The sequence below is a fragment of the Dendrobates tinctorius genome, unplaced genomic scaffold (assembly GCF_039654945.1).
Source record: "Dendrobates tinctorius isolate UK_male_01 unplaced genomic scaffold, ASM3965494v1 ptg000001l, whole genome shotgun sequence".
Classification (NCBI taxonomy): domain Eukaryota; kingdom Metazoa; phylum Chordata; class Amphibia; order Anura; family Dendrobatidae; genus Dendrobates; species Dendrobates tinctorius.
The window spans coordinates 10,842,674-10,914,762 of NW_027361669.1; positions in this window are offsets into that span (position 1 = coordinate 10,842,674).

Consider the following 72,089-nt stretch of genomic DNA (forward strand, 5'->3'; position numbering starts at 1 on the left):
GGTTAAGATGGTGCTGAACACTGGCAAGAAGACAGCCAGTGGTGCCCAAAAGAAAAAAAAAGTGGCGCCTTTCGTGGGCCTCGTGAAGGAAATGTAGAACCGAAGGAAAGAAGTCCACACCCCCTATGATGGATGCCCACCCGAAATGGGTGTTGGCGAAGAAAGAGCATCTGCCCCTACAGCAGTACTTGGAGAAACGCGTAGAGTAGCAGGAAGTGACTCCACCCACGAGTCACCTGTTAATGGACAAGATGCCATTGCTGGACGTGATGGAGTGGCGCACCACATATTTCTGTGGCGGCATCAGCCGGCAGGACTGGAGGCAATCCGTGGCCCAGATGGAGACAGACCTGCACTCCAAGGCCTGGTGGTCGGAGGATCTCGAGGAATAGCATCGTTTCCGGTGAACGGACAAGCGGCCGGTGAAGAGCGAGGAACCCCCAGAACTCAAGGAGTCGGAACCAGAAGGAGCCTGGAGGATATTAGAAGCTGCACTGAGGGCGATCATTGCAGCTGCCATCAATGGGCCCCGCAGCCACACAGGAGGACTGTCAACAGAGGCAGCGGCGGTGAGTAGGAAGTTCCTGGTCAAACGAGCTGCTGTCCTGACTGCTGCCCCTGCACATCCTGTGGCCCCACCGTCATCTCCAGCTGCACCACATCTCCTGACTCCATTGTCATCTCCGGTGTTGGTGACACCTGTGTCCTCCCAGTCTGCCCCTGTCCCATCCGGCTCCCGTAGCACGTATGTGGAGGAACCCCTGGTACCCACAGCGAGGGAGACTGAGTGGATCCAGAGTGTCATCAAGGAGAAGAAGCGTCGGGAGCGCCACGTTGTCCAAGAATTGCAGTGCCCCAGTGGAGAGGCTATGGCTGGCTAGATGACCAGCGGCATGGTCTGGCACCTTGACCTGGCTAGGGGATATGGCTTCATCCAGTAGACCAATACTGGAGCCAAGGTCTACGTCAATGCCGGGTCCCTAACTTTTAATGGTCCTCTGCGGTTGGAGGACCATGTTGCCTTCATCAAGGAGCAAGGTTCGGAGGGCCACATGCAGTGGCTGTGAAGATGGCCTCCGACTGGTAGGAAAGACCACCGCAGGAGTTTCAGAATCATGAGCAGGCGACTGCAACAGCCGCAATTCCTGCCGCTGTACAGGAGGAAGCAGTACCCAGACACAATGTGGTGGCCTCAAATATTGCATCATTGCCGGAAGCTCTGGGGAAAATGAGACCGCCACTGGAGGGGACACGAATCTGAAGGAACAGTAGGGACTCATCCAGGAGATCTTTGTCCTACACCTACATTGTTGTGCAGGGTCCGCATGCGGCCCATTACACTAATCAATGACTGTGCGTTGACTGAGGTGGCATCTTTAAAAAAGGAAAAATGTGTGAGTTGTGCTGGTTGCACTTATGAAGCAAAAGGGACTTTTCCGCATCCCTGATAAGGACAGTGAGCCCTGCATGATGCCAAGGACTGAGGTGTCAGGAGTGGCCATCATGGTCACTGAGTGAGGACAGTGTTTTGTTTGTTTTCTCCTCCCTCCCAGTTTGTTTGCGCACATTTGCACCTCCCCGGCTGGATCACAGGCCTGAAAACCCTATGAGTGTTGACTGATAGGAATTGTGTGTGCGACTCTTGCAAGGACTGAATTTAACCCGGAACTTTATTCCTTTTTTACCTTGGACTAGCCCCCTGTTAAGCACAGTGCACCAATTTGCTGATAAGCCCATGGTCTAGTCAAATGAGGGAGGGGGAGAGCTTGGTCAGGAGGACCCGAGGATCTAGCCGGGTCAAGATTTTATGATAAATTGGCCATCAGGCCAGGATAACTGTTCTACCGGTTCCAGGAGCAAAGGGACCAGGATCAAACGGACCCATTTTAAGAGAGACTGAGACTCTTTTATTAACATTAACTGAAGTTTTGCCATACTGTTATTTATGTTTTTGTAGTTGCTGTTTTAAACTCTGTAGGTGCTGTCATGGTCGGGGACGATCATGTTTTAGGAGGGAGGAGTATAAGGAGGTGGCGGATACTCTTGGTTGCTCCCTCTCTCCTTTCCTGATATGGTCCCCCATGCGGTACCTTGACTGTGGGCTTTGCATAATGTGTAATATCTTGTAACTTTTTCTGTATGTATTAATGTGTTAAGGTTATGCTGTGCTCTGTTTGTCTTGTCCCAATGTTTTACTACCATGTGATGCGTAGCTTAGGGATAACAAGGGGTTTATCCAGGGGGCTGGACTAGCAGCCTCCAAGAGAGACAGGAAGGACTTGTCTGAAAGCAGAGCCTGGGCAGGATTGCCCGTGGCAAGATGTGCTCCCCTATTGGGAGCATACTGTACCCCCTGGAAGCAACAGAGCTCCCAGTGGACTGTCAGGCAGCAGGCACAAGGACTGTGTGTGCCCCTCAAGAGACTCTTTGCTCCTGGGAGCCGGCTGGGAGCCATTGCCTCTGTTGCTGCAGCTGTTGCTGTGAATAGGGACAGTTCATGAATTGTTACCTTTTCTTCTCTATCTCACCTTTATTAAACAAGTTGCCACTGGTGGGGCCTAAAAAGTTTGACGTGTGATGCATCCATTCCAGCATGGAGAACAGCCATATATCTGAGGTAACCCACTGTGATTCGGGGCTGGGACCAGAACTGTCTATTCATGTGTAAGGGGCCGGGGTGCTCACTGAGTGTGCCTTAGTGGACTCGCCCATGACTGCCACCCTGTGCCACTTTGTTACATCTGCAAGGGCTCACAGTCTACAATGGCTGGGTGATGATACAGTAGGTGAGGGGAGAGCAGGTCGTGTAGCAATATAGCGGAACGAGGGTTACTGCAGGTGGTAGACTTCTTGGAAGAGGTACGTCTTCAGGTTCCTTTGAAGGTCTCCAAGGTAGGAGAGAGTCTGATATGTTGGGGTATAGAGTCCAGAGAAGATGGTATGCATGGGAGAAATCTTGTAAGCGATTGTGGGAAGAGGAGATAAGAAAAGTAGATAATGAAATCTTGTGAGGATCAGAGGTTGCATATAGGTAAGTACCGAGAGACTAGTCTACAGATGTATAGAGGGGACTGGTTGTGGATGGCTTTGTATGTCGAGGAAAGTCTCTGGGCAATGGGGAGTCAGTGAAGGGATTGTCAGAGAGGAGAGGTTGGGGAACTGGTGGATTAGTCAGGCAGCAAAGTTTAGGATAGATTGGAGGGGTGTGAGAGTGTTAAAAGGGAGGCCACAGAGCAGGAGGTTGCAGTAGTCAAGGAGAGAGATAATGATTGCATGCACTAGTGTTTTTGCAGATACTAGGATAATTAATGTACGGATCCAGGAAATATTTTCAAGTTGGAGTCAGCAGGAAATGGAAAGAGCTTGGATATGTGGTTTGAAGATGAGAGCACAGTCAAAGGTTACCCCAAGGCAGCGAGCTTGTGGGTGTGGGAAGAGTGAGAAGCCAATGACTTTGATGGATAGTTCTGTTGTTGGGGTTGAATGATTTGGGGGAAAGATGATGAATTCTGTTTTGTCCATGTTAAGTTTTAGAAAATGAGCAGAGAAGAAGGATGAAATAGCCGACAAACATTGTGGGATTCTGGTTAGTAAGGAGGTGATATCCAGTCCAGAGAGGTAGATCTGTTTGTCATCAGCATACAGGTATTACTGAAAGCCGTGATACTCTTTGAGCTATTGGATCTCCCTCCCAGGGCTGTGGGGTACTCTGTACCGGGCCGGTCTCTCAGAGGGAATTGTCACAGCAGCGGCGACCCGGTCCGTGGCCCTGGGCGCCCATGTAAAAGGGGTTGAGTTGGGAATAAAGTTTATAAGTGATTCGTGACGCCACCTGTGGTTTTCGGCAAGGGAGGTGTGAAGCCGACGCTGCAGACAGATCCCCTGGGACAGATGGTGTGGTGCAGCAATGATGCTGTAGCCCTCCACAGGTAGGGCTGTTGGTCCCAGGGCAGTGTAGCGGAATGTTTAGGAAGCGGGTGCAGTGTTTGACACAGAGATGTAGCAGTGCTGAGGATGTTGCAGGAAGGAGACAAAGACACAACAGGGTGCAGTTTCTTTACCTTTACTTGGCAAACGCAGTCCAGGGTCCTGATTACAGATGGCACAGGAGCAGGCTAGCCTGGAAGCAACTCACGGATCTCTCTATCAGATGGGTTGTGTAGTCTCCTTCCTAGCGCTGGCTTGAGGTACATGCAGTACAGTGTTACACCGACGTTCCTCTTTCTTATCTTCTCTTAGAACTACCTCGTATGGCAGACAGCTGTAGCCCTCTATCTCTCTTGGCTCACCAGTCGCTGTTGTGCCTCCGAGTCTTAGGTGGGAATAGAGCATTTACAGTTCCTATTCCTCTGGTTTCTGTTGCAGGACCTTCAGTATCCATACAACCGTGGAGACCAGGCACCAGATCATGCGCTCTCACTAGGAGGGAGCTCTCTATCCTCAGCTCAACCTCCAGCTTCTCTCCACATGTCTACACATGTGGCCCTCCTCACACTAACTATTTCCCCTCCTGGCCCTCAGAGCGTGCTCCTCCCCTAATCCTGGTTCAGAGCTCCCTCTGCTGGCCTGGAGTGGGAACTGTGTTGCATGACATGGTTAACTGTTAGAGAGACCCTTCATTGCCTCCAAGCCTGACATCACCCTCCCTGGAGGAAGGTAATGCCACTGTGGCGACCATACTCCTGGAGGCGCCACATTATATCTGGCCAAAGAAGTACAAGGAGAAGAGCAGGAGTCCTAGAATTGAATCTTGGGAACATTGACAGGTAGGGCTGAGATGAGGAGGTGGTATGTGAGTGAGAGACGCTGAATGTCCAGTGTGTTATGTATAAAGAGATCTGTTATGAATGGGTCACAGAGGAGGAAAAAAACAAAACAAGCTAAGTCCCAGAAAAAACAGAGAGGTTGGTAACTATGCAGATTGCAGATCCCTGATCCTAACCACACAACTAGCAGCAGCCGTGGAGCGTTCCTACGATGATCCTAGATGCCTCGTCACCGCCGGAGGACTAAATAAGCCTAAAGCAAGAAAGGGGAAAACTAACTGCCCCAGAGCAGACCCCAAAGGAATAGACAGCCCCCACACATGTATTGACGGTGAAACAAGATGAAAACACAAACACAGGCAGGAAAATAGGCTGAGCAAACGATGGGGCCCAAACTAACTAGAAAGGTCAGGAAAGGAAAGACACTGTCTGCAATCTGCCAAAAACCCTACAAAAATAATGTCCAACACTTCTGATAACAAAATTAACCCTGAAGTCACTAGACTTCTCCCACTATATCAGCACTCTGAAATATTCTGAGACAGAGCAAAAAGAGGCCAATTGAATAGGGGACAAAAAGCAAATTGACAAATACAGATAAATAAGTGTGGAAATTCAGCACAGCCCCAGCCGGGGCTGGCTGACCACACAAAAAACTGAATAGACCAACAAAATCAAGTGTGAACATTAGCAGAAAAACTTAGCTTGAAATGACTGGAACAGAGCTGAACACCAAGAGCTGAAAAGCCAGAAGGAATCACCAGCACCAGAATAGAGCGTCGGCTGACTTAAATCCAGTCTGAAATTCCTGAGGTCCAATCGTCATCCTCATTATCAGGTGGCAGATCTCTACTGATTAAATCAGCCTCACTACCTCCTGTTACCACCAGAGGGAGCCTGGAAGGAGAACTCACAACTGGTAGACCAGAAAATGAACTCACAACAGTACCCCCCCTTGAGGAGGGGTCACTGAACCCTAATCCACTCCACCAGGCCGATCAGGATGGGCCCGGTGAAAAGCACGAACCAATCTATTGGCATGAATATCAGAGGCAGAGACCCAAGAATTATCCTCCTGGCCATAACCCTTCCATTTGACCAAATACTGGAGTCTCCATCTAACCAAACGAGAATCCAATATTTTCTCTACCTCATATTCCACATTGCCTTCAATCAACACAAGGTCAGGAGGTGCTGCCATAGGAACCACTGGCTCATCAAACCTCTTCAGCAGAGATTTGTGAAATACATTATGGATCTTGAACGTAACTAGAAGAGCCAATCGAAAAGAAACAGGATTAAGAATCTCCAAAATCTTATAAGGTCCAATAAATCTTGGCTTGAATTTTGGAGATGCAACCTTCATAGGAATATTCTTAGACAACAACCAAACCATATCACCCACTTTAAACCGGGGACCAATGGTCCTATGCCGGTTGGAAAATCGCTGAGCCTTTTCCTGAGAAAGTGCCAACTTATCCACCACTTGGTCCCATATCTGCTGCATTCTCTCAACCACAGTGTCCACACCTGGGCAGGACGAAGATTCCACTTGCCCTTAAGAGAATAGAGGATGAAACCCAAAATTACAGAAAAAGGGTGACATCAAAGTGGCAGAACTAGCTCTATTATTCAACGCGAATTCGGCCAAGGGCAAAAATGAGACCCAATCATCCTGATCAGCAGATATAAAACATCTTAAATAAGACTCCAAGGTCTGGTTTGTTCTCTCAGTCTGTCCATTGGTCTGGGGATGAAACGCGGAGGAGAAGGATAACTGAATTCCCAGATTGGAACAAAAGGCTTTCCAGAATCTGGAAACAAACTGGACTCCTCTGTCGGACACAATGTGCTCAGGAATCCCATGTAACTGAACCACTTGTTGTAAAAACAAGGGCACCAACTCAGCGGAAGATGGCAACTTTGGGAGTGGTACAAGATGGACCATCTTCTAAAATCTACCACAAATCACCCAGATAACAGTCATTCTCTGAGAGACAGGAAGATCAGAAATAAAATCCATAGAGATATGGATCCATGGCCTTTTGGGCACCGGCAGGGGCATCAGCAACCCACTAGAATGAGAACAGGGATTAGACCGAGAACAAGTCCCACAGGACTGTACAAAATTCCTGACATCACGAGATAAGGCAGGCCACCAAAAATACCGACTCACCAAATCTCTGGTACCAAAAATACCTGGATGACCAGCCAATGCGGAGCAATGAATTTCAGACATCACTCTCTTTCTCAACTGGTCAGGAACATACAATTTTCCCATAGGGCAATGCTCAGGTTTATCCTTCTGAAATTCCTCCAGGGCGTATCTCAAATCAGGCGAAATGGCAGAAAGAACTACCCCCTCACCTAGGATGGTAGTAGGCTCGGTCACATTAAGAGAATCAGCAAAGAATCTCCTAGAAAGGGCATCTGCCTTAACATTCTTAGTGCCCGGAAGAAAAGAGACCACAAAATTAAAATGCGTGAAAAACAAGGCCCATCTAGCCTGTCTAGGATTCAAGCGTTTGGCCGACTCCAGCTAAATCAAATTTTTGTGATCGTGAGGACCACAACTTGATGTCTAGCTCCCTCCAACCAAGGTCTCCACTCCTCAAATGCCCATTTCATGGCCAACAATTCCTAATTCCCCACGTCATAGTTGCGTTCAGATGGGGAGAACTTTCGAGAAAAGAAGGTACAGGGATTCATCTTAGAGGTCACAGGGTCCTTTTGGGACAAAACAGCTCCTGCACCAATCTCAGAAGCATCTACCTCCACCTGAAATGGAAGTGAGACATCAGGTTGCCGTAACACTGGAGCTGAAGTAAATCCCCGCTTAAGCTCCTGAAATGCTGAGACAGCCTCAGGAGACCAATTCAGCACATCAGCGCCCTTCTTGGTCAGATCAGTCAGTGGTTTTACAATACCAGAAAAATTACCTATAAATTTACGATAGAAATTAGCAAAACCCAAAAACTTCTGGAGGGCCTTCAAAGAAGTAGGCTGAACCCAATCATAGATGGCCTGTACCTTGGCCGGGTCCATTTCAATAGTCGACGGAGACAAGATAAAACCCAAAAATGAAATCCTCTGTACACCAAAGAGGCATTTCGATCCCTTAACAAACAGGAAATTCTCCCTCAAAATCCGGAACACAGTCAGGACGTGTTCCACATGAGAATCCCAATCACTAGAAAAGATTAAAATATCATCCAGATAGATGATCAAAAACTTATCCACAAAATCACGGAAAATATCATTCATAAAGGACTGGAAGACAGAAGGGGCATTAGAGAGCCCAAAAGGCATCACCAGGTACTCAAAATGTCCCTCCGGAGTATTAAACGCCATCTTCTGGGTGCCGGACAAAAAAAAAAAATTCTCTCTCTCTCTCTCTCCCTTTAAATTTCTTCATTTTCAGGATCCGTCTGAAAACGGATCCTGTGCCATCCGTTCACATCAGTTTAGAACGGATCCGCTTGTCCGCCTTTTTGGCGGATTATAACTGATGCAAAAAACTGAAGTGTGAAAGAGGCCTAAGGAGAGGTGGAGAAAACAGGAGCGTCCCTAAGAACACACTGACAACCCCAACTCACCACAGACCCAGATTTCCAATCCAAAACTGGATTATGAGTTTGCAACCAGGGAAAACCCAGAACAATAGTATCATGCAAATTATGCAGCAACAAAAATTTACAATTTTCTTGGTGGTCTGGGGTAACTCGCATTATCACCTGGGTCCAAAACTGGGGTTTATTCTCCGCCAAAGGAGTAGCATCAATACCCCTCAAAGGAATAGGCGTCCGCAGAGGCGTCATGGAAAAACCACAACGTTTTGCAAAGTCCAAATCCATCTGACTCAACGCTGCTCCTGAATCCACAAAAGCCTTAGTGGAAAACGTGGATAAGGAGCAGATCAGTGTAATTGCCAAAAGGAACTTAGGTTGTACACTGCCCACAGCAAATGTGTGTGCAAAACGTTTCTCTTGTTTAGGGCAGACAGAAATAGTATGAGAGGCGTCTCCACAGAAAAAACACAGCTTATTACGCCTTCTAAACTCCTGACGTTGCGCCCTAGACAAAACCTCATCACATTGCATAGGTTCAGACGTTTGTTCAAAAGGTGGCAGCGGCTCCCGTGTAGTTTTACGTTCACATAAGCGCCGATCAACTTGAATGGCTAATGACATAGAATCATCCAGACCAGAGGGAACAGGAAATCCCACCATAACATTTTTTACGGTCTCTGATAAACCCTTCCGAAAGACAGCAGCCAATGCATCATTCCATGTAGTAAGGACCGCCCACTTTCAGAATTTTTGACAGTATAACTCTGCAGAATCCTGACCCTGGTTTAATGCCAACAGTGTTCTCTCAGCTTGATCAACAACATTAGGTTCATCATACAACAACCCCAAGGCTGGAAAAAATGCATCCACATTAGTCAGAATAGGATTTTCAGGTGTCAGAGAAAAGGCCCAATCCTGGGGATCGCTGCGCAGCAAGGAGATGACAATTTTAACCTGCTGCGCAGAGCTCCCCGATGAGTTAGGCTTCAAGGCAAGAAATAATTTACAATTATTCTTAAAATTCAGAAATTTAGACCGATCCGCAGAAAACACATCAGGAGTAGGGATCTTAGGTTCAGCAGCATGTGACTGAATGAGGTAGGTGGAAATTCCCTGCACTTCAGCAGCGAGCTGCTCCACATGATCAGACAATTGCTTAATCTCCATTAGGGAAAAAAAATCCTCCTACGGCCCCAGAGAAAAAGAGGAAAAAATACATTAAAAAAATTCTGACACTTTTTTTTTTTTTTAACAAGCTTTTCTTGCTTTTGAGTACCCAAGAATCTGCAGTATGGCTTGTGATTCTGTTATGAATGGGTCACCGAGGAGGAAAAAACACAACAAGCTAAGTCCCAGAAAAACCAGAGAGGTTGGTAACTATGCAGATTGCAGATCCCTGATCCTAACCACACAACTAGCAGCAGCCGTGGAGCGTTCCTACGATGTTCTTAGACGCCTCATCACCGCTGGAGGACTAAATAAGCCTAAAGCAAGAAAGGGGAAAACTAACTGCGCCAGAGCAGACCCCAAAGGAATAGACAGCCCCCACACATGTATTGACGGTGAAACAAGATGAAAACATAAACACAGGCAGGAAAATAGGCTGAGCAAACGATGGGGCCCAAACTAACTAGAAAGGACAGGAAAGGAAAGACACTGTCTGCAATCTGCCAAAAAACCTACAAAAATAATGTCCAACACTTCTGATAACAAAATTAACCCTGAAGTCACTAGACTTCTCCCACTATATCAGCACTCTGAAATATTTTGAGATAGAGCAAAAAGAGGCCAATTGAATAGGGGACAAAAAGCAAATTGGCAAATACAGATAAATAAGAGTGGAAATTTAGCACAGCCCCAGCCGGGGCTGGCTGACCACACAAGAAACTGAATAGACCAACAAAATCAAGTGTGAACATTAGCAGAAAAACTTAGCTTGAAATGACTGGAACAGAGCTGAACACCAAGAGCTGAAAAGCCAGAAGGAATCACCAGCACCAGAATAGGATGTCGGCTGACTTAAATCCAGTCTGAAATTCCTGAGGTCCAATCGTCATCCTCATTATCAGGTGGCAGATCTCTACTGATTAAATCAGCCTCACTACCTCCTGTTACCACCAGAGGGAGCCTGGAAGGAGAACTCACAACTGGTAGACCAGAAAATGAACTCACAACAGAGATCCAACATAGGGACAAGTCAGGGATGCCAAGAGATGAGAGAAATTGTAGTAAGAGGGAATGTTCCACTGTGCCTAAGGCAGAGCACAGATCCATGAAGAGGAAGACAGAGTAGTGTAGATTGATTTGATGGGTAGTAGGTCATTGGTGACTTTAGATAGGGCTTTTTAGGTTGAATGATGCAGTTGGAATCCAGATTGTAATTGAAGGGAGCAAGAGGAGATGTGGGAGGACAGTTCAAGATGGACAAGCTGTTTCAGTAATTTTGAGGTCTCGGGGGAAAGTGATATGAAGTGATAGCTAGACACAGATGATAATTCAAAGGAAGGCTTTTTGAAGATGGGTATAATCAAGGCATGTTTAAAACATGAGGGAAAGATCCCAGTTGTTAGTGACATGTTGAAGAGATGGGTTAGGGTTGGGTTAAAGACTGGTGAGATTTGGGATGAGGAGGGTTGGGATAGGGTTAAGTGCACAGGTGGTTAGATGTGATCTGGAGAGTAGAGAGATAAGTTTACCTTCTGTAATGGCAGAGAAGCTGGTTTTGGAGGAGGGCAGAATAGTTATGAGGAGGGGCTGTGAGGACTTCAGGCCAAAGCTTAATATTTTGTTTAAAGAATGAGGCAAAGTATTCAGCTGAGAGGAGATGGAGGAGGTGCTGGGGGATGGAAGAGAGAATTGAAAGTGATGAATAGCTGGTTAGGATTGTGAGACAGGGAGAATATGAGAGATGAGAAGTCGGTTTGTTTTTCAGCAGTGAGTATGGACTTGAAATTGGTGAGGGACTGTTTGTATGTGATAATTGCTCATTGGAATGGGATCTTTTATCTCCACTCAGCAAGCCTGGAAGCCCACTTCAGTTCTTTAGTCAGCCTGGTGTGCCAGGGTTGCCTGTTCATTGACCAAGCTTTGCTGTGTGTGAGGGGTTGTGACAAATTTGAGAGCTGCAGCTGCTGTGATGTTATATAAAGTAGCAGCAGCATCTGCATCATGTAATAAACCTATGTCTGCCAATGGGAGAAGGGACAGAGAAAGTGAGTTCAAATTTTGATGTTTGAAATTTCTGGGAGGATGTGTGAGATTGTGGGAGAATGTGGAGTGGGGATTGTGCACTTGAAAGGGAGAGAGAAAATAATTTAAGTAGTTTGTGGTCAGACAGGGGGAGAGGTGAGTTAGATAGGGAACAGAGGTGGGTGAAGATGAGGTCCATTGGGTTGCTATCTTTGTGAGTGGCTGCAAAGGACTATTGAAGAAGGCCAAAGGAGGAAGTGAGTGCTAAAAGCTTGCAGACAGCTGAGAGAGAAGTGTTAATGGGGATCTTAAAGTCACCCATGAAGAGAGTGGGGATGTCAGCTGAAAAGAAATGAAATAGCCAGGTGGTGAAGAGGTCAAAAAAGGTGGTGGCTACCTTAGGTCTGATATATGAATAACCCAACAGAATACAGGTTGTTAGGGCAAAAACCATAAACCTGACACAGCCGCACATCTTAGGACTATTGCACTGAGTTTCGGCTGTGGTCCACTGAAGTTCTGTGGAATGATGCAGCTCTCAGGTGCAGGTTTCAGACAGGTCTTTCCAAGACTCTTAAGGATGATCTGGTTCTTTATGATGCCACCTGTTCTCTAGCAGAGGTCATGACCCAAGCCATATGAATGGACCACCGAATCCGTGAGTGAACAGCAGGCTGCCCATTTTTACATCCCCGGAGCAGGTACATTTACCTGAGGTGGGGCCATTGGAGGTTATAGTTGCCAGTTCTCATGTTGTGGAGAAATAACATATACATAATCTCCCACTGGACATTTTTTCAAGGATTGACCAACTCATCCTCAGGCATGCAAACCGTCAGGAGAACGTCTGAGTCTGGTGACAGTCGAGGAGGTCAACTAAACTCCCAGGTACCTTTTTCTTCCTCTGATAAAGTACTGATAAATACGGTGTTATTCTTTAAGAACCAGGTGTTATCAGCATTGGCATTCATTGACTGTGGGTCTGATGCTAACTTTATCGATTCGGGACTGGTTCTAAAGATAGGATTAGAGATAGTTAGTTTGGAAAAAATATTCAAATTTTTGCCATTGACAAGATATCATTAGCCCAGAAATTTGTCAATAGAATAATGGCAAAGTTCACGTTGCAAGTGGGAGCACTTCACTCTGAATCCATCTCCTTTTTTGCTTTAGGCAATTTACCTGCTCATTTACCTGGGTTGCTATTGGGGCTGCCATGGCTGCTTATTTGCAATCCTGTCATTGATTTGTGTCAGAAGGAAATTGTTAAGCCAAAATTGTTAAAAGAAATGTCTAAAGTCTGCACAAATATGCTTTGCTAGTCTGAAGGGTTCTTTCAGGGTACCTGAAAGGCTTCAGAGATGTGTTTTCGGAAAAGAGGCAGTGATACTACCACCCCATCATCAAATTATCTAAAGCTCGACTTTAGAATTTCACTGGGCCTGAACGGACCGCCATGAAATAATATGTTAACAAAAGGGTTAAATCTATCCTTCCTTCTCATCTGTAGCTGCTGGATTTTTCTTTGTACAAAAGAAAGATGGCGGCCTCCGTCCTTGCCTCGATTTCAGTGAACTAAACAAAATCACGGTTAAAAAATACTGTACTTACCAACTTCAACTCATCACCGACCTATATAATCAACTTCTGGAGGTTAAATGGTTTTCTAAACTTGATCTTAGAGGGGCTAACAATTTGATATGCAGTTGGAAGGGTAATAAAAATCTTGTCATGCCATTTGGGTTATCCAATGCACCTGCTGTCTTTCAAAATGCTATGAATGATATTTTTTTGGATTGCATTGGTAGATTTTTTGTGATTTTCTTTTATGATGTCTTAATTTTCTCACCTGATTTGGACTCTCTCTCTGGGAATATGTCTGTGAGGTATTACAAAAGTTGAGGGTGAACTATTTGTGAAATTAAAGAGAATCTGTCATCCCCCCCCCGGGAAGTACAGTGGGGCAAAAAAGTATTTAGTCAGTCAGCAATAGTGCAAGTTCCACCACTTAAAAAGATGAGAGGCGTCTGTAATTTACATCATAGGTAGACCTCAACTATGGGAGACAAACTGAGAAAAAAAAATCCAGAAAATCACATTGTCTGTTTTTTTTTTATTTTATTTGCATATTATGGTGGAAAATAAGTATTTGGTCAGAAACAAAATTTCATCTCAATACAACCCGATTTCCAAAAACAATTCATTGCGGAGGTGGATGCTTCGGAGTTTGGAGTAGGTGCTGTTTTATCGCAGCAGCCCAAAACTCTGACTAACCTTCATACTCCATTCTCCTTCAGGGTATTGTGGCTTTGGTATTATGGTTCCAACCACGGAGCTGAAAGAGGAGATCTGTAAACTCCAGTCATTGGCTCTTCCACTATTCCAGGATCCAAATTATTTGTGCTTGTGTACCTAAGATTGTGTCTGTTACAGGAGTTTCATGATTCCGCCTTGAGTGGTCATTCTGGGGTTACTGCTCACACAAAAAGCCATTGTTAAACTTTTTTGATGTTTGGTGGTCATCCATGCATAATGATATTAAACATTTTGCATCCACCTGTGAAGTTTACGCAACTGCTGTGGTCAGTCAAAACCGGCTGGGTAGGGAATTGGATTTATAGCCATCTCCAGAAAGACAATGGACTCATCTACTTCAAATTTACGTTAAGAACCTATAACTCTGCCCTTCACTTCGCCAAACAGACCTACTTCACCACACTGATCTCTTCACTAACCAACAACCCCAAGAAACTTTTTGACACCTTTCACTCCCTCTTCAGGCCAAAAGCACAAGCCCCTATCACAGATATTTGTGCTGATGACCTGGTCTCCCACTTTATAGAGAAAATTGATAATATCCATCAGGAAATCCGCTCCCAACTACCAGGTGCCGTGACTCCCATCTCTCCCTGCATTTACCCTAGCTCGCTCTCCACATTTGATCCCATCATAGAAGAAGAAGTCTCCAGGCTCCTCTCTTCTTCTCATCCAACTACATGCACTACTGACCCCATTCCCTCACATCTCCTCCAGTCTCTCTCTCCAGTCATCACAACTCACCTAACTAGAATCTTTAATCTCTCCCTCTCCTCAGGCATTTCCCCTCCCCCTTCAAACACTCTATCATTACTCCATTATTAAAGAAACTCGCTCTCGACCCATCCTGCACAAACAACTACAGACCAGTCTCCAATCTCCCCTTCATCTCTAAACTCTTGGAGCACCAGATCTACTCCCACCTTACCTGTTACCTCTCCACTCGCTCCCTCCCACACCCTTCACAGTCCGGCTTCCGCCCCTACATTTGACAGAAACTGCACTCATCAAAGTGACCAATGACTTTCTGACAGCAAAATGTAATGGTGACCACTCTCTGTTCATTCTTCTCAACCATTCTGCAGCTTTTGACACTGTTGACCACCATCTCCTACTCACTAGGCTCCAGTCACTAGGCAGTAAGGACACTGCTCTCTCTTGGTTCTCTTCCTGTCTTTCTGAACGCTCCTTCAGTGTTTTGTTCACTTGCTCCACTTAATCTCCTCTTCTTCTCACTGTTGGGGTACCTCAGGGCTTAGTCCTTGGCCCCCTTCTCTTCTCTCTCTACAGGGCCCCAATTGGACAGTCCATCAGCAGATTTGGGTTTCAGTACCTTCTTAATGCTGATGACACACAACTATACACATAATCCCTTGACTTTACCCCCGGTGTACTACAGAACGCCAGTGACTGTCTGTCCACAGTCTCCAACATCATGTCTGCTCTGTATCTGAAACTCAACCTCTCCAAAACTGAATTCTTCTGCTCCCTCCTGCTGTCTACTAACCTCCCTAAATCTGACATTTCCCTCTCCGTGAGTGACACTATAATAACACCCCAGCAGCAGGCGCGCTGTCTGGGTGTTATATTTGACACCAATCTCTCCTTCACATCCCATATACAATCTCTTGCTAGCTCTTACCGCTTACACCTAAAGATCATCTCTAGAATCTGCCCTTTTCTCACTATGGAGACAACAAAAACCCTCACTGTCACCCTGATCCACTCCTGCCTGGACTACTGTAACACTCTATTAATTGGCCTCCCCCTCACTTGACTTTCCCCTCTTCAGTCCATCCTTAATGCAGCAGCCAGGATCGTCCTTCTGGCTAATCGGTACTCGAACACGTCCGCTCTTCGCCATTCATTACACTGGCTGCCCATTCATTATAGGATCCAATTCAAAGTACTTGTTCTCACCCACAAAGCCCTCCACAGTGCAGTACCCCCTTACATCTCCTCTCTCATCTCTGTCTATCGGCATAGCCGATCGCTGCACTCTGCAAACAAATTTTTGACTAACCTCTGCACTAATCTGTACCTCCCACTCCTGACTCCAAGACTTCTCCCGCATTATGCCAATCCTCTGGAATGCCCTACCCCGAGAATAGTAGTTTTCCCATCTGACAGAGGCAAATCTGTGATGAAATCTATGGACAGATAATAATAATTATAAAAATAATCGTTATTTATATGGCTCCAACATATTCTGCAGTGCTTTACAGTTTGACAGTTTCAAACATTACAGTCGTAAGTAACAACGTTAACAATAATACAGCAATTAAAACAAAATAAAACGACCTTGCTGGTGAGAGCGTACAATCTACAATGAGGTGGGGGAGATACAAAGCACAGGTATGTATTTACAATGATGGTCTGGCCATCTTGAGGTAGTGGGGAATAGACAGAGATAGTGAATGGGCCACACACACACACTTACACATAAAATGACTTTGATTAGGGAACGTGATAGGCTGCTCTGAACAGATGTGTTTTGAGGGAACACCTAAAACTGTGTAAGTTGTGGCTGGTCCTAATTTTGGGTGGTAGTTGAATGATTCAGCAAACAAGCTCATTTTGTTCCTTTATCGGGATTACCTAATGCAGAGACACTCTCCAGGTTGTTTATTTCTCATTTTGTAAGGGTCCTTGGGATCCCGCTTAACCCCTTAACGACCAGAGGTATTTTTGGTTTTGCATTTTCACTTTTTGCTCCCCTTCTTCCCAGAGCCATAACTTCTTTATTTTTTGGTCAAAACTGCCATGTGGGGGCTTGTTTTTTGCAGGACGAGTTGTACTTTTGAACAACACCATTTGCTTTACCATGTCTTGTACTCAATAACTGTAAACAAGATTCCAAGTGCAGAGAAATTGCAAAAAAAGCGCAATCCCACACTTGCTTTTTGTTTGGATTTTTTACTAGGTTCACTAAATGCTAAAACTGACCTGCAATTATGATTCTCCAGGTCATTATGAATTCATAAACACCAAATATGTCTAGGTTCTTTTTTATCTTAGTGGTGGAAACAAAGTCCAAACTGTTAAAAAAAATTGTGCCATTTTCTGATACCTGTAGCATCTCCATTTTTGGGTGAGGGCTTATTTTTTGGGCACCGAGCTGATGTTTTTAACCCCTTCACCCCCAAGGGTGGATTGCACGTTCATGACCGGGCCAATTTTTACAATTCTGACCACTGTACCTTTATGAGGTCATAACTCTGGAACGCTTCCATGGATCCCGGTGATTCTGACATTGTTTTCTCGTGACATATTGTACTTCATGTTAGTGGTAAAATTTCATTCAAATAACTTGCGTTTATTTGTGAGAAAAATGGAAATTTGGCAAAAATTTTAAAAATTTCGCAATTTTCCAACTTTGAATTTTTATGCCCTTAAATCACAGAGATACAGCACACAAAAAACTTGATAACTAACATTTCCCACATGTTTACTTTACATCAGCACAATTTTGGAACCAAAATTTTTTTTTGTTAGGAAGTTATAAGGGTTAAAAGTTGACCAGGGATTTCTCATTTTTACAACACCATTTTATTTTTAGGACCACATCACATTTGAAGCCACTTTGAGGGGTCTATATGATAGAAAATACCCAAAAGTGACACCATTCTAAAAACTGCACCCCTTAAGGTGCTCAAAACCACATTCAAGAAGTTTATTAACCCTTTAGGTGCGTCACAGGAATTTTTTTGAATATTTTAAAAAAAATGAACATCTAACTTTTTTTCACAAAAAAAATACTTCAGGTTCAATTTTTTTTATTTTACCAAGGGTAACAGAAGAAATTGGGCCGCAAAAGTTATTGTGCAATTTGTCCTGAGTACGCTGATACCTGATATGTGGGGGGAACGACTGTTTCGGCGCATGGCAGAGCTCAGAATGGAAGGAGCGCTGTTTGACTTTTTCAATGCAAAATTGGCTGGAATTCAGATCGGACGCCATGTCACGTTTGGAGAGTCCCTGATGTACCTAAACAGTGGAAACCCCCTTCAAGTGACCCCATTTTGGAAACTAGACCCCCCAAGGAACTTATCTAGATATGTGGTGAGAACTTTGAACCCACAAGGGCTTTACAGAAGTTTATAACGTACAACGGTACAATTAAAAAAATCTTATTTTTTCCACAAAAATGATCTTTTCACTCCAATTTTTATTTTCCCAAGGGTAACAGGACCCTTAAAATTATTGTGCAATTTGTCCTGAGTACGCTGATACCCCACATGTGGGGGTAAACCACTATTTGGGCGCATGGCAGAGCTCGGAAGGGAAGCAGCGCCATTTGACGTTTTTGGCTGAAATTGAGATCGGACATCATGTCGCGATTGGAAAACCTCTGATGTACCAAAACAGTGGAAACCCCCCACAAATGACACCATTTTGGAAACTAGACCCCCTAAGGAACTTATCTAGATGTGTGGTGAAAACTTTGAACCCCCAAGGGCTTCACAGAAGTTTATAACATAAAGCCGTACAATTAAAAAATCATATTTTTTCCACAAAAATAATCTTTTCACCCTCAATTCTTATTTTTCCAAGGGTAACAGGACCCTAAAAGTTATTGTGCAATTTGTCCTGAGTACGCTGATACCCCACATGTGGGGGTAAACCACTATTTGGGCGCATGGCAGAGCTCGGAAGGGAAGCAGCTCCATTTGACGTTTTTGGCTGGAATTGAGATCGGACACCATGTCGCGATTGGAAAACCCCTGATGTACCTAAACAGTGGAAACCCCCCACAAATGACACCATTTTGTAAACTAGACCCCCAAAGGAACTTATCTAGATGTGTGGTGAGCACTTTGAACCCCCAGTGCTTCACAGAAGTTTATAACGCCCGGGTGTGAAAATAAAAAATTCGTATTTTTTCCACAAACATGATCTTTTAGTCACCATTTTTTTATTTTCCCAAGGGTACCAGGAGAAATTGGACCCCAAAAGGTGTTGTCCAATTTGTCCTGAGTACGCTGATACCCCATATGTGGGAGAAAACTACTGTATGGACACACGTCAGAGCTCGGAAGGGAAGTAGTGACGTTTTGGAATGCAGACTTTGATGGAATGGTCTGCGGGTGTCATGTTGCCTTTGGAGAGCCCCTAATGTACCTAAACAGTGGAAACCCCCCACAAATGACCCCATTTTGGAAACGAGACCCCGTAAGGAACTTATCTAGATGTGTGGTGAGCACTTTGAACCCCCAAGGGCTTCACAGAAGTTTATAATGCCCGGGCATGAAAATAAAAAAATCGTATTTTTTCCACAAACATGATCAATTAGTCCCCAATTTTTTCATTTTCCCAAGGGTAACAGGAGAAATTGGACCCCAAAAGTTGTTGTCCAATTTGTCATGAGTACGCTGACACCCCATATGTGGGAGAAAACTACTGTATGGACACACGTCAGGGCTCGGAAGGGAAGCAGTGATGTTTTGGAATGCAGACTTTGATGGAATGGTCTGCGGGTGTCATGTGTGTTTGGAGAGCCCCTGATGTACCTAAACTATTGAAACTCCCCACAAGTGACCCATTTTGGACACTAGACCCCCCACTGAACTTATCTAGATGTGTGGTGAGCACTTTGAACCCCTAAGTGCTTCACAGAAGTTTATAACGCTCGGACGTGAAAATAAAAAAATCATTTTTTTCCACAAAAATGATATTTTTGCCCCCAATTTTTTATTTTCCTAAGGGTAACAGGAGAAATTGGACCCCAAAATTTGTTTTTCAATTTGACCTGAGTAGGCTGATACCCTACATGTGGGGGGTAAAACACTGTTTGGGCGCATGGCAGAGCTTGGAAGGGAAGAGCACCATTTGACTTTTTCAACTCAGAATTGGCTGGAATTGAGATCAGATGCCATGTTGCATTTGGAGAGCCCCTGATGTGCCCAAACAGTGGAAACCCCCAATTCTAACTCCAACCCGAACCCCAACACACCCCTAGCCCTAATCTCAGCCCTAACCCTAACCCTAGCCCTAACCCTAACCCTAGCCCTAACCCTAGCCCTAACCCTAACCCTACCCTAACCCTAACCTTAGCCCTAACCCTAACCCTAACCCTAACCCTAGCCCTAACCCTAACCCTATTGGAAAAATGGAAATAAATACATTTTTTTTATTTTATTATTTTTCCCTAACTAAGGGGGTGATAACGGGGGGTTTGATTTACTATTTATGGCGGTTTTTATATTTGGCAGCTGTCGCATGCTAAAAGACGCTTTTTTTTGTAAAAATAGTTTTTGCATCACCACATATTGAGAGCTATAATTTTTCCGTATTTTGACCCACCGAGTCATGTGAGATCTTATTTTTTGTGGGACGAGTTGCCGTTTTTACTGGTAACATTTTCGGGCACATGACATTTTATGATCGCTTTTTATTCCGATTTTTGGGACGCAGAATGAACAAAAACCAACGTTTCATGAATTTCTTTTGGGGGGGTGCGTTTACACCGTTCCGCGTGCGGTAAAATTGACAAAGCACTTTTATTCTTCGGGTCAGTACGGTTACAGCGATACCTCATTTAAGTCGTTTTTTTATGTTTTGTCGGTTTTATGCAATGAAAACTATTTTATATAAAAAATAATTATTTTTGCATCGCTTTATTCTGCAAGCTATAACTTTTTTATTTGTTCGCTGATGATGCTGTGTGGTGGCTCGTTTTTTGCGGGACAAGATGATGTTTTCAGTGGTATCATGGATATTTATATGCGTCTTTTTGATCGCGCGTTATTACACTTTTTGTTTGGCGGTATGATAATAAATCATTATTTTTTGCTTCGTTTTTTATTTTTATTTTTTAAGGGGTTCGCTAAAGGGGTTAACTAATGGGATATTTTTATAGGGCAGGTCGTTACGGACGCGGCGATACCTAATATGTGTACTTTTATTGTTTTTTTTTTTATTTCCAAAAAAAGGGGAATATTTTTTTTTTTTTCTAATTTATTTGGCGATTTTTTTAATTTATTTTAACACGTTTTTTATTTTTTTTAACTTTATTAAATAGTCCCAGGTGGGACATCACTGTCCTGTGACAGATCGCTGATCTGTCACATCACAGATCACTGTGACAGATCAGCGATCTGTCACAGGCATTGAAGCAGACTTCCTCATGCCTGCGCTTTGCAGGCACTGAGGAAGCCAGCTTCCTGCAGGCCCCCGAAGGCCCCCGTCGCCATCTTGGATTCGGGGGCCTACAGGAAAGGAGCCCCCCGCAGCAGCGCTGCACATTGCGCTGCCGTGGGGGGCTCAGGGAAGCACGGAGGGAGCCCCCTCCCTGCCGATGCTTCCCTTTAACCCCCGGTACACCGCGATCATGTTTGATCGTGGTGTGCAAGGGGTTAACGTGTCGGGTGCCGGGTGTCAGCTGTGATAATCACCTGACACCCGGTCGCGATCAGCTCACCACGTGGGCGCCGCTGATCGCGGTAGACGTACTATCCCGTCCATGGGCATAGGGGCCCGGGTCCCATGGACGGGATAGTATGTCGGATGTCAGAAAGGGGTTAATGACACCATTTTGGTGCAGATACAATCTTTTTATCGCCCGTTATTGCATTTTAATGCAATGTCACGGCGACCAAAAAAGCGTAATTCTGTCGTTTTGACTTTTTTCTAGCTGTTTAACGATCAGGGAGAGTAATACTTTTTTTTACTGATAGATCAGGGGATTCTGAACGCGGCGATACCAAATATGTGTATGTTTGATTTTTCTTTTGTTTTATTTTGAATGGCACAAAAGGGGGGTGATTTGAACTTATATTTTTTTATATTTTTAAAAACTTTTTTTTCACATTTAGCATGCTTCAGTAGTCTCCATGGGAGACTAGAAGCTGCCATAACCCGATTGGCTCTGCTACATACAGGCAATGATCAGATCACCTGTATGTAGCAGAATTACTCACTTGCTATGAGTGCCGACCAGCAGACAGGATGGCACTCTTGGCAATCTGGCAGTGACAATCATAATTGTCTCCAGGAGACCTCTGGTTGTCATGCCAACCCATAGGTGACCCACGATCACGTCAGTTTGACAGTGACATTTAATGGGTTAATAGCCGCAGGTGGATCGTGTGGCTGTTCCGACACATGTCTACTGTTGAAAACTGCTGACATGTGCCGGGAAAGATATGGGCTCACCACCGGGGCCCACATCAAAGGGAGGGATTCCGACATCGGTGTACTATTACACCCGATGTCAGAAAGAGGTTAACAATGTGTTTGATAGTGGCATGCAATTTGTCTCTAAATTCTGGAGAGCTTTTTGTAGTAAACTGAGGATTGACATGTCATTTTCATCTGCTTAAGACCCTAAAACCAATGGTCAGACTGAGAGGACAAATCAATCTTTGGAACAAATTTTAAGGTGCTTTGTAGCAGCTCAACAGGAGAACTGGTCTTTGTTTTTACCTCTCGCTGAGTTTGCCTTTAACTGTCGAGTAAATCAATCTACCTCAACCTCACCGTTCTTCTGTAATTATGGTTTTCATCCCCATTTTGGTGAGATTTCTAAGTTCTGAATATCACTATGCAGAGACTTGAGGATGTCTGGAGGGAGGATCAGAAGAATATTGGAACAGTTCTTATTCCCTAAAAATGGAAGGCGGATAGAAAATATTCAGTGGGTCCTTTGTTTAAGATTGGGGACCTCCGGCAAAGTTGGGTCCAAAGTTTATTGGTCTGTATGAGATCCTGGAGCTGCTCAATCTGGTGGCATTCAGATTAAAGCTTCCTCCATCTCTTCGCATCTGTAATGTTTCCCATAATTCTCTGTCAAAGAAGTTCTTCAGTTTGGCAGTGTCTCATTCATCCCCACCTCCTCCGGTTTCATTTGATGGTTGCTTGGAGTATGAGGTTCAGAGGGTTGTGGATTCATGTAGAGTCTGAAATTCTCTCCAGTACCTCAACCACTGGAGGGGATATGGACCAGAGGAGAGATACTGTGTCCCAGCTTGATATGTGAATACCAAGCTGTTAGGGCCTTCCATCTGAAATTTCCTGGGAAACCTAGGGGTCCAGTGGTCCCTCTAGAAGTGGGGTTACTGTCATGATTCCACCATTCCGTGTGTTTGGGATGCAGTTACTGAGGAATCAGCCATTCAATCTGGTGCAAAGGCGTGCTGAAGCTCCAAATCCTTTGACAGTTCAGCCGTCCAGTCTGGTGCAGGGGTGTGCTGAGATATCGGTGTTTTGATTGACAGCTGGGCCGTCTAATCTGAGATTGGGAAGAGCTGTGCTATCATCAGGTGTTCCCTGTCCCAAGTATTTGTCCAGCTGCAAAAACATGTATGAAGGAGGAAGGCACCTCTGTATAAAATTCTTCAAACTTTTATTTCACATTCAAAAGGAATAAAAACTCCACGTTAGCAAGGAACATTCAGACGTGTTTCTGGCACTGGTGTGCCCTTAGTCATAGAGTACATGGGTTACAAAGTGGAATGAAACTATACAAATGAAAAACCAAACATGTGTGACAAATAATCAATTATGCAAAACATTTCACACCAGGAGGTTAATGGCATATAGGGAATATGTGTGGCAATAAATTCTCATACCTGTAGGAAAATGCCATTGAAAAATGCGATATTGTGTTGAACGTATTTCAACAAATAAACATAATGTCTGTCTTATAATTCATTCCCTTAGGCTGTTTAGTGTCTAATGCAATGATCCAAAAGGCTTCTCTCATGAATAATTTATGTTGCCAACTACCTTCACGTTTGGGACTTTTAACTCTCTATATGCCAAAAAAATTAAAGCTGTCAAATGTACCCTTATGCTGTTTTTAAAAATGCCTGACTGCTCCTGAATACGTAATATATTGTCGTTATTGATATTATAAATATGTTCGGAAATTCTTTTTTTCAATTTGCTGCTGGTGCATCCTATATATTTAATTCTACAAACAGTACATTCAATGCAATATATCACATGGTATGTTTCACAACTAATACAGGAATTAATATTGTGGCAGCCATCTATTTTTACAGTTTTTTTAGCATATTATTGACACGTTGCATTTTTTGCAAAAACATTTATGAAATCCCTTCACTGCTGTGTTATTTGGAAGAGAAAAAAAAAAGAAGGAAAAAACCAGCGAGTAGATCGCAGACTAAAATATAACCTTTAATCCATTAAAACATGAATGGCATAGGATTGCCGGGCATGTAGAAAAACACTTCAGAAACAGATGACGCATTTCGACATAACAGTCATTTGTGGGGGAGCTCCCAAGTTTAGGCACACAGGGGATCTCCAAACACGACATGGTGTCTGCTAACGATTGGAGCTAATTTTTATTTCAAAAAGTCAAATGGCGCTCCTTCCCTTCTGAGCCCTGCCGTGTGCCCAGTGGTTCCCACCCACATATGGGGTACCAGCATACTCAGGACACACTGGACAACAACTTTTGTGGTCCAATTTCTCCTGTTAGCCATGTGAAAAAAAAAAATAGCGTGCTAAAAAATAATTTTTGAGGAAAAAAAAATAATTTTTTATTTTCACTGCTCTACGTTATAAACTTTTGTGACGCACTTGGGGGTTCAAAGTGCTCACTACACATCTAGATAAGTTCCTTAAGGGGTCTAGTTTCCAAAATGGTGTCACTTGTAGGGGGTTTTAACTGTTTAGGCACACAGGGGCTCTCCAAACGCGACATGGTGTCCGATAACGATTGGAGCAAATTTTTCATTCAAAAAGTTAAATGGCGCTCCTTCCCTTCCGGGCCCTGCCGTGCGTCCAAACAGTGGTTTATGACCACATATGAGGTATCGGTGTACTCAGGAGAAATTGCCCAACAAATTTTAGGATCCATTTTATCCTGTTGCCCATGTGAAAATGAAAAACCTGAGGCTAAAAGATAATTTTTGTGAAAAAAAAGTACTTTTTTTTTTATGGATCAATTTGTGAAGCACCTGGGGGTTCAAAGTGATCACTATGCATCTAGATAAGTTCTTTAGGGGGTCTAGTTTCCAAAATGGGGTCATTTGTGGGGGAGCTCCAAAGTTTAGGCACACTGGGGCTCTCCAAACAAGACATGGTGTCCGCTAATGATTGGAGCTCATTTTTATTTCAAAAAGTCAAAAGGCGCTCCTTCCCTTCTGAGCCCTGCCGTGTGCCCAAACAGTGGTCTCCCCCCACATATGGGGTACCAGCAAACTCAGGACAAACTGGACAACAACTTTTGTTGTCCAATTTCTCCTGTTAGCCATGTGAAAATGAAAAAAATGATGCTAAAAGAAAATTTGTGTTTGAAAAATTAAAATGTCCATTATTTCCTTCCACGTTGCTTTAGTTCTTGTGAAGCACCTGAAGGGTTAATAAACTTCTAGAATGTAGTTTTGAGTAGCTTGAGGGGTGCAGTTTTTAGAATGGTGTCACTTTTGGGTATTTTCTGCCATATAGACCCCTCAAAGTGACTTCAAATGTTAGGTGGTCCCTAAAAAAATGGTTTTGTAAATTTTGTTGTAAAAATGAGAAATTGCTGGTCAACTTTTAACCCTTATAACTTCCTAACAAAAAAATTTGTTTCCAAAATTGAGCTAATGTAAAGTACAAATGTGGGAAATGTTATTTAGTAACTATTTTGTGCCACATAATTCTCCGGTTTAACAGAATAAAAATTCAAATTTTGAAAATTGCAAAATTTTCTAAATTTTCGCCAAATTTCTGATTTTTTCACAAATAAACGCAAAAATTATCGACCTAAATTTACCACTACCTTGAAGCCCAATATGTCACGAAAAAACAATCTCAGAATCGCTAGGATGCGTTGAAGCGCTCCACAGTTATTACCTCATAAAGGGACACTGGTCAGAATTGCAAAAAAATGGCCTGGTCAGTAAGGTCAAAATAGGCTGGGTCATGAAAGGGTTAATGATAAATGATTCTTTAAGGAATATAACATTGCCGGAGCATAGTCTTTTTGCGCTGACAAACTCGCCATAAGGAATGGCTACAATGGTGTGAAAAGGGTGGCAGCTATCTGCACATAATGTGATGTTGGCACTGACTGGTTTACGAAAGATGGAACATGTTACTTTTTTGTTTTTACCTTACCCCTAAGGGCAATATCAAGAAATTCTATGGTGCTGCCAGGACCATTGAACGTGAAGCACAAATTATGGTCATTGTGATTGAAAATGAATAAAGTCTGGTCACCATGTCAGAGGACAACACAAGGAGCATATCATCCACATAGCGACCATACCTGACCAAACCATCAAAAAATAGATTGCAATGAGAAAAAATGTAATGTTCTTCCCAGCAAGCAATATACATTGTCCAGCTACTGCTGGGCTGTCAGTGCCAGACCTCTGTCAGACGTAGCTTCAGCTAATCAATACACATCGGTTGTCCTCAATTAACAAGTACTCATACAAATGAGTAGCACTTCTATATAGTTAGAAATCTGTAAACCAAAATTGTTAGCCAAAGGAATCCAAAATTTAATTGGTGCCTATGTGCAAAGATTAGAAGTGACAAAGTAAAATTAGATAAAATTATTAATTTGTATTATTTGCATAAATTAAAATGACACAATTAAAACAGGAAACGTTGTGAAGAAAAGAGAAGCTGGAAAATACTCTCAATAAACTAGCAATATATAGCAGCCTGAGTATCAATTTGGTATGATTCAAAAAAAATAAGTAAAAGAGTGCCAAAATACTAAAGTGCCCGTGCCCTTGACCAAAATTAAGAGACCACTTTCAAATGTTCAGTTTGTCTGATTTTTCTCTTTATAGGTAGATTTTTGAGTAAAATGTAAATTGTTCTTTTAGTCTATAAACATCTGACAACATGTCTCTGAATTTCCAAGCAATAAATTTTGTATTTCCTTTTCTGACAAAGAAAATAGTCAAAATTTTTTAAAAAAAACAGTGCTTTCAGACTTCAAATAATGCAAAGAAAACAAGTTCATAATCATTTAGAAACAACAATACTAATGTTTTAACTCAGGAAGAGTTCTGAAATCAATATTTTGTGGAATAACCATAACGTCTTCGCGCTTTTGCCACCAGTCTTTCACACTGCTTCTGGCGCAAAAATTTAAGCAGTTCTTTGTTTGATGGCTTGTGACTATCCAACGTCCTCTGGATTACATTCCAGAGGTTTTCAATGGGGTTCAGGTCTGGATAATGGGCTGCCCATAACAGGGTTTTGATGTGGGGGTCTCTTAATTTTTTCCAGAGCTGTATTTCACAGTTTCTGCCCAATTGCTAAATTATTGGCTTTTGAAATCACTGCCAAAAGGAATCAGATGCTAAATGTCACGCTGCTGCAATGCAGGTAGAAGCAAACTCCACTAGATGGCAATGGAGTGGAGGGCGGACTGAACACAGCAAGAGCAGATCTGCGGCGCAGCAGTGAGGCCACCACCAGGTGGCAGCAGAATAATCAGACAAGCCGGGTCGATATTAGTCTGTAGCGCAGTACCAAAGGAATAATCAAACACAGAGTTAGAAACAAGACAAAAGTGTCAGTACTGGTCAGGAGCAGATATGCCAATAAACAGAAACGGGTACAGTCAGCAAAAGCAGCAGGACGAATCAGGGAATGCAGAGTCAGCTACACACGCCGTAGGCAGAAACCATAGCTGACAGACACCGCCTGCAGGATGCAGTGGAGAGAAATAGCCGGCCTGAAGCCAGGACGAGGCAGAGAAAAGTTAACCCTTGGCATGATCAGACTGGGAAAGAGAGACAGGATGCAAAACCCGGCCTGGATAATGACATTAAAAAATTCTTGCAAAGATATATATACCACCCATAACCTAGAAGGCCTAACCAATATCAAAAATAATCAACTAAAGTGGCAAGAAAACATAGATTCATGCACAGCTCCCATGTAGTATTAATTATTAGTCACATGGTGGTGCCCAACTACCATATCAATGCAAATGCAGACACCTATATCAGCCACAATATAAGTCTAATGCTCTTACTGTTTAGACAAATGTTACCAAAAAGGCTCATGTCAAACTTGATATACCACTATTTAATGCAGCTGCTGATTCAAAAAGTGTGTGACAGCTTCCACCTCCAGGCCCCGACGCGCACGTTTCGCCCTGCTTCTTCATTGATAAGCCATAGTTGTTTTCACTTTGAGAACAGCTAACCTGTTCTTGTCACCTGGAAAAAAGGATAATTTTTTGACATCTTGTTAAAATTCTCTCACTTCGTCATTTAGCAAAAATAAAATCCTTAACACTCCCCAAACAGTGATAATTTTTGCACAACACAATGTGAAAAAGCCATGGTTTATTCCATTTGCATCACTTGTGTATAAACAACAGGTATCTATCCCTAAAAATGGATATTTTTGGACCATTTATAAACTTTAAATAGCCTAAAAAGTTATTATTGCAGTGTGTTATTAAAGGGGTGGTCTGAATGCGCAAGTCATTTTTCTCAAATCCGGATCTATTTAGTGTCATAATGAAAACTATTTTCTAATATACTTGAATACAAAATTCCCTATCCTTTCCTGTCTAACTGTATTTCTATTTTTTTACTTACTTTTTGATGACACTTTGCTTGAGAATTCTAGTGCATCCTGGAATACTCAAACTAAGCGTCATCTGGGGGCAGAAGCTGCGATCACTGTTGCAGCCTCTGCCTATTCCCTAAAATGAAGCGTTTCTGGGATGTTCATTTCAGGGGCTGGGCTAATCAGATAAGAAATAATGAGCCAGCAACAGAGCTCATTATCAGAGTATCTGGCGTGCAGTGACAAGTGGGCGGCACTGTTCTCTGCACGGCAGATATTCTGACACAACGCTCTATTGCCGGCTCATTATTGCAGCTTGTCATGGACGTGGTTTGTGGAACCACTGTGCCATGGACCACAGAGAGCCTGGGGGGCATAACTAAGCGAACACTGGACTGTTCACTAGAGCCTCTGATGGTGAGGTTAGACTTGGCTCCCGATGAATGCCAGGTGCTACTCCAGGACAGACCAATGGTCGCTCAGCAGCTGGACACAGAAGGACAGACTGGATGGAGCAGCAGGCAGAGCTTGTATCAGAGTGCTGTAGGTTGAGTTCGATCAGCGTGCAGCAGTCAGAGTTCGTATCAGAGTGCAGCAGACCAAGTTCATATCAGAGTGCAGCAGAGTTTGTGTCAGAGTGCAGCAGGCAGGATTTGCACTAGAGTGCAACAGGCAGGAATTGCACCAGAGTGCAGCAGGCAAGTTCTGTACAAGAGTGCAGCAGGCAGGATTTGAACCAGAGTGCAGCAGGCAGGATTGGCACTAGAGTGCAGCAGGCAGGATTTGCACTAGAGAGCAGTAGGCAGGATTTGCACCAGAGTACAGCAAGCAGGATTTGCACTAGAGTGCAGCAGGCACGATTTGCACCAGAGTGCAGCAGGCAGGATTTGCATTACAGAGCAGTAGGCAGGATTTGCACTAGAGTGCAACAGGCAGGATTTGCACCAAAGTTCAGCAAGCAGGATTTGCACTAGAGTGCAGCAGGCAGGAATTGCACCAGAGTGCAGCAAGCAGGATTTGCACTAGAGTGCAGCAAGCAGGATTTTCACTAGAGTGCAGAAGCCAGGATTTGCACCAGAGTGCAGCAAGCAGGATTTGCACTAGAGTGCAGCAAGCAGGATTTGCACCAGAGTGCAGCAGGGACAGTTATGCAACCTTACACAACATAAACTGTAAACAGGAAGGGTGCTCAGGCACCTCCCCAGTGGGGAGTAAGCAATATATACAAAATGTCCCACAGCCATTGACTGGGGAGGAAATAGAAAGTGCACATGCTGACCCTTTAAGAGGGCAGGAGTGCACACACGCGTGCCCTAAGGGTATGGCTAGAGGACAGGCTGGAAGCATGCAGAGCATGGGGAAGGGAAGAACTGTCCTCAGCACAGATGAGTGAAATGACACGCCGGAGACCCTGCCTCTCAGAGCAGGGATCCGGCGTGGTGCTAACAGTACCTCCCCCTTTACCCACCCTCCTCTTCAGGCCATCTAGGATATTATGGAGAAGAATCTGAGTGTGAATATTCTCCTTAGGCTCTCAGGTTCTTTCTTCAGGACCAAATCCTTTCCAGTCGACCTGGAAGAAGATATTGCCTCTCACCCTCTTCATGGCCAAGATGTTCTCCACTTCAAAAACATCATCCGAGGCAATTGGCATGGGTTTGGTATTGGGATCCTTGAAGAAATAGCTCAGGATGACCAGCTTCAGCAGAGATACAAGGAAAGAATTCAGAATCCGGAATGAAGGCGGCAACTTCAGTTTATAGGAGGCCTAATTGATCCGCTTCATCACCTTGGAAGGCCTAATATGACGAGGATCCAACTTGTAAGAGGGAACCTTCAGTCGGACATACCTGGACAAGAGCCATACCTTGTCACCAGGGTGGAAGCACGGAGGATCCAGATGCCTTTTATCTGCATGTCTCCTCATACGGGTGGATGCTTCTAAAGTGGCTTTGGTATCCTTCCACAACATTGCAAAATCCTTGGAAAGGACATCTGCCGCAGGAACATCAGAAGGAACATCACCGGGATGGGAACCTCGGTGTCACGTGGACCAGTCCTGTGTGACACGACCCGCAGGCCGGTAACTGAAACAACAAGACACGGCACATGTAACTGTCCTGTGTGACACGACCTGCAGGCCAGTACTAAAACAACAAGACACGGGGGAAGGGGAAACAGTTACAACTGTGGGCCCTGCGATAGGGAATGGGGACGTGGAGACCTCCTGTACTCCCCTGAGTCAATGTCCCTCACACTCCTAACGTTCCCTATACAGGCTCCTCACCTGTCGCCGAGCCGGCACCTGTCACCCTAGCACACCCAACACCTATCCCTTGCTAGGGAGCTGGGTGATGCAGGCACTGGCCCCAAACACTACTTAGCTCTGTTGCTCTTGCTCCCAGCAACAGAGTCCACCACCAGAATGCAGCTTTCCTCCTGAATAGCTGCCACCAAGCTCTGTCAGAGCTGCAAGGAAATCCCCTCTGTGACTCCTTCCACACCAGGACTCTGACTGTGCTGCAAGGAACTCTCTCTAGCTCCTTCCTCCACCAAGGATGGTTGGAAATGACCACTATCACCAACAGTGATTGCAACACATGACACTCTTTTATAGCAGAGCCAGAGCAATCACACCTGCTTTATAATCACATGCACTAAACTAAAGAAACCAGAGTGCAATGACCCTAACGGCCACCGGGGGCAAAGCTAGAACTGAAACCACCACAGTGCAATGACCCTAATGGCCACCGGGGGCAAAACTATCTTTAAGCACCACAGCTTAAAAAAAAAAAAAGGTTACTAGTGCATTTTATCTGTCATGATTAGAGTTGAGCGATACCGTCCGATACTTCAAAGTATCGGATCGGAATGGATCGGCCGATCTTAAAAAAAAGTATCGGTATCGCCGATTCCGATACCGGAAGTCCCATTCAAGTCTATGGGACTTCCGGTATCGGAATAAGAAAAATCCTGTTTTTCCCTTGTACAGCCTCTCTGGGGTCTGTACGGGCCTTTCGGGGGGCTGTGCCGGCCTGCCAGGGGGTCTGTGCAGGCTCCGGTGGTCTGTGCTGGCCTGCCGGGGGGCTGTGCAGGCTCCGGGGGGCTGTGCCGGCCTGCCGGGGGACTGTGCAGGCTTCGGGGGTCTGTGCAGGCATCGTCCGATGGGACTACAAGTCCCATCGGGCGATGCCTGCTACCATGACAGTGATTGACACATTAGCCAATGATGGGACAGTAGTAGTCCCATCATCCGGCTAATGTGTTGAATGTATAAAAAAACATCTTAACAATACTTGTCACATTGTTCCCTGAAGCCATTGTCTTTTACGGAATAAATATTAACATAACAAACCACAAAAATACTCACCCACGATCCGAAGCAGTCCACGAGTGTGTCCCACGACGATCTTGGGTAGAGAACTGCAGCATCAGCTGTTGCTGCCGTTCTCTACGGGCTGCAGGAATCCAATGACGGAAGGTAGGTATCCTTCCGCACTGTATTCCTCCGCCACTTAAAAAAAAAAAAGTCCCTAGTCTCACTTTAGGCCATTGCTGTGTGAGACTAGGGACTTTTTTTTTTTAAGTGGCGGAGGAATACAGTGCGGAAGGATACCCTCCTTCCGTCATTGGATTCCTGCAGCCAGTAGAGAACGGCAGCAACAGCTGATGCTGCAGTTCTCTACCCAAGATCGTTGTGGGACACACTCGTGGACTGCTTCGGATCGTGGGTGAGTATTTTTGTGGTTTGTTATGTTAATATTTATTCCGTAAAAGACAATGGCTTCGGGGAACAATGTGACAAGTATTGGTAAGTACACTCACTGGCCACTTTATTAGGTACACCTGTCCAACTGTGTGTTAAGACTTAATTTCTAATCTGCCAATCACATGGCGGCAACTCAGTGCATTTAGGCATGTAGACATGGTCAAGACAATCTCCTGCAGTTCAAACCGAGCATCAGTATGGGGAAGAAAGGTGATTTGAGTGCCTTTGAACGTGGCATGATTGTTGGTGCCAGAAGGGCTGGTCTGAGTATTTCAGAAACTGCTGATCTACTGGGATTTTCACGCACAACCATCTCTAGGGTTTACAGAGAATGGTCCGAAAAAGAAAAAAAATCCAGTGAGCGGCAGTTCTGTGGCCGGAAATGCCTTGTTGATGCCAGAGGTCAGAGGAGAATGGGCAGACTGGTTCGAGCTGATAGAAAGGCAACAGTGACTCAAATTGCCACCCGTTACAACCAAGGTAGGCAGAAGAGCATCTCTGAACGCACAGTGCGTCGAACTTTGAGGCAGATGGGCTACAGCAGCAGAAGACCACACTGGGTACCACTCCTCTCAGCTAAGAACAGGAAACTGAGGCTACAATTTGCACAAGCTCATCGAAATTGGACAGTAGAAGATTGGAAAAACGTTGCCTGGTCTGATGAGTCTCGATTTCTGCTGCGACATTCGGATGGTAGGGTCAGAATTTGGCGTAAACAACATGAAAGCATGGATCCATCCTGCCTTGTATCAACGGTTCAGGCTGGTGGTGGTGGTGTCATGGTGTGGGGAATTTTTTCTTGGCACTCTTTGGGCCCCTTGGTACCAATTGAGCATCGTTGCAACGCCACAGCCTACCTGAGTATTGTTGCTGACCATGTCCATCCCTTTATGACCACAATGTACCCAACATCTGATGGCTACTTTCAGCAGGATAATGCGCCATGTCATAAAGCTCGAATCATCTCAGATTGGTTTCTTGAACATGACAATGAGTTCACTGTACTCAAATGGCCTCCTCAGTCACCAGATCTCAATCCAATAGAGCATCTTTGGGATGTGGTGGAACGGGAGATTCGCATCAGGGATGTGCAGCCGACAAATCTGCGCCAACTGTGTGATGCCATCATGTCAATATGGTCCAAAATCTCTGAGGAATGCTTCCAGCACCTTGTTGAATCTCTGCCACGAAGAATTGAGGCAGTTCTGAAGGCAAAGGGGGGTCCAACCCGTTACTAGCATGGTGTACCTAATAAAGTGGCCAGTGAGTGTATGTTACTCTATGTTATATGTACTGTATGTCTAGGTATGTATTGTATGAATGTATTGTATGTAGTATGTATGTAGTATATATGTGGTATGTATGTAGCATGTAGTATGCATGTAGTATGTATGTAGCATGCATGTAGCATGCAGTATGTATGTAGCATGCATGTAGTATATATGTAGTATGTATGTAGCATGTAGTATGTATGTAGCATGCATGTAGTATGTATGTAGTATATATGTAGTATGTAAGTAGCATGTAGTATGTATGTAGCATGTATGTAGTATATATGTAGTATGTAAGTAGCATGTAGTATGTATGTAGCATGCATGTAGTATATATGTAGTATGTATGTAGCATGTAGTATGCATGTAGAATGCATGTAGTATGTATGTAGTATGTATGTAGTATGTATGTGGTATGTATGTAGCATGTAGTATGTATGTAGCATGCATGTAGTATGTATGTAGTATGTACTGTATGTAGTATATATGTAGTATGTATGTAGCATGTAGTATGTATGTAGCATGCATGTAGTATATATGTAGTATGTATGTATGTAGTATGTATGTAGTATATATGTAGCATGTAGTATGTATGTAGCATGCATGTAGTATATATGTGTTATGTATGTAGTATGTATGTGGTATATATGTGGTATGTATGTAGTATGTATGTAGTATGTATGTAGTATGTATGTGGTATGTATGTAGTATGTATGTAGCATGTAGTATGTATGTAGCATGCATGTAGTATGTATGTAGTATTTTTTTTTTTTTTTTTTTTTTTTTTTTAACATTTAACACATTAGCCGGATGATGGGACTACTACTGTCCCATCATTGGCTAATGTGTCAATCACTGTCATGGTAGCAGGCATCGCCAGATGGGACTTGTAGTCCCATCGGACGATGCTTGCACAGACCCCCGGACATCAGCACAGCCCCCCGGCAGGCCGGTACAGACCCCCACAGGGTGCACAGACCACCGGCAGGCCGGCACAGCCCCCCGGCAGGCCGGTACAGACCCCCACAGGGTGCACAGACCACCGGCAGGCCGGCACAGCCCCCCGGCAGGCCGGTACAGACCCCGGGCAGTCCACACAGCCCCCCGGCAGGCCGGCAGAGACCCCCGGAAGGCCCGAAATGACGGCGCATCATGATGCGCACACACCACGCATCATGATGACGTCAGGCTGTCAATCAACTTTGAACTTCCGATTCCGATGCCGACTTCCGATATTGAAAAAATATCGGAAGTCGGTATCGGAATTCCGATACAGCAAGTATCGGCCGATACCCGATACTTGCGGTATCGGAATGCTCAACACTAGTCATGATCCAGCATGGATCATGACACTCGAGTTGCCGACCGAACACAATGTAGAACGGAGACTCTCCCAAGGCTTCACCAATGTGATTTTTGTACGAAAACTCAGCCCAGGGAAGTATTTTCACTCAATCATTATGATGGGTATTAATAAAGTGTCGCAGGTACAGTAGTTGTCCAGGACCTGGTTGACACACTCCACTTGTCCATTGGACTGAGGGTGATAGGCCAAGGAGAAATCCAAGACAGGCAAATCCAAATACTGGCAAATCTGTAATGAAGTCCATTGCTATGTTCTGCTATGGACCAGATGATACAGGTAACAGCAGGAGAAAACTGGTAGGAAGTCATCTGGGAACTTTATTTCAGGCACAAATTAGCCAGGCAGTCATATATGCATAGATCTCCCTCCGGCAGAGATTAGGATTGCCGTGAAAGCGTGGTGGAGCTGCGAGTTGGGGACCTGAAGCTCGAACTAAGCAGACTGACTGAGAGTTCTGGCTGCATGACTGTGAGGAGATTCTTGAGAGATGTTTAAGGCCTGCATCTTGGTAGTCGGAGAGAGCCACAGAGAGCCTAGGGTGGCGTAACTAAGAAACCACCGGACTGTTCACTAGAGCCTCTGGTGGTGAGGTTAGACTTGGCTCCCAATGAATGTCAGGTGCCACTCCAGGACAGACCAATGATCGCTCAGTAGCTGCACCCCAGAAGGACAGACTGGATGGAGCAGCAGGCAGGGCTTGTATCATAGTGCTGTAGGTAGAGTTCTAATCAGAGTGCAGCAGAGTTCGTATCAGAGTGCAGCAGAGTTCGTATCAGAGTGCAGCAGACCAAGTTCTTATCAGAGTGCAGCAGACAGAGTTTGTGTGAGAGTGCAGCAGACAGGGACTGCATCAGAGCGCAGCAGGTAGGATTTGCATTAGAGTGCATCAGCAGGAATTGCACTAGAGTGCAGCAGGCAGGAATTGCACTAGAGTGTAGCAGGCAGGATTTGCACTAGAGTGCCGCAGGCAGGATTTGTACTGGAGTGCAGCAGGCAGGATCTGCACCAGAGTGCAGCAGGCAGGATTTGCACCAGAGTGCAGCAGGCTGGATTTGCACCAGAGTGCAGAAAGCTGGATTGGCACTAGAGTGCAGCAGGCAGGATTTGCACCAGAGTGCAGCAGGTACAGGTATGTGACCTTACACAACATAGACTGCAAACAGGACGGTTGCTCAGGCACCTCCCCAGTGTTGAGGAAGCAATATATACATAATGTCCCACAGCCATTGGCTGGGGAGGAAATAGCAAGTGCACGCACTGACCCTTTAAGAGGGCGGGAGAGCACGCGCGTTTGCCCTAAGGACATGGCTAGAGGCCGACTGGAAGCATGCAGAGCATGGGAAGAACTGTCCGCAGCATGTGTGAGTGAAGTGACATGCCGGAGACTCTGCCTGCCAGAGCAGGGATCCGGCGTGGTGCTATCACTGATCTGATGTAACACTGTGATGGCTTTCAGTAAGGAAGAGGGACCTCAAACCGTCCCTGGAGCTGGGACCCTAACTATCCCTGTCCAGGGGGTACTCTTAAAGGTAGAATGATCGGAGTCTCTGAGATTACTATGCACCTGAAAAACACTAATCTGTCCCCTCCTCCACTCTATGAGGCATGGGACAGAAATAAAAGGTAAACCAGACACAACAGGGATAAGAGAAAACCTCTATCATACAAAAACACTAACCAACAATAGGGAGAAGGATAGGGACTGGGAGTAATAAACTAAATGGGAACAGGGACCAGAACACACACATATAACAGCAAACTACAGCATACTACAACTACAACTCCAATCTTCAACTACTTAGCTTTAGCACACAGCACAGGAAGACGAATCCCCAGTAGCAACAACAAACTCCTATTCAGCACAGAGTCTACTAAGAGCAAGGAAGCAGAAATTTCACTGGCCAGGCAGGAGGGTCTGGCCAGGTTTTATAGGAAGACTCAACTACAAGATCAGAAGCAGCTGAAATGGAGCTGCATGTTTCTGACCAGCATAGAAAGGGTTCTTAACCTACTCAGCACAAAAGGAAACCAAATTAATTTAATATAGTATCCAAACACAGAGGCTAAATGGAAGATCTGTGATTCACAATGTGCAGTGATCTTCTACCCCAGATGTCCCAGGTTGGCGGGACACACTTGTGACACCTGAGCAGACAACAGAGCATGTGCAGTCACTGTAAACATTGCAGTGGGCAGTGAGCAGTGACTAGCCCAGCCCCTGAAAGAAATCAAATAATGAATGAACATGAGCCAGTCTGAGCTGTTGTCCCTTTTTTATGGGCCCATTAGAAGTGCAAGTGACCACAGTATGTTTGGTAGGTATCAACTTCTTAGAATTAGTAGATATTTTATTGGTAACATTCAAAAACATCGGTACAACTATCTATTATCTAATAATAAAAATAGTTACGTTCTGAAGCCACAAAATCATGTTTTTTCAGAACAACATATCATTATGACTAATAAGTGCGATAATTCCCAAAAGAACTAGATCTTTTTGTACAAACCCCTGATTAATTAAATAAATTTAAAAAAAGCCTTTAATCAGGCCAAATGAATATAGGACGAGGTCACAAGCTAATTAACAAAATGTTAAGATCTTGTTGGATCCAACCTGCCCTAGTTCACATCTGAGCCAAAATCAGTAACCGAATGGGAAAAATACAGCTAAATAAATTATGTGACCTGGCAGTGCCACTTTAGATAATAACAGTCAGTATGTGCCACCAACCATGAAATGCAGATTGGCAGCTCTAGTTTTCTACAAGATCTATAGTTAACACTTTACAAGCCATACAAGCATCTGCAATGCATTTTCTTGAGGTACTGCACCAAAATGCTGTAGCCTATGTGGATCTCTACAGTCTAGATAAAGGGTTAAATGTGAGTTGTGCTCTTTCATCTCTGGTCTTTGAAGCTAAATCTGATGATTGAAAAAAGTTAGGCTGCTTTAGAAAAATGTCTTATGCAGATGAGAAACTGGTATTTAATTAGATAGACACAATGTAGCTGATCAAATGGATTAATGAGAAAAATTTATAGCGTTGCAAAAGTGCATTATCTACCCAACTTATGTAATACACTGGACCGTGAGAGAAAAAGCACAAGAGATTCATATTTTCGAGTCCCATCACACTAATATGTAATTTCTTAAAGAGGAGATGTTACCTGTAAAGATAAAGCAAATTGATTCACAACCCCTTGGCGAGCTGTGGCCGCTGGAAGTGAGGTCTAGGAACCGCCTCTTACCTGATGACTGCTGGCCACATATTACGTGGTTGTTGGACCAGGTCCTGCAAATCAATTCGCACCATCTCTAGTCACTTACAGAAAATATTCAACCCCTTTGGCATTTTTCGTGTTTTGCTATCTCGCAACCTGGAATTTCACTGGATTTTTTGAAGGTTTGCATCAGTTCATGTAAAGAACATGCCTAAAACTGTGAACATTTACATAGTAACATAGTTATTAAGGTTAAAGGAAGACTTTAAGTCCATCTAGTTCAACCCATATCCTATCCTAACTTGCCCTAACATGTTGATCCAGAGGAAGGCATGTTGATCCAGAGGACAGGTCTAAGAGTAAAAAGATCATTAGAAAGCTCTTTGTATTGTCCCCGCATATATTTATACATTGTAATAAGATCACCCCTAAGCCTTCGATTTTCCAAACTAAATAACCCCAAGCGTAATAACCTGTCTGGGTATTGCAGACCCCCTAGATCCCTAATAACCTTGGTCGCTCTTCTCTGCACCCGCTCCAGTTCAGCTATGTCTTTCTTATACACCGGAGACCAGAACTGTACGCAGTATTCTAAGTGTGGTCGCACTAGTGACTTATATAGAGGTAAAATTATGTTCTCCTCATGAGCATCTATGCCTCTTTTAATGCATCCCATTATTTTGTTTGCCTTTGCAGCAGCTGCCTGACACTGGCCACTAAATGTGAGTTTGTCACCCACCCATACACCCAGGTCTTTTTCAGTGACAGTTTTGACCAGTGTTTTACAATTAAGCACATAATTATACATCTTATTCGTTCTACCCAAGTGCATGACCTTACATTTATCCCCATTAAAGCTCATTTGCCATTTATCAGCCCAAGCTTCTAGTTTACATAAATCCTCCTGTAGTATAAAATTGTCCTCCTCTGTATTGATTACCCTGCAGAGTTTAGTGTCATCTGCAAATATTGAAATTCTACTCTGTATGCCCCCTACAAGGTCATTAATAAATATGTTAAAAAGAAGCGGGCCCAAAACTGACCCCTGTGGTACCCCACTGCTAACCGTGATCCTGTCCGAGTGTGCTCCATTAAGCAAACAAAACCCTTTGTTTCCTATCGCTGAGCCAGCTCTTAACCCACCTACACATATTTTCCCCTATCCCCATTGTTCTCATTTTATATATCAACCTTTTGTGTGGCACCGTATCAAAAGCTTTTGAAAAGTCCATGTACACCACGTCCACTGCATTCCCTTGGTCCAGTCCTGAACTTACCACTTCATAAAAGCTTATCAGATTAGTCTGACAGGAACGGTCCCTTGTAAACCCATGTTGATAGTGGGTCATGAGGTTATTCTTCTCCAGATACTCCAGTATAGTATCTCTTAGAAAACCCTCCAGGATTTTACCCACAGTCGAGGTTAAACTTACTGGCCTATAATTTCCAAGTTCAGTTTTTGTCCCCTTTTTGAATATTGGCACCACATTTGCTATACGCCAGTCCTGTGGTACAGACCCTGTTATTATGGAATCTTTAAAGATTAAAAATAATGGTCTATCTATGACTGTGCTTAATTCCTGCAGTACTTGGGGGTGTATCCCATCCGGGCCCGGGGATTTGTCAATTTTAGTGATTTTTAGACGCCGCCGTACTACCTGCTGGGTTAAGCAGGTGACATTTAATGGAGAATTTTTATCACTGATCATGTTATCCGTCATGGGATTTTCTTGGGTAAATACTGTTGAAAAAAAGTCATTTAGCATATTGGCTTTTTCCTCATCCTCATCCACCATTTCACCCAGACTATTTTTAAGGGGGCCAACACTATCATTTTTTAGTTTCTTACTATTTATGTAGTTGAAGAATATTTTGGGATTATTTTTACTTTCTCTGGCAATGAGTCTCTCTGTCTTAATCTTTGCTGTCTTGATTTGCTTTTTACAGAATTTATTTAACTTTCTGTATTTATTTAATGCCTCATCACTACCTACTTGCTTTAATTCTCTAAATGCTTTATTTTTATCTCTTATTGCGCCCTTACAGCTCTATTTAGCCATAGTGGTTTCCTCCTATTTCTAGCATGTTTATTCCCATACGGTATATACTGTGTACAAGTCCTATTCAGGATGCTAATAAACGTCTCCCATTTTCTTTGTGTATTTTTATGTCTCAGGATATCGTCCCAGTTAATTGCACCAAGATCATCTCTCATCCGTTGGAAATTTGCCTTCCTGAAGTTTAGTGTCCTTGTAACCCCTCTACTACACATCTTATTAAAGGATACATGAAAACTTATTAATTTGTGATCACTATTACCCAAGTGACCCCCAACCCTTACATTTGATATGTGGTCTGATCTGTTGGTTAATATTAGGTCTAGCAGTGCCCCCCCTCTTGTTGGGTCCTGAACCAGTTGTGAAAGGTAATTGTCTCTCATAGTTGTCAAAAACCTATTACCTTTGCTGGAACTGCAGGCTTCAGTTCCCCAATGTATTTCAGGGTAGTTGAAGTCCCCCATAATAATGGCTTCTCCTTGAGTCGCAGCTTCATCTATTTGCTTTATGAGGATATTCTCTGTTGCCTCCATTATTTTTGGAGACTTATAGCAAACCCCTATCAGTAATTTATTATTTCCCCCCCCCTCCCCTTATCTCTACCCACAGGGACTCTACATTTTCATTAGTTTCATTTATATTATCAGGAAGGATGGGTTTTAAGGATGATTTTACATTTAAACACACGCCTCCCCCTCGCTTATTTGTTCGGTCATTTCTGAACAGACTATAGCCCTGTAAATTAACAGCCCAGTCATGGCTCTCGTCCAGCCCTGTCTCAGATATCGCCACCATGTCATAATTATGTTCCAGCAACATTAACTCCAATTCCTCCATTTTGTTGGCGAGGCTTCTGGCATTAGTATACATGGTTTTCTATTTGTTGTGAAGAAAACAACAAATAGAACAAGATAACTGAAAACTTCAGTGTCCATAAATATTAACTCTCCCTAAGGCCGGTTTCACATTAGCGCTTTTTAAGCGCACGCACGGCCGGGGGTAGCTCCGCCCCCGAGCCGGCTCTCTGCCCGGCGTGCCCGCCCCTTGCTTGTAGCGCCGCCTACTAGCGGACAGCGGCGCCTGCGATCGGCGCACCCTATCTTTAGCATAGGGTGCGCAGATCGTGCGCAGGCCGTGCGCTAGTTGCGCTTTGACCTGCGCTGCGCACTTTTGACGGTGCGCCGTGCTCCCATCCCTTCCTGCATCTCCCCTGGCTCACTGTCATGGTTAGGACATGGTTAATGTCCTGTTCTGACAGGGTTAACATTGCCGGCCTCTCTTTGGATCTGGGAGGGGTATTTATGCTCACTCCATACTGGCATTCTCTGTCAGTTATACTGCTATTCTGGTGTGTCTGACCCCTGGTGTGTGTGTACTCTGCATTGTTTGTTTGCTTCCCGTGTATGACCCGGCTTGTTCCTTCACTCTGTACTCCGTCTCTCGTTTTTGGTACCATTGTCTTTTCCGGTTCTGACCTCCTGGCTTGGCTATCGTTACTCCGTTACAGTTTACCCCTATTGTACCGTCTAATACCTGTTCTGGTTTTCTGATCAATTGCTACGTCCTGACTATTCTTTCTGTCTAAGCCCTTTGGTACTGTCCTGCTATCTCGTGCTTTGACCCGGCTTGATCTGGTATCTGTCTCTGTCTATGCTCCTTGGTAACATTGTCCTGTAGTTACCCTTCTAGGAGTTTCCCTGCAGCTCCTAGCTCTGTGGAACTTAGGCCACGCCCCCAGCAGTCACGTGATTCAGGTCCTGGAGCATGCATTGTCACCACTGCTGCTCGCTCCGCAGGTATCTTTGTGCACAGTCTTTGTACTCAGGACACGCACCCTGGCTCAGTGAGCAAGTGCAATGCGGTGATCCTGACACTCACTTTCCACATTTGATCCCATCACAGAAGAAGAAGTCTCCAGACTCCTCTCTTCCTCTCATCCGACCACATGCACTACCGACCCCATTCCCTCACATCTCCTCCTGTCTCTCTCTCCAGTCGTCACAACTCACCTAACTGCAATCTTTAATCTCTCCCTCTCCTCAGGCATTTTCCCATCCTCCTTCGAACATGCCATAGTTACTCCATTACTAAAGAAACCCCCTCTCGACCCATCCTGCACAAACAACTACAGACCAGTCTCCAATCTCCCCTTCATCTCTAAACTTTTGGAGCGCCTAGTTTACTCCCGCCTTACCCGTTACCTCTCCACTCACTCCCTTCTAGACCCTTCACAGTCCAGCTCCCCTACATTCATTCATGGCAGTGTTTTGACTAAAGTGGGTTTTATTTGTCTTATGACTACCATTTACTGCTATTTTGCTGCTATCATCAGCGATATTCACATGTTATCCTTCTTATTGTGTATGTATTTATTATTATCTGTGCACCTTTGTGAATGTATTGGATGTTACTGTTTGGGGCACGATTACATCTGTGGGTTCTGTTGTAGGATACCCCAGGGCTTTGCAGTTTGTCTATTTTTGATCTAGCACCTTTCTTGTATTTATGTTTTGTAATTGTCTTTACAATAGAGATATACTTTTTATTCAGTAAGTACCATTTCTGTAGACCATTTCTTGCATATCAGTTTCCATCAGTGTGATATCTAGTTATTTGTGGTACGTGAACCCTTATAGGTTATGGGTGGCGTTATTTGGGGCCATTTTTGTGATTAAATTGTTCATTTTAATGAAAGGTGACACAAAAGCAGCAGTCATGTCTACTTCCATAACAGCTGACCGGCTCTCACACACCCCGACAGTGGTGGGCAAACAATTGTAGTATCTGTGGCTGGAGACCTGTGTGTGAACACTTGGAATGGTGACGGAGGAGGAAGAAGTAGCAGATGGGGTTGATGAGACAGCTGGTCGTTGACGTGGCCTGCTAATCCGCATTTTAGCTCAGTGAGATTCCCACACTAAGGCATGTTGATCGCACATGTGCCGGTTCATGCATGTAGTTAAATTATTGCAATTTTTGCCTCTACAGAGTTTTTTTTGCAAAAGAAGCCACTTGATGCAGTGCTTGCCATCCACTGGAGCACATGCTCTTTCTGAGCTTTACCCACAAGGTGTACTGCTGTGCGGCTTCCAAAAAAAGGAAGTCGAATAGGCTGACCAGTAGCAGATGTTGTCCGTGGTCTTTGGATAGGACAATAAAGTGTTTGTTCAGTTGAGCTTTCATTCACGTTAACACCTAACCCACGTACAGGTTGAACACAAAGCCTATTCCCCCTTCCACCACGACCTTGCTTTTTCCCACTTGTAGTACTCGCAGGTACGCCGGATGCAGTGACGAGACACGAGGCGGTTTGAACTTTGAAGGGTAACTTTTATATATGTAGATGCCTATAGGGGCTATCTTGAGCAACCAAACAAACTAACAATAATTGTCCTCGCAGGGATCAACACAAGAATACACTGGTAATGCAAACACGACTAACCCGGCAAAGACCGGTCACTATAGGGCCGCGGTATGGCCGACTACGGGTCCTTTATTTCAACGTGACACTTATCCTCTCTGACGTCCGGCAGAGTACTGGTGGGCAATGCTTCGGCGTTTCAGCCACTGGGCCCAGCTGATGAGGATCTGGAGAAGACTTCGGGCGCTCCTAGGCCCAGGCGAGATGGGGGCACAGCAGGCCCCTGGAGAGTTCCGCGCCGTAACGCCCCCCGGCGGAGGCAGTGCAATGTTGCCCAGGGGCTGGAGAATGGAGGACTCAGCCCCAAGATGTGAACAGGCAGCCCCAAGTGGCTGCAGGCAAGCAGCAGTTGCAGTCCAGAGCTGCGTTATGGGGACCGCGGGCGGCAACGGACAGGCCGCAGGCTGGAGATAGGCGGCGACTACCGTGGGCGGTTGCGGGCTAGAGTGGAGCGGCGACGGATGTGGGTGGCAGCGGACAGGCTGCAGCCGCGGGCTGGAGTGGAGCAGCAGTGGGCGGCAGCAGACAGGCCGCAACCGCGGACTGGAGTGGAGCGGCAGCGGCCGCCAGGAATGAGGCGGACGGTCAGTATTCCTCTGCTGGACAGCTCGGTGCCATCCTCCTTCTGCCCACGGTGAGTCTCCCTTCCATCTCTCATGTCGCTGCTCTGCTCTCTGGTTTCTGGTGGAGGTCTTTACTCTGGCTCCCTGGTGCCCTCTAGCTCCTATGCCTCTTCTCTCCTGCTCTGTCGTCAACTGACTGCTGCTGGCGTCCCCAGCCCCTTTTATATTAGCTCCTTCCCCAATCTTTCTAGAAGTCTCTGCGGTCTGTCTCCTAATTCTGTCCCCCGGAAACAGTTCCCCTAGGAACCTTAGTGGTGGCCCCCTTGGTTCCAGCCTGGACACACAGCGGGGACTCCTCCTCCTACACTCCCCCATCCTGTATGCTCGCCAGTCCTCGGACGAGGGCTTGGGGCGGCCTGGGGCGGCTTTTTGAGACAAAAGCTTCCTCTGCCATATGAACTGATCCTGTTCGTAGCGTTCAGGGGGTTTGCCAGCTGTTGACTGCTTGGAGCGTCTGGGTTCAACTGTGGTGGAGTCTTCTGGGGCGGTGGAATGTGGCGGATCAGTCGGACCTGGCAGGTCGACTGGGTTTGCTGGGATATTATTCCTTGAAGTGTCCGTTTGCACTGCTGGGAGATCTTCGTCGTCCTCATCCCAGATTGCTGGTAGAGGTTCCGAGACTTGAGGAGTTGGCTCAGGTCGCATGTGGTCGGTGGAAGTACAGAGTCGTAACATATTACAGTGCACGGTACGGGTAGGGAGGCCTCAGTCTTTTTCATATTGTATTTCGTACACTGGCCCATTGGGGTTTACTCAGTTCAACACTCGATATGGACTCTCTTCCCAGCGGGGCTCCAGTTTCTTCTGCGGGCGCTGATCTTGTACGAGTACCCGATCCCCGACCTGGAGGCCAATAGGCCAAGGCAGAGTTGCCTCTGGATGCTCCAGGTCCTGGAGTTTCGTATGGACGATTCGGTGTAGGGTCTGTAGCCGATGCCGGTGGTTCCGGACCCACGATGAAACTCCCGTCCATGGTTGCTTTTCTTCCGGATTCAGTTCCACCTCCGTGATCCCCTTTCCTTCCCAGCCGAATAGCAGCGAATAGGGGCTGCAGCCGGTGACTCGGTGTACCCGGTTGTTATAACCCACACTAGTTCAGGGATGTACTCAGGCCAACGGGCCTTCCGGTCGCTCTCCAAGGTGCGTAGCATCTGGATTAGCGTGCGATTGAATCGTTCGCAGGCCCCATTCCCTTGTAGGTGGTACGGAGTGGTCCAGGATTTAACAATACCATAGAGACGGTGTAGTTCTTCCATTACTTTCCCCAGGAAACATGCCCCCTGATCTGAATGTATCCATTGGGGGCAGCCATATACTTGTATAAAGTTTTTTCAAATCGCGTAGGCGGCTGACTCCGCAGTTTGATCTCGGGTCGGGGTTACTACTGCGAATTTAGTGAAATGGTCCACCATGACGAGACAATGTTCATACCCCTGGTGTGCGGGGCCAATGGTCAAATAGTCAATCATCAAAAGTTCGAGAGGTGCTGAGGTTACTATTGTTTGTACTGGGGCCCGTTGTGCGGGTGGTTTAGCTAGCTCGCATAGGCGGCACGCCCGGCAAGCCTCTTCCACTGCGGTTTGCAAACGAGGATGGTAAGCCATTTGCTGTAACCACTGAAAAGACTTTTGAGCCCCGAAATGAGCCTCTTTTTCATGGGCTTCTCAAGCTAGTTCACTACGATGGGCTCCGGGAACGATGACTTGCCATGCTGTCGCTGAGGTTGTCCGTGATACTGTCTTGCGGTACAACAGTCCCTTCCTGATTACTAATTTCTCCCATTGGCGTAGCATTAACAATGTGTCCTGAGTCAAGGTCTGCCTCTGGGAGTCACTGGGTATTTTGCCGGTGGCTACCCACTGGCACAGGGGTCCAATCTCTCCATCTTCTTGCTGTTGCTGGATCCATTTATCACGGGGTTGTTCTAGCATGCCCTGTGGGGGTCCTATATGGGATTGCTCTTGCGTGGTGGCAGTGTGGGACGCCCTCCCAGGGCTGTGGGGTACTCGGTACTGGGTTGGTCTCTCAGAGGGAGGTGTCACAGCAGCGGTGACCTGGTCCGTGGCCCTGGGCGCCCATGTAAAAGGGAGTTGAGAGATGGGAATAAAGTTTGTGAGTGGATGATTCGTGACGTCACCTGTGGTGTTCGGCAAGGAAGGTGTTAAGCCGACGCTGCAAACAGATCCTCTGGGACAGATGATGTGGTGCAGCAATGATGTTGTAGCCCTCCACAGGCAGGGCTGTAGTCCCAGGGCAGTGAGGATAGGTGTTTAAGAAGAGGGTGCAGTGTCTGGCACAGAGATGTAGCAGTGCTGAAGATGTTTCAGGAAGGAGGCAAGGACACAACAGGATGCAGTTTCTTTACCTTTACTTTGCTTGGTAAATGCAGTCCAGGGTCCAGATTACAGATGGTGCAGGAGCTGGTTAGCCTGGAAGCAACTCAGGAATCTCTCTGTGCAGATGGGTTCTGTAGTCTCCTTCCTAGCGCTTACTTGAGGGACATGCAGTACTGTGTTACACTGAAGTTCCTCCTTCTTATTTCCTTTTAGATCTACCTCGTATGGCAGACAGCTGTAGCCTTCTATCTCTTCTTTTGGCTCACCCGTCGCTGTTGTGCCTCCGAGTCTTATGTGGGAAAAGAGAATTTACAGCTTCCTATTCCTCTGGTTTCTGTTGCAGGAATGTCAGTATCCATACAACCTTGGAGACCAGGCTCCAGATCATGCGCTATCACTAGGAGTGAGCTCTCTATTCTCCGCTCAACCTCCAGCTTCTCTCTCCACGTCTACACACGTTGCCCTCCTCACACTAACTAACTAATTTCCCCTTCCCGGCCCCCAGAGAGCAGCTCTTTACCCAGTTTTGGGTTCAGAGCGCCCTCTGCTGGCCTGGAGTGGGAGCAGTGTTGTATGCTGTGATTAACTGCCAGAGAGACCCTTCATTGCTTCCAAGCCTGACATCACCCTCCCTAGGAGGAAGGCAATGCCATTGTGGCGACCATACTCCTGGGGGCACCACATGTGAATCCGGCGGGGGCCAGAGCAAACAGTATCTCCTCTCCTTCCAGTTTGTTGTCTCAGCTTTGCTCTGGGATTGTGCGCCGGATCCTGGAGAGGGCATCAGCATGTACATTCTCCGCTCCCATTTTGCAGATGATCTTATACTTGAACTTGGCCATCCGGGCCACCCATCGTTGCTCCAGAGCTCCTAACTTGGCATTTTTGAGGTGGGCTAGCGGGTTGTTGTCAGTCCGTACCAACACCTCGGAGCCCGCCAGGTACTCTGCGAACAGCTCCACTATGGCCCACACTACTGCAAGTAGCTCGAGCTTAAAGGAGCTGTAATTGTCGGGATTGCGTTTGGAGTCGTGGAGTGATCAACTGCAGTATGTGATCACTTTCTCCCGGCCGTCTTGGACTTGTGACAATACAGCCCCTAGCCCGTGAAGGCTCCCGTCAGTGTGCAGTATGAACGGCTGCGAGAAATCTGTATAAGCTAACACCGGGGCGTCCGTGAGCGCGGCTTTGAGATCTCGAAAGGCCTCTTCCTGCGGTTCTTGCCACTGAATCTTCCATCCATTCGCTCTGGCAGGGGCCCCCTTCAGCAGGTCTTGCAGGGCTCGGGCTCGCCGTGCAAAGTTCTTCACGAAGCGACGGTAATATCCTGCCAGCCCCAGGAAGGCTCGTACATCTTTTACCGTCTCGGGAGTTATAAAGTGCTAATGTGCAGATGTGTAAGGGAAAATGTGCTATGGAATTCACATTAATAATAAATATAAAATATTGAAATTCCATAATATATAATGAAATGTGAAAAAGAAAATACAACAAAAAATAAAAAAATAAAAAATGAAAACTAAAAAAAGAATAAAAAGGGATAAACAAGGATATGATATAGGGGTGTCAATACATCCTGGTGTCATGAATAATGTATTAAAGATAACGTGTGTAAATAATGTGTATAGATGTGCTATAATAAATATATATATATATATCATATCACATCTATATCATATCCTTGTGACTTCCACCCTGTGTCCTTGTTGATGTTGGTGGACACAGGGTAGGAGTCACATGCCAGCTGCAGCCTTCCACATGAATAATGAATAAGGCTCATTGTGGTCTAACTACCTCTAAATACTTTATGCGTATTTCATTACTTTCGAAGGCTGCAAAGGCTATGTCCACCTTAATACACATGCATTCCTAGGAAATTGGTAAAAAGACCATTTCTGACAGTATCTATAGGATAATCCGAAAATTCAGGATCAACAAACGGTATAACTACTAATTGTCTTCCTGATGAAGGCTCGTGCCTGAGCCGAAACGTTGGTTGGAAACTACTTTTTTGTACAAGATAAACTAATTAAAATTTTGAAAACAACAAGTTCTCTCTGCAGGCTTCTGTGCACTGACCTGTGAGACTTCCTGGCATGCACTGTGCATGACAGGAAGTCTCTCAGGCCTGGAGACCCGGATGTCGTCATGACAACATCAGGTCTCCATGGCAGCAGCATGTCATGTTTGTTGAAGTGCCGGGAGTCAGCGGCATGATGTACTATTCCGTCCATGGGAATTAAGTCCCAGGACACATGGATGGAATAGTACGTCTAATGGCAGAAAGGGGTTAAGTCTTGTTTGCCAGAGGGATAAAATACTTATTTCTCACTGAAAAATGCAAATAAATTTATATAAGGTATACAATGTGATTTTCTAGATTTTATTTCTTGATATTCTATCTCTCAATGTTAAAATTAACCTACCCTTTAAATTATAGACTGTTTATGTCTTTGTTAGTGGGAAAACTTACAAAATATAGAAGGGATCAAATATTTTTTTCCTTCACTTCAAATTTGCTGCTATTGTAAACAGTTAAGTAAGTTGAAGATGAAATGATCTCTGAAAGGCCTAAAGTAAAACATGACACATTTGCTTTGTATTTTAGACAAAAAAAACAGAGATATATATATTTTCATCATTTATATTTTAAAAATTAGAAAAATGATAATGGGCCCATAAAAAATTTGGGCACTTGAATAGGCAAATAGTGCTCCATTCCTCCCGAGTCTCTCCGCATGGCTAAGTAGCACTGTACAGCCACATATGGGGTATTGTCATATTTAGTAGAAATTTGGGGACAAATTTTGTTGACATTTTTACCCACTTCTTGTGTGAAAATGTAACATCTTTGACTAAAACAAAATTTTGGTGGTAATAATGTAGTTATTTTGCCCTCACTGCCCAATGGTATAAAATTCTGTGCACACCCATGGTGTCAATATGATCACTGCACCCCTAGATGAATTCATTGAGAGGTGTAGTTCAAAAAATGGGGTCACTTATGCGGGGTTCTGCTGTTGTTTTGGCACCTCATGGGCTCTCCCAGTGGGTCATGGCACCTGCAAACCATAAGGGTTTGTGCACACGTTGCGGATTCTGCTGTGGATTTTTCCGCTTGGATTTGCCTAAAACCACAGGAAAATCCGCAGATGAAAAGACCTGCATTTCTCCTGCGGATTAGCCTGAGGTTTTCCCCTGCGTTTTGACACCTGGTCATGGAGCAGGTATCAAACCACTGCGGATTCCTCACAACGAATTAACATGCTGCGGATTCAAAACCGCAGCTAATCCGCGTGGAAAAATCCGCAGCATGTGCACTGCGTTTTTTAATTTCCATTGAATATAAAGGTACTGTACAACGCAGCAGAAATCCACATCATGTACACATACCCTAACAGTAAAATCTGGCGCTCCTTCCCTTCTGAGCTTTGCCATATGCCCAAACAGTTGTTTACCCCCACATATGGGGTATCAGCGTACTCAGGACAAATTGAAAAATAACTCTTGGGGTCCAATTTCTTCTGTTGCCCTTGGGAAAATAAAAAATTGGGGGTGAAATGATCATTTTTGTGGAAAAAATATGATTTTTTATTTTTATGGCACTACATTATAAACTTCTGTGAAGCACTTGGGGGTTCAAAGTGCTCATCACACATCTAGATAAGTTTCTTAGTGGGTCTAGTTTCCAAAATGGTGTCACTTGTGGGGGGGTTTCCACTGTTTAGGCACATCTGGGATTCTCCAAACAAGACATGGCATCCAATCTGGATTCCAGCCAATTTGGCATTGAAAAGTCAAATGGCTCTCATTCCCTTTCGAGCTCTGCCATGCGCCCAAACAGTGGTTTACCCCCACATATGGGGTATCAGTCTACTCAGGACAAATTGCACAACAACTTTTGGGGGCCAATTTCTCCTGTTACCCTTGGTAAAATAAGAAAAATTGGATCTGATTTAATTTTTTGGTGAAAAAACATTCCAAAAATTCCTGTGAAGCACCTGAAGGGTTAATAAATTTCTTCAATGTGGTTTTGAGCACCTTGAGGGGTGCAGTTTTTAGAATGGTGTCACTTTTGGGTATTTTCTATCATATAGACCCCTCAAAGTGACTTCAAATGTGATGTGGTCCCTTAAAAAAAATGGTGTTGTAAAAATGAGAAATCGCTGGTCAACTTTTAACCCTTATAACTTCCTAACAAAATAAATTTTGGTTCCAAAACTGTGCTTATGTAAAGCAAACATGTGGGAAATGCTATTTATTAAGTATTTTATGTGACATATCTCTGATATATCAAAGCCCTTATATCTGTGATTTAAGGGCATGAAAACTCAAATTTGGAAAATTGCAAAATGTTCAAAATTTTTGCTAAATTTCCATTTTTTTCACAAATAAATGCAAGTTATATCAAAGAAATGTTACCACTAACATGAAGTACAATTTGTCACAAGAAAACAATGTCAGAATCATCGGCGATCCAACTATTCTCAAATATTTCAATTGGGTTGAGACTGGGTGATGGTTGAGGCCATGACGTGTGATGCAGCACTCCATCCCTCTACTTATTGGTCACATAGCCCTTATATAATCTGGAATTGTCACTTGGGTTATTGTACTTTTGTGATACAATTGATGGTGCCACTAAGTATAAATCATATGGAAGGGCATGTGGAAGCCATGCTGGAAAAGAGATCTCTTGCTGCACTGCTGTATACTTACAAGCACTGTCCTTCTGTCCTTTAACAATAACAGTATTATATTTTAGGGTTTATTTTTTGCACTAACATTGAGACAGTTATATGCATTCAATGTTCTTGATATGTGACTGCTCGATATAAATGCAATTTGAGTAAATGGATCATATATTCCAAGAATATTTAACCATATACCTTTAACTCATGGAAGGGTTTTCCAATGCGTTTCCCCTATACCACTATAACATCAGGGACTTTCAAGTTACTTTTTCTGTGGTGCTTAATGTAAATGAAATAAAAATTATCTTTTGATATAGATTTTGGACTCCTATTTCTTTTTTGATCTTTGAATGCGAAAATATTGTAGTATATTTTAAAAGCAATCAAGATAATTCCCTCCGCAGGATTAAAGAAAAAAAACCATTACAATTAAATCATTAAAATAATGAAAGCATTTCCTGCTGCATTATGTAAAAAATAAAAGCAATCAAAAAAGTTCCCTCACATACAGAATTATGTTTCATAATGAGCACAGTAACAGCAAAAATTTCGCAGAATTGCTGTTTTAAAAAAAAAATTGAATGGGCACCATCCAAATATTAATGGAGTGCTAACTAAAATATGTGTAAAGCATTTACAATCCAAAAAGAAGAGAAAACACTGTAGAGCCTAAAGCATCATGTGGGAATTAGGAGCCCACACGTTTCGCCGTGGGAGGTGGTTTCTTCAGAGGTGCAGGCAATACGCACAGAGTCCTTTTTCGCTCATGATGAAGAATTTATGCTTTTTATTCCATTCTTTATACAAAAAAATATAGTTTTAAAACAAATTATTTTTTCTTTCACAAAAATGTGGAAACAGAAGGTGACAGACGTAAAATATGAGGCTGCTGAACCACCACGAAGAAATTCTGCAGAAGAATATGAAATAAAAGTATTTTACATGCAACACTGTATGTCTAGTCTTGCTTTGTTCTATGTGTAAGAAATACCCAGAAGGAGGGTAAGCAACCTGTTGTGCTGCAACTGTAGCTGAACTATCCGGTACAAGATGCTCACTTTCCAGCGGGGAACCTTAAGGTACTGTCACACTTAGGCTGGTTTCACATTAGCGCATTTTCAGCGCGCGCACGGCCGGGGGTAGCTCCGCCCCTGAGCCGGCTCTCTGCCCGGCGTGCCCGCCCCTTCCTTGTAGCGCCGCCTCCTAGCGGACAGCGGCGCCTGCGATCGGCGCACCCTATCTTTAGCATAGGGTGCGCCGATCGTGCGCAGGCCGTGCGCTAGTTGCGCTTTGACCTGCGCTGCGCACTTTTGACGGTGCGCCTTGCGCGCCAAAATCAAACTTTTCGGATTTTGGCGCGCACGGCGCACCGTCAAAAGTGCGCAGCGCAGGTCAAAGCGCAACTAGCGCACGGCCTGCGCACGATCGGCGCACCCTATGCTAAAGATAGGGTGCGCCGATCGCAGGCGCCGCTGTCCGCTAGGAGGCGGCGCTACAAGGAAGGGGCGGGCACGCCGGGCAGAGAGCCGGCTCGGGGGCGGAGCTACCCCCGGCCGTGCGTGCGCTGAAAATGCGCTAATGTGAAACCAGCCTTAGCGATGCACCAGCGATCCCGACCAGCGATATGACGCGGTCAGGATCGCTGGTGCATCGCTAAGTGGTCGCTAGTGAGCTGCCACACAGGCAGATCTCACCAGCAACATAGCAGGGGTCGGGGGTCGCTACTTACCTGTCACACCAGGCGATCCTGCGTCCTCCCGCCCGGCTTCACGCGTCGCTCGTCGTCACAGCAGGAAGCCCCGCAGGAAGCTGACGACGAGAAACAGTCCAGCCTGTTCTCGCGCGATCAGCGATAAGCAGCGGGGAAGCGGGTTGTAGGTAAGTATCAGACACAGCGATATCGCTAGCAATATCGCTATAACGTCACAAGTTATAGCGATATTGCTAGCGATATCTCTTAGTGTGACAGGCCCTTTAATCTACCTTGAGCTACCTTGTAATAATGCCTCCATTATTGCCTTCTTAGAGAATGCTACTGGTTCAAACATAATAAAATATTTTGCAGAAATGTAAAGTCTTATATTTGTTGGAAAGAAGGTCTGTTTTGGTGGATTTGATATCACATTTATAGCGTAAAGTAGTGTTACTTTAGTAAATGGTTTGTCTTATAGATGCAACCCTTTTCTATAAGGTTTAGTGGGGAAAATAAGTATTTGATACACTGCCGATTTTGCAAGTTTTCCCTCCTACAAATATGGAGAGGTCTGTAATTTTTATTGTAGGTACATTTCAGCTGTGAGAGACAGAATCTAAAAAAAAATCCAGAAAATCCCATTGTATGATTTTTACATATTTTTAATTTTATTGCATGAAATAAGTAAGTTGATAAAACAGAACTCAATATTTTCTACAGAAACCTTTGTTTGCAATTACAGAGGTCAGACATTTCCTCATTTCCTGTAGTTCTTGACCAAGTTTGCACACACAGAAGCAAGAATTTTGGCCCACTCCTCCATACAGGTCTTTTCCAGAGCTTTCTGTTTTTGGGGCTGTCACTGGGGAACATTGAGTTTCAGCTCCCTACGAAATCTTTTTTATTGGGATCAGGTCTGGAGACTGGCTAGGCCACACCAGGACCTTGAAATGCTGTGTGTTTTGGGTCATTGTTATGGTGGAGGACCCAGCCATTAATCATCTTCAATGCTCTCACTCAGGGAAGGAGGTTGTTAGCCAAAGACCAAAATCTCATGACCCCATCCATCCTCCCTTCAATATGGTGCAGTTGTCTTGTCCCATTTGCAGAAAGGCACCTCCAAAGTATGATGTTTCCCCCACCATGCTTCCTAGTTGGGATGGCGTTGTTGAGGATATATCATCCTTCTTCTTCCTCCAAACACGGAGAGGGGAGTTGATACCAAAAATTTCTATTTTGGTCTCATCTGACTACATGACCTTCTTCCATGCCTCCTCTGGGTCATCCAGATGGTCATTGGCAAACTTCAAACTGGCCTGGACATGTGTTGGCAGGAGCTGGGGGACTTTGCATGCCCTGCAGGATTTTGATACATAACAGCGTAGTGTGTTACGAATGGCAATGTCTGAGACTGAAGGTCCAACTCTTTTCAGGTCATTTCCAAGGTCCTCCCATATAGTTCTGGGCTGATTCCTGACCTTTCTCAGAATCATCCTTACACCATGAGGCGAAATCTTGCAGGAAGACCCAGACCGAGAAAGATTGACAGTCATCTTGTTTTTCTTCCATTTTCTTATACTTGTGCCAACAGTTTTTGCCTTCTAGCCAAGATGCTTGCCTGTTGTCCTGTAGACTATCCCAACCTTGCGCAGGTCTACAATGTTGTCACTGGTGTCCTTAGACACCTCTTTGGTCTTGCCCATGGTGGAGAAGATGGAATGTGATTGATTGTCTGGACAAATGTCTGATATACAGGTAACGAGTTCAAACAGGTGCAATTAATACAGGTAATGAGTGCAGAGTAGGAGGGCTTCTTAAAGAAAAACAAACAGGTCTGTGAGAGCTGGTTGGTAGGTGATCAAATATTTATTTCATGCAATAAAATTAAATTATTTAAAAATCATACAATTCAGTTTTCACTTTTATATTTTTAGATTCTGTCTCTCACAGTTGACGTGTACCTATGATAGCAATTCCAGACCTCTCCATTTATTCTAGGTGGGAAAACATGCAAAATCGACAGTGGATCAAATACTTATATTCCCCACTGTATATTTAGAAATGTGGACATCATAGTGGCTTCTCACTCAAACCAGAATAGAAAGCCACTCTGTATAAATCAGGGGTGCACAACCTGTTGTCCGCACTGCCATTCTCTACGGCCCCCAACCATTTGGGTATAAAAATGTCTGCAAGATTAACTATATGTGGATGGCCACCACACACAGTGGCAAGCATCTGAGGAGCAGGGATTGGCAAGTACTAATGGTGCATTGTGCAGACATCCCTGGATGCCTCATACATCAGGAGAATGGTGTCTCGTTACTCGACGGGCCCTTCAGAAAGCAGTATGTGATGCCTGTGATTCCACTGTAATTTTTGGGAATTATGAAACATTGCATATTAAGCATAAAATCCATGATCTATTGCAGAGAGCCATATGCATGCATCTTTAGAGCTTATTCACACAGTTTCTTTAACGGGATTTAGAAGTAAATTTTATTTCATATCCAAATAAAAATGCTTCATTTATTCTGAATAAGCTTCCTGCTAGTTACAGTATACTAGGAAATGCTCCCACAATGTTAAAAAAACAGTGTTGTGAGCACCCTAGGAGCTTTTCAAATTAAAATCAGTTAGAACCTTATTCAAAGAGTGTTTGACACATTTTTTTATGTGGATTTAGGAGCAGAAGCAATTTCTAAATCCTTGTCAAAAACTTGTGAGCTTATCAATAGAGTGCAGATTGATGGAGGTAACAGTCCTATAAGTGCAATTTGTACCTATCCAACATTTATGGTATATACACTGCTCAAAAAAATAAAGGGAACACTTAAACAACAGAATATAGCTCCAAGTAAATCAAACTTTGTGAAATCAAACTGCCCACTTAGGAAGCAACACTGATAGACAATCAATTTCACATGGAATAGACAACAAATGGAAATTATTGGCAATTATCAAGACACCCTCAATAAAGGAGTGTGTTGTGAGTTCATTTTCCCTTTCGTCACTGAGGTCTGGTGAACTCCCTATTCTGGTAAAGGAAGGTAATGAGCCTGATTATCAGGCACCTGAGCCTAATGAGGATGACTGGCTGAGTGGAGTCACGGACTGGATATAAGGCTGCCGACGCCCTTCTGCCCTGCGGGTGATTTCTCTGTGGACTTCTAGGACACCAGTCTGATTCCTGCTCCTCTAAAGCTAAGTTTTCTGCTTTGCCTGTTAGCATTTATGTTTTGTTTTTGTTTTCCTTGCTTTTCTGTATTCTGCCATTCCCTGCTGGGTGAGCTGAATCTCCTTTTGCCTGTAGCTCTGTCTTCAGAATATTCCTGAGTACTGACATAACTTTTTTGAAGCCTAGCATCTTCAGGGCCTTTTTCACTGTCAGTCTGTTGGCTCTTATTTTCATAGGGTTTTTCACGGATTGCAGACAGCAGCCTTCCTGTCCTTTTCTATCTAGTTAGCTTGGGCCCCGTCTTTGCTCAGTCTATCTTTCTGTCTGTGTTAGTGTTTTCATCTTGCTTCACCGTCATTATATGTTGGGGGCTGCCTTTTGCTTTGGGGTCTGCTCTGGGGCAGTTTAGATTTCCCCTTTCTTTCTTTAGGCCTATTTAATTCTCCGGCTGTGATCGAGGGGTCTAGGGCATCATAGGAACCCCCCACGGCTACTGCTAGTTGTGTTGATAGGTTCAAGGGTCTGCAATCCGATAGCTGCCAAATTCTCTGGTTTTCTGGACTTAGCTAGCATTTCTGTTTTTGCCTCCTACGGTGACTCAATCATAACAGGAGTGGTTCTGCAGGTGGGGACCACAGACCACATCTCAGTACCAATGCTTTCTGACTGATGTTTTGGTCACTTTTGAATGTTGGTTGTGCTTACACACTAGAGGTAGCATGAGACAGACTCTGCAACCCGCGCAAGTGGCTCAGGTAGTGCAGCCCATCCAGGATGGCACATCAATGCAAGCTGTGGCAAGAAGGTTTGCTGTGTCTGTCAGCGTAGTGTACAGAGGCTGGAGGCGCTACCAGGAGACAGGCCAGTACACCAGGAGACATGGAGGGGGCCATAGTAGGGCAACAACCCAGCAGCAGGATCGCTACCTCCACCTTTGTGCAAGGAGAAAGAGGAGGAGCACTGTCAGAGCCCTGCAAAATGACCTCCAGCAGGCAACAAATGTGCATGTGTCTGCACAAACGGTTAGAAACCGACTCCATGAGAATGGTCTGAGTGCCCGACATCCACAGATGGGGTTGTGCTCACAGCCCAACACCGTGCAGGACGCTTGGCATTTGCCATAGAACACCAGGATTGGTAAATTCGCCACTGGCGCCCTGTGCTCTTTGACAGATGAATGCAGGTTGACACTGAGCACATGTGACAGACGTGAGAGTCTGGAGATGCCGTGGAGAGCGATCTGCTGCCTGCAACATCCTTCAGCATGACCGTTTGGCAGTGGGTCAGTAATGGTGTGGGTTGGCATTTCTTTGGAGGGCCGCATAGTTTTGGGCTGTGAGCACAACCCCCATCTGTGGACGTCGGGCACTCAGCAGTGTACTTTCAATATGCCATAAATGTCACAGAAAGTAATAACCTTTTAATTTTCAGTGTGACCCCAGATTGGTTTAGTATGACAATGTGGGCGTGGATAAAAAATGTTTTGCACCTCTGATATAAACAATTCCAATTCTCCCATTTTGGAGAACTCGAGGCATCCTTGTATTACAATAGGCGACATTACATTTCTTCTGCAAAAAGGTTTTTTTTTACTGAGAGCAGGACTCGGGGTGATCACTGGGATCAACTGATTACCACAGGACACTTATCCTGAAAGATGCTTTCTGTGATCAAGCAGTCCCAAATAGAAAATTTGGGATAGATAAAATAAACTAGTTGAAATGTCCTAATGTCCTGTGTAAGGTGCAGAACTTTCAGCAGTTTCATGTGTTACTTGGTGACTGATGGGGTCAAATTAACCCTTTGAGATATGAGAGTCATGTAATTGTGTTGGTGATGTTTAGGATATAACAAATTTCTATTAGGGTTCAAGAACGTCCAGGTTACATCTCTAGTCTTGTGTAAATGCAGCGATCAAGATCACTGAAAAGTTTCTTTTGGTATTAATTTGAAACAAATGAGACAACATTCATTACTGTACATGTTAAGTGTTGTTAGGTTGTATGTTCTTGATACCTGTGTATACAAGACTAATGACATTAGTTGCTAAGGGTCTATACAGGGGGGTAAAAAAGTATTTAGTCAGTCAGCAATAGTGCAAGTTCCACCACTTAAAAAGATGAGAGGCGTCTGTAATTTACATCATAGGTAGACCTCAACTATGGGAGACAAACTGAGAAAAAAAAATCCAGAAAATCACATTGTCTGTTTTTTTTTCATTTTATTTGCATATTATGGTGGAAAATAAGTATTTGGTCAGAAACAAGCAAACAAGATTTCTAGCTCTCACAGACCTGTAACTTCCTCTTTAAGAGTCTCCTCTTTCCTCCACTCATTACCTGTGGTAATGGCACCTGTTTAAACTTGTTATCAGTATAAAAAGACACCTGTGCACACCCTCAAACAGTCTGACTCCAAACTCCACTATGGTGAAGACCAAAGAGCTGTCAAAGGACACCAGAAACAAAATTGTAGCCCTGCACCAGGCTGGGAAGACTGAATCTGCAATAGCCAACCAGCTTGGAGTGAAGAAATCAACTGTGGGAGCAATAATTAGAAAATGGAAGACATACAAGACCACTGATAATCTCCCTCGATCTGGTGCTCCACGCAAAATCCCACCCCGTGGGGTCAGAATGATCACAAGAACGGTGAGCAAAAATCCCAGAACCACGCGGGGGGACCTAGTGAATGAACTGCAGAGAGCTGGGACCAATGTAACAAGGCCTACCATAAGTAACACTACGCCACCATGGACTCAGATCCTGCAGTGCCAAACGTGTCCCACTGCTTAAGCCTGTACATGTCCGGGCCCGTCTGAAGTTTGCTAGAGAGCATTTGGATGATCCAGAGGAGTTTTGGGAGAATGTCCTATGGTCTGATGAAACCAAACTGGAACTGTTTGGTAGAAACACAACTTGTCGTGTTTGGAGGAAAAAGAATACTGAGTTGCATCCATCAAACACCATACCTACTGTAAAGCATGGTGGTGGAAACATCATGCTTTGGGGCTGTTTCTCTGCAAAGGGGCCAGGACGACTGATCCGGGTACATGAAAGAATGAATGGGGCCATGTATCGTGAGATTTTGAGTGCAAACCTCCTTCCATCAGCAAGGGCATTGAAGATGAAACGTGGCTGGGTCTTTCAACATGACAATGATCCAAAGCACACCGCCAGGGCAACGAAGGAGTGGCTTCGTAAGAAGCATTTCAAGGTCCTGGAGTGGCCTAGCCAGTCTCCAGATCTCAACCCTATAGAAAACCTTTGGAGGGAGTTGAAAGTCCGTGTTGCCAAGCGAAAAGCCAAAAACATCACTGCTCTAGAGGAGATCTGCATGGAGGAATGGGCCAACATACCAACAACAGTGTGTGGCAACCTTGTGAAGACTTACAGAAAACGTTTGACCTCTGTCATTGCCAACAAAGGATATATCACAAAGTATTGAGATGAAATTTTGTTTCTGACCAAATACTTATTTTCCACCGTAATATGCAATTAAAATGAAAAAAAAAACAGACAATGTGATTTTCTGGATTTTTTTTTCTCAGTTTGTCTCCCATAGTTGAGGTCTACCTATGATGTAAATTACAGACGCCTCTCATCTTTTTAAGTGGTGGAACTTGCACTATTGCTGACTGACTAAATACTTTTTTGCCCCACTGTATATGCAAACCAATCGGTGCACGATGCGACCACCAATCTGTAAACTTTTACTGATTAGAGATCATTTGAATGCCTGTTTCAACAGGCAGACCAAAGTAAACAATGCGCACTGAGCAATCTATACTAGATACAGTAGGTTGCTATGGCATTCAGCAGTGAAATTCCTGTTTACACAGGACGATATGCTGCCGAGAAGAATGATATTTTATGCTGCATAAAATCACATTTAACTCAATCAACAAGCATTTTGTTTGTCCATTGGGTGATCACCAGTCTGTTTGCACTGCAAGATAATCGTGACAGTAACATTTTTAGCAGTGGCGTAGCAACTGTTTGTGGCACCCGGGGCGGTCGAAAAATTTTTAGTCTGCTACTAACTCTGCTGTTATTATTTCTAAATTTCTAGACTTTCATCTTCTTGCAGTTCTCTATATTTACACAGGTATAGGATGTGTATGAAATCCAGCATAGATGATGAGAGAGGAACCCCGGCCCCTGCACTCGGCTGGGGGCCACCGTACGGCTGTGTACTTAAGGAGCATCCCCAGAATGACAACCGATGGCGACGTTGTGACATCACATCACTACGACCATTAGACAGGACGGCTAGATGAGGTCTCCACCATCATCATCTACGACGCAGGACAGAACGTGAACACTGCAGATGATTGGTGGCATTGGACTGGCTGCAGCGGTCACGCGACACCCCTTCCAGACATTGATGACCATAGATTGCCCGAGACTCCGCTGTGAGCATGACGAGCGGCGCTGATCCAGGGGGCAAGAATAGGATTTGGGGGTCTCGGCTTAATTATTCCACCTTGGACCCAACAATAAGTGATGGAAATCCCCTTAAACTGTGGTGTAGAGATGAGGAGACCACCCAGCACCGGCCTCACTATCAGGGGGCGCAGAGAATTGCCCCATTTATATCACATCAAAGGGCACACGAAGGGAGGTGAAGGACTACAACCCCCAGCAGACACCCCCACAGTAATGTGCCTGCCCCACACCCCAGGACACAAGTAATTAGGGGCAGAGAACTGGTGACAGTACAGACCCCAAGGAGCCCTTGTGGGGTCCCAGACGAGGACTGCGGGCTGCCAGTGTGTGCGCCCACCTCCACCTGCCCTGCTGTACTGGGCACAGGAATGGCGCTGGTGTCGGGCACTCACACACCGCCGGAGACCTCTCACCTTGTCAGAGGCCGGCTCCGCAATGAATGAATGGTGCCTCGGCCCGTCCTCCCGGGAAGGCTGCCAGCGTCCCCGCTTCCTCCACAGCCCCAGTGCCGAAGCTGCCTCAGTACCGAGGAGCAAAGGCAGGAGGGGATGGGACGCCGCTGAATGACGTCATGGCCCGCCCCTTCTATCGGTGGCGGAACAGGCCGCTGTTCTCAGCCTCACGAGGCCACACACAGGCCGGCCCGATGCTGTTGCACTGTGCCTCCGCGCTTCTCCCCACAGAGGAGAGGAATTGCTGCTGCTGCTGCCGCGCCGCCCCCACACACGTGCCGCCTGGGGCGGACCAACCCCCCACACTACGCCACTGATTTTTAGCAACACTCGTTCCTGATTATCTTACACTGTAATTGCCCTCTATGGTTGGAAAAAGGTGAGCCACCATGACTCACTTATTAATGCTAACTAAAGCATAGAAATTAGTGTGCATATGGATCGCCTGCCAGGGCAGTGGGGATACTCGGTGCAGGGCCGCTTCTTAAAGGGATGTGTCACTGCAGCTGTGACCAGGTCCGTGGCCCTGGGTGTCCAATAAAAAGGGGATATTTACAATGGATAAAGCTTATAAAGTTTGTAATAAGTGTTCGTGACACTGCCTGTGGTTTCTGGTCAGAGGTGACCAGCACTGCAGGGCAGATCCTCTGGGACTGATGGTGTAATGCAGCAGAGTTGGTATAGCTCTCCACAGGCAGAGCTTTAGTCCCAGGGCAGTAGTGATGGAGCAAATGTATATTTGGTGGTGGTAGATGTGGCAGTGCTGAGTGAGTGTTGCAGAAAGAATTCAGAGGACACAGCTGTGTGCAGTTCCAAAGCTTTACCCACAATTCTGGTGCACACAGATGCCCGCTTTGTACTGCGTCCAGGTGAGGGGCTCAGCCAACTTCCAGGTAGATGGAGAACACCTTTCCAGAACTCCCTTCAGTATGTGCCTTTCCTGGCCATCTCACTGTGCTGAATTTTCTACTCCCATTCCTTCCCAACACTTCACAATCAGTGTCCCAGGCCAGCAGCCACAGACCTTGTCAGGTAACGTCCTCTCTGTGTTCCCTTGCTCCCTTATGGCTTCCATTCCAGAGAAGATAACGGTGGCTTATGGCTGAGGTATCTACAGGTGCCTCCGGCTTGCCAGCTTAGTTTGATGATTATTCCACTGGACTAGGCAGCCGGTACCCCACTGCGACCTGATCTCTCCACTCAACGTTAGTCAGGCCTCTAGGATCCCTTCTCCTCTCCAGGAGCTTCCTTCTGTCTCTTTCCTTTCTGCAGCTCCTTGTGACAGGGAGCTGCTTCACCACACATCTGTTACTTTCACTTTCTCCTCATGTTCTCACTGAACTGCAATGTCTTCTCCCTCTCTCTTCCTACTAGCTCCACCCACCTCCCAACATCTTTTACTACCCAGGCAGGGTTGAGATCATCCTCCAGTAGGGTACATCAGGGTGCCCTGCTGCTATAGGGTGTGTGTTGGGTGCAGGTGTTAGAGTCCTGTGAGGTGCTCCCTCCTTACCTGGGAATGGGGTACCACACCTCTGGGTGAGGTGCAGTACCTCTATGGCAACTGAACCTTCAGGGGCACCACACATAAACTAGAGGTCAGCCCCTACTGCCTTAATATACATTTATAGTAGGCCACCATCAGAAAGCAAAGGTCCAAAAAAGTTCATATAAATCCAGTCAAAGAAAAGTCACTTTAACAAACTGGAATGTTGGACCCTTGTTTCTCAGATCAGGTAAATATAAGGAAGGTGAGTTTAAGGAGATGCTCAATCAATGGCTAAGTAGCGTCTATCTGCCACATGCTGGCCCCTCAAACAGGGTGCGAGGCATGTACTGTACATGCATATAGTGGCTAGGGCATTGCTAATTACATGAGCAGGGACTGTGCCAGACTGGTTAGTCTAGTAACCAGCCAAGATCGTATTACAGTTAGCAAAGCATCAACAGGCATAAAATAGCCTGATAAAATATACACAACCACTAAATCTGTCAACGAAATGCAAACATACAAAATAATGATCATCGTCTCAAGATAAAAAAAAAACACTGTATATATTTGCATAAGCATCATAGAAATGTCTGGGAATGGACACCAGGAGAATTTCTAAGGACTAAGGAGACTATAATGTAAGCAAACTGTTTTGAAACAATCAGCCTGATACAGTTGTTACAATAGTGTAACAACTCACTTGGTATGATAAATAACAAAATAAAACCGCAACTGACCCTGTACAGACTAGAGATCCTGACCCTGCAGACCTCAGTGGTTCCTGCGTGATCTGAGATAGCCCTAATCCCAGACTAGACGATGGCAACTCAGACCTATGCTGTCTGGAAAGCCATCAGGTAAAGAACATAAACAGCTGAGAAATAAACCCTGGCTGGTTTTTCACTGACTGGATTAAACTAAAGTAGTATGATGGAACATCCAAATGAGATTATCACAAGCAGGAAATCCCAGCAGAGAGAAAGTATATAACGTTGCACCCAAAAGTTGATAGGGCAGACAAATGAGTAAATGAAAACACCTGCTATCCTAAAAATACTGAAGCAATGATAACAGAAGCTAAATATCCACAGAAAAGGTGCATCTGCTGTGGCTCAGTGGACAGAGAAGCTGACCACAAATCACAGGCTTAAGGGTTTGAACCCATAACTATGACAACAGTGAATATAAAAGGTCTACACACCTCTGTTAAAAATGACATATTTTATCATTTCTGGACTTCTTCTACCTTTAATGCCACACATAATTTGTACAAATCCATTAAGAAGCAAACTGAAATAAATTTTTCAAAAAAAACCTTCCAGCCTCTGCTAAAAGATGAGGAGGAATTTCACAATTCAGCATGAAAACAATACTAAGCATACCTTCAAAGAAACAAATGAATGGCTTTGCCAGAAGGGGATCAAAGTTTTTGAATGGCCCAGCCAAAGACCAGACCTGAATCCAAATGAAAATCTGTGGGTTTCCCTGAAGAGGACTATACACAGGAGCTGCCCTCGCAACCTAATAAATTTGGAGCACTAGTGCAAGGAAGAGTGAACAAAGATTGCCAATTTTATGCGTCATGCTGATAGATTCCTACCCAAAATGACTGAATGTTGTCATAAACTCAAAAGGTACTTTAACAAAGTAATAGCTGTAGGGAGTGCAAATGTAGAGGTGGGCCGAGCTGGGGGGTGTTCCCTCTTTATACCGCGCAGAGATGTAACAGAGACACGATGGAAGCAAATGTCGGGTACAACAGGTCCAAGCTTTATTCTCTGGCCGCCCACTTGACGGCCTCCGCAGTACACCGCACTTCAATGGAATACACTTTACTTCACTTTACTTGTCGGCCGTCTGTTTCCAGAGCCGCTTCCCGCACACCGTACTTCACACTGGGGACGTGTATGTATACACCATCCCCTCTTCACTCGTTGACACTCCTGTCAGGTCCGTCACTGTGGCCGCCCTAGGCCTGTAACCAACAGTACTCTCACTGAACAGTAATCTTTTTCAGTACGGTATGCTTTGCCTCATCGCCTCGTCTATTCTGTGGTACTTTCCTGTCAGGACCACCCCCCTGATGTTCTCTCTCCTCAGTCCCCCTGGTTTAGTTTTCCTCAGAGTGCACAGACTGTCGTAGTCCTCCTGTCACTTGGGCTCCCCCTGGGGACTGGAACCTTCTGGAACCCTCCCTCAGTATTTATATCTCTCCCGATCCCCAAGTAACTGTAGCTCCACCCCCCATGACCAATGGTTTCTAAAGCCCTAAGCTGATGTCAAGTCCTTTGCTCACACTCCTCCCTGCCATCTAATGGCCAACCCAAGGTACTGCACGTCCACTACACTTTCCTAGCTGTTTCCCCACTGTAATAACTGACACCTGTCTAAACTGTGCAAACCTATCTTTCTCTATTCTGACATGTCCGTCCGTCAGGTCACGTTCCCTACACTTTCCTTCCTTTGTCTATTGTCGTCCTTGACAATTCGTAATCCCTGCCTTCGTCGTTCTGAAGCTTCACCTACACTCTGTTGTCGGACCAGCTGTTGGGCCAAACCCACTTCCTGCGGGGGCCGAACCATACTGGGAGCACCATGCTCTGAGCAGCCTACTGCTACTCACCAGCGCGCACACCACATGACAACATCTTTCAAATTGGGCTAGGTACACCCATATTCTCTCTATGGAGTGTACCTTCCCCTACTCTCCCCTTCTGTCACCTTCCGCTAACCGGTACGCCATGATCGAGGCCTCACACCTACCAGATAATTGCCGGCGCCCGCCTTCCTTCTTCAGGGATGTCTGTGGTGTCGGGGACCTGACCTAGGACGGCTGTCTTTCTCACGTCTTCCATCTCTTTTACCTTTCTTTCAGTTATATGTCATGGTCGGCGTCCCGATCTCCCAGACCTTCTCCACACATAGACCCTTCTCGGATCTCACACTTCCCTTTGGTCCCTCAGACCTTCTCTTACCCGGACTTGTTGAATTTACTTGTGCATATTAAACAACAAAATAACTTTACAATATCACAAGTACCCCATTTTTATATTTTTTTTTTCATTTTTCTTTGCTTTAAAACTCAACACACAACAGTATAACATCCCAAGCTCTCCTCCCCCTTTCCTTGGACCTGGACACTCTCCCGCTTCTTCGTACCCCCGCTCTGTCAGGCAAACATTTTTTCACATTTTCCTTTTAAAAAGATACAGAGGAGAGAAAAAAAGAAAAGCAACATAACACATTAAACCAACAAAATTCTCTCTCTCCACATCACTTTCCATAAGACCTGCACAACGGTCCATCATACTCTTAACAGTTTTTTTTTTTCCACTCTCAGTGGTCAGAGGTGAGGGCTCCACAGCCGTGGTACTCCTGGGGGAACCGAGAGTGTCCATGCCAGTTCTTTTCATGGGGGTCCACTTTCCTCGGGCTCCGCCAGTACTGCCACCGCATAATACCCGCGGGGGCAGTATTCTTTATAATAGGAGACAAAGTCCCCTACTTCCAGGGCCCGGCCGTGGCGTATGGAGGCTACGTTTACGTACACCTTTTGGCCAGTCTGATCACGGATAAAACCGTACCCCCTGTCCATGTTGGTGTACACCAGCCATCCCTGAGATCTTTCCACTGCCATGCCAGCCTCCCCCTTTGAGTGAAGCAGGCTCCATACCTCCTGCTCCCGGATCTTCTTCTGTTTTATCACCTCTGCAACCTAAACGGAGGGTGTCGCGCCAGTCCCAGAGTCCGGTGGGCGGGACCTTGCCGAGAAAGGGCATGGGGCAGAGGCGGCCGATGGTTTCTGCAGCCCAGCAGCCGCTGGGGCCGGGTGGCGGATGGGAGCAGCCGTGTTTCTGGAGGGCTGGTCCACAGGGCCTGTCAAACAGGCCGCAGCCGGTTCTAACGCTGGCATAACCGCGGCCGCAGGGTAGGCCGCATCCAAAACTTCCAGCAGAGCCGGAGTGACGGCCGGTTCTGGTGATGGAGCTTTTACCGGCCGAGGGAGCACAGCCGCGTCTTCTGTAAACGAGCTCCGCACTGGTGACTCCGGGCGGGATGGCTCAGGGACGGGGGCAGGGGCCTCGCTCAACTCCGCGTATACCATAGGGCCCTCTGCAGCCAGGCCTTCCGGTACGCAGGAGGCTGCGTGCTGCGGCAGAATGGTGAGGGACGCTTGGGAACCCACTGCCAGAGCCGGGGAAACTCTCATCTCCCCCGGCCCCGCGGCCTCCATCACGTCGCCACGCGGCTCCTCCCGCAGTCTCCGCTCTTCAAATCGGTGTTCAGCGGGCCTAGCCTCCAGGCTCAGGGGCTCCGCGGGGAAGTTCTCCGTCGGTATCAATGGCGCCCACTCCTTCTGGCTCCGCATGGGCTCCGCACCAGCTCCGCTTCTTGCCCAGGGACCCGAGGATGACGTTTTCTGGCGCAGTTCATTCTCCCGCTGCCATTGCCACTCCAGGCGGCCGATGCCCGACACCTGCAGCGTCTCATACTGACCGGTGGGCAGCAATCAATTGGCACCAAGCAGCTGCACCCAAGCTTTTCTTTGGTGTCACTCCCTCTGTGGGGTGGGGCATCGGCAGGCCACTCCACCCACCTGTCGGGGTCCAATATATGGAGGCGTCGGTCTCTGGGCACATACTGCTTCCTTTTGGGGTACGTTGGAGGGGGTCCCAGTCCATTCTGAACAACTGCAAACACCCGGACCTCTCCTCTGCGCTGAAGCAACACCGCCATACTGCACAGTACCTGGTACCGCCCCGGATCCTCTGCTTGCAACACAGATCCGTCACAGCTCTTCCAATTCATATTCCACAGGCAAGTTACTTGTAATCCACAGGTGTTTTTATTCCAAGCAGCATAGTCCAAGTTCTTTTCCATTATTTGAGGCAGCCCTGCCGCAGAAGATGAGGTATTAGCGGTGGCGATGCTGCCGACTACGTCAAATGTAGAGGTGGGCCGAGCTGGGGGGGTGGTCCCTCTTTATACCGCGCAGAGATGTAACAGAGACACGATGGAGGCAAAGGTCCAAGCTTTATTCTCTGGCCGCCCACTTGACGGCCTCCGCAGTACACCGCACTTCAATGGAATACACTTTACTTCGCTTTACTTGTCGGCCCTCCTTTTCCAGAGCCGCTTCCCGCACACCGTACTTCACACTGGGGAGGTGTATGTATACACCGTCCCCTCTTCACTCGTTGACACTCCTGTCAGGTCCATCACTGTGGCCGCCCTAGGCCTGTAACCAACAGTACTCTCACTGAACAGTAGTCTCTTTCAGTACGGTATGCTTTGCCTCGTCGCCTCGTCTATTCTGTGGTACTTTCCTGTCAGGACCACCCCCCTGACGTTCTCTCTCCTCAGTCCCCCTGGTTTAGTTTTCCTCAAAGTGCACAGACTGTCGTAGTCCTCCTGGTCACTTGGGCTCCCCCTGGGGACTGGAACCTTCTGGAACCCTCCCTCAGTATTTATATCTCTCCCGATCCCCTGTCACTGTAGCTCCGCCCCCCATGACCAACGGTTTCTAAAGCCCTAAGCTGATGCTCACACTCCTCCCTGCCATCTAATGGTCAACCCAAGGTACTGCACGTCCACTACACTTTCCTAGCTGTTTCCCCACTGTAATAACAGACACCTGTCTAAACTGTGCAAACCTATCTTTCTCTATTCTGACACGTCCGTCCGTCCGTCAGGTCACCTTCCCTACACATATTTTAGGCAACCATTTTATTTTTATTTTCCACCCCAAAAGATTTGAGTTTATTTTATTTTTCAATTGAATTGTACAGATTATAGGTAACATTAAAAGTTAAAAATGATCTTAGTTGATTCTTTTTGGTATGATTGTAATAATGTTGTGTGGACTTTTTAGATTCACTGTAGGTCTTGCTGTTCTTCACCCATACATATGAGTTGTGATAGCATGGCTAGGAAAAAAAATCCAGATTTTTTTTTTTTCAGTTGCATTTAACTAAAAAAAACAAAAACTTTTGCCATTCATATTTTTAATTCTATTGAATATCTTATAGTTTGGTTGTGCATGGTTCATTTTAGGAACAGTTCTACCATCATGCTAAAAAAATCAATAGGGTAAAAATTATCTGTAAGCTTTATCTCTCAAGCTTCATCCCATGCCGTGCTCGGCCTGTCTCCTAGTTTTTAATTATTTTGCTGGAATGATGCTTGCTGTTTGTGCATTCCCTGCTGTACTGCTACCTGTTCCCAGCTATTTCCTTCTTCTTAATGGCTACGTTAGGCTAGATCTGACTGTGCCTTTCTGCTCACACACGCGTGTAAGTGTGTTTGTGTATATAAGTACAACCTGTTATTACCTTAGCAGTGGTGGCTTTCTGCGAGGCAGACGGCTCTTTAGAACTCATGAAAGCATGGTTGCTGTCTCAAAGTGAGAGATTTTGGAGAATAATTGAGGCCTGGCGGCATTCAGGCCTCTGACATTCCCACGCAAGCTCGGCAGGACTATTATTTTTCATAGAAAAGAAAATTACCTTTTTCTGTGCTGTGTAAACGACAAAACTAAAAAAGAGACTGACAGGTATCCTTACGAAAGGGTAAAAAGCATTGACATCCTTGACATTAACGTCTTAGAATTCAAGCCACTGCGCGGCAGGTATGCACTATGTGCAATAAAATCGTGTAATTTTTGTTACTATTAATACTTGAAATTCATGTTTAAAAGATGTAGTTGGTGTGGCCATAAAATCTATAAGATTAGTAAAGAAAATGCAAGCATAGCATTGGACACATGCAACAGGGACTGGAATAAAACCTGTGTCATAATGAACGTCGCCGCTCTGCATAAATGGGACGAGTGGTGGTTGCCACGCTCCTGCACAGCTTCACCCACTTTGCCAGAGCTGGACAAAAATTGCATGAGACTATCAAAAGTTGCAAAATTTTTGCACAGCCTCACATTGTGCCAAAATTTTGCAATTTTTCATCTTTTTTACCCCAGAAAAAAAACAATACATGTATAAGACTCCTTTCACCCTTTCGTTTTTGCCCACATTTTTTGGTCCTGTCGGGGCTTGTGTCTGGACCCGCCGCAAAACGGGATTTGTGTGTATGCGCCTAAGGAGCCTATAATGGTATCAACAGAGTCAACGTTTATTCTAACATGAACCATTTCCAGGTGTATATGCCTACTAGAGACGGACACTCTGATGTAGTAGACTGCGTCTGAGTGTCTGCCTCCATTAGGCCCATACGCCTGAAAATGATACACAGCAGACCACACGTTGACTCTTTTGGCACCATATCATAGCCAGCGTCTCACATTTGACATGCACAAGTAGCGGCCACTTTTACAACTAAGTCATACCTTTCCCAATATCACAATTTCACAGCAGCTTCCTCTCTCACACAGACTTGTAGATAATTCTGTGCAAAATCTTTAAAATTATTCCTTTTAGTTGCTTGCTACTCCCTCATGACTGCATCCTCTCTCTTCAAAATCCTGTCTGTCATATACACCCATATTAATGTTGATCTTATGCAATGACTATGTTAATGTAATTCACATAAATCAATTTTTAATCTCGACACCATGTCCATGGGACTGAATTCTTTGGAACACATATCAAAAACTACGTTTTGAAAAGTGATTGATTAAAGGGAAATATAAACATAGGCCAGAATTAATTTCTTATGCAGGTGCAATTACATTATGGGACCAACCCAAAGAAGGTCACCTTGCCGCTGTTGGGATTACTATTATGCTTTTTTTAATCAAAAGCAGTGTTTACTAAGAACCCTATGTTATTTAAAAGCACTATTGCTTTTAATGTACGAACAGGGCATATATGCTCATTTTGTTTCTTTTTACGTTTTGTCTCTTTAATGGCCAATGTGAACATGCGTTTATGTATTGCATGCAGGCTTGGACTGGCCCACAGGGTAACAGGGGAGTCCCCCGGTGGGCCCCTGTGCAGATCTGGGCCCCTAACTGGATAGTACTTGGCATAATTAACTTGATTTACTCTGTACATAAAAAAGCAGCATCTCATCATTCATTATCCAACATACCTAGATTATTATTATTATTTAGAGATATATGTACATTTGTGTAATATTTGTTTGCAGGTGAAAAGTGGGCCCCTTAAAGTCAATGTTAGGCTAGTTTCACACATGCTTTTTTTTGCAGCGCGTTTTTCCCGCCAAAAAACGCATTGAAAAAACGCATACAAAAGCATACAACTGCTGCGTTTTTTTCAAGCATTTTTATGAGCATGCATGAAAAAAACGTAGCGTTTTTATGCGTTTGTATGCGTTTTTAGTGCGTTTTTACCGCGTTTGCGTTTTTTTCCAACATTAGGTGGCCCCTCACACTAACCCAAACCTTGACTTTACTAACCCTAACCCTAACCCTGACCCTAACCCTAACCCTGACCCTAACCCTAACCCTAACCCTAACCCTGACCCTAACCCTAACCCTGACCCTAACCCTAACCCTAACCCTGACCCTAACCCTAACCCTAACCCTTAACCAAACCATACTAACCCTAACCCTAACCCTGACTCTAAACCCTAGCTAACCCTAGCCCTAAATCCCCTTAACTAACCCTAACTCTAACCCAAACCCCTAAATTCCATTGTCCAACTAATGGTAAAAAAAAAAACGCATGCGCAAAAAAACGCATACATAAGCATGCCAATGCGCACATATGCGCACCCATAGACTTATAATGGGTGTCTTGCTGTAAAAAAATGCATTGCGCGCGCATGCGTTTTTTTGAGGCAAGTCGGACGCACAAAAAATGCAACAGGATGCATTTTGTGCGCCCGAGCGCATACCGCAAAAAAACGCATGCGCGGAAAAACGCATACAAACGCATGTGTATGCGCACATAAGCGCATCCCATGCAAAGTATAGGAAAAAAAAACGCATGCGTTTTTTAGCGCTAAAATCCCGCAAAAAAAAAACGCAAGTGTGAAACCAGCCTTACTGGTGGGCCCTTGGCACCCCAGTCCGACACTGATTGCATGTATAGCGACTCAAACTTCAGCTACATTTTTGTGTTTCTTTCTGTGGATTTTTGTCTTTTGTGCAAGTTAGGGTGTGGCCTCCCTTCCTTGAGAAGAACATTACATTTATATAGCTTCCCAAGGCTGAGGTTTTCCAGAGTTCGAGACCCAGTCCTTTGTCTGACTTTAGTTACACTGAGTTCACTTCTGACACATTGTAAGGTTTTAATATTAGACAGTGTAGGACTGTCCCGAATAGGGTCACCTTGCTGTGGTGGGATGACTTTTATGCTTTTTTGAATAAAAACAGTGTTACTAAGAACCTTATGCTATTTAAACATATTATTGCACTTTTACTTATTTAGTTACAGCAGGATATACTGTATATGCTCATTTTGTTCTTGTAGGTTTTGTCTGTTTAAAGGGGATCTGTCACCCCATTTTAGCTCTATAAGCTGCGGCCACCGCCATCAGTGGCTTAACTACTGCATTCTGTAATGCTGTAGATAAGCCCCCGATGTAACCTAAAAGATAAGAAAAATACGTTAGATTATACTCACCGGGGGGCAGAGTCGGGTGCGGTGAGTGTCGCGGACCGGTCCGGCGTCTCCCATCTTCATACGATGATGTCCTCCTCCTTGCTTCTCCCTCGGCTCCTGTGCAGGCATACTTTATCTGCCCTGTTGAGGGCAGAGTAAAGTACTGCAGTGCGCAGGCACCGGGAAAGGTCCGAGAGGTCCGGC